The 65,639-nt window shown below is 36.0% G+C and overlaps 4 protein-coding genes across 5 annotated transcripts in view; 3 read left to right on the top strand and 1 right to left on the bottom strand.

Annotated features, from left to right (window-relative positions):
• Positions 1–3,001, top strand: part of LOC132061962 (receptor-like protein 50) — a 7,934-nt gene extending 4,933 nt beyond the window's left edge. The window contains exon 2 of the mRNA XM_059454632.1: positions 1,375–3,001. Coding sequence (XP_059310615.1) covers positions 1,375–3,001 — 1,627 coding nt within the window. The remainder of the gene's footprint in view (positions 1–1,374) is intronic.
• Positions 3,002–10,803: 7,802 nt separating this feature from the next.
• LOC132061961 (receptor-like protein 50) lies at positions 10,804–13,620 on the top strand. The gene has a single exon (XM_059454631.1). The coding sequence runs from the start codon at positions 10,804–10,806 to the stop codon at positions 13,618–13,620; it is 2,817 nt and encodes a 938-aa protein (XP_059310614.1).
• Positions 13,621–14,823: 1,203 nt separating this feature from the next.
• On the bottom strand, positions 14,824–16,828 carry LOC132063529 (arginyl-tRNA--protein transferase 1-like). Its single transcript, XM_059456103.1, has one exon. It carries the CDS (start codon positions 16,576–16,578, stop codon positions 14,824–14,826), a length of 1,755 nt encoding a protein of 584 aa, XP_059312086.1. The 5' UTR covers positions 16,579–16,828.
• A 10,641-nt stretch (positions 16,829–27,469) lies between these two features.
• On the top strand, positions 27,470–49,979 carry LOC132063528 (branched-chain-amino-acid aminotransferase-like protein 1). 2 transcript variants are annotated; one of them, XM_059456102.1, is made up of 20 exons: positions 27,470–27,675; positions 28,404–28,502; positions 28,681–28,752; positions 29,799–29,891; positions 30,176–30,313; positions 31,870–31,928; positions 33,006–33,108; positions 33,823–34,014; positions 34,114–34,214; positions 34,676–34,730; positions 34,846–34,932; positions 35,091–35,142; positions 43,438–43,523; positions 44,040–44,093; positions 44,716–44,799; positions 45,099–45,170; positions 48,341–48,421; positions 49,082–49,117; positions 49,470–49,613; positions 49,858–49,979. In XM_059456102.1, exons 1-19 carry the CDS (start codon positions 27,595–27,597, stop codon positions 49,596–49,598), a joined length of 1,674 nt encoding a protein of 557 aa, XP_059312085.1. In that variant the 5' UTR covers positions 27,470–27,594; the 3' UTR covers positions 49,599–49,613; positions 49,858–49,979. The 2 variants fall into 2 exon arrangements, with proteins under 2 accessions (XP_059312085.1, XP_059312084.1); XM_059456101.1 differs by having other exon boundaries at positions 49,470–49,979.
• The last annotated feature ends 15,660 nt before the right edge of the window (positions 49,980–65,639 follow it).

Raw genomic sequence — 65,639 nt, 5'->3', positions numbered from 1 at the left:
TGATTTGAGAGTCGGGTTATGGATGAAATTGGCAAATTTAAAAATATATGATCCTTAGATAATGGGTGAAATTATTTTTCAATAAAATTCCAATCTTGCCCTTATGGGCCCAAGGCCACTTTTTGGGGTGCGTTTTTGGGCCCATAAGGGCAAGATTGAAATTTTATTGAAAAATAATTTCACCCATTATCTAAGGATCATATATTTTTAAAATTGAGCAATTTCATCCATAAATGGACTCTCAAATCATTAATTCTCCTTTCTTAGGACTAAGACTCGAAACCTTTAATTACCCAAAAATCTTAACTTAGAATTATAATCTAGCTTTCCCACATCTCAATTACCATGAATTTTAAAGGTGACAATACTTCCCAAAGAGAAAAACATAGCAAATAAATCACATAATCTCATATTTCCATCATCGTGTTCCGGATTGGTAATTATCACCCATATAAAAGACTACAGAACCCAAGATGAAATTTAGAAACTGGACATGGACAATAATTGCTCCCCACGTTGGAATGTCACTATGTTACCTAAAGTCAAAAGTCATGGCTGCCAACTTTATCTAAATACATTCTTTTCTAGTTGTTTATGATTATTAACCAATGAAAGATGTCCACAAAATTTGTCTTCTAGCTCTAAAGAAATCAAGCAGCAACAGTAGTCATACATTACCGATTGAAACTTATTTCATCTCACCAACAAATATTATAAAAATCTATGACAAGAGATATGTCTGAAACAATAAATCAAAGGTCCAATACTAGTGCTCTAACCGAGATCTTACCTGAAGTCTAAAACTTGTTGTTTCAACGCACTGCTAATTCTTCTAACGTGAGCAGCCTTTTTTTTTTTTTTCGTGCTATGGATTAATATGCAAGCCAGTAATTTTTTTCACCCTAATACATCTACTATTCTAACATGTAGTCTGGAAATAAATGGGCCTAGCCCACCACTCTTATAAATTATCCAAATTACTTAGTCACCCAACTAACACATAATAGTATAAATTAGGCTCACTAGCCACTTAATTAATTCTCCAACTCATACCTTATATGAGTGCAAATAAAATTCCTATGAATAAACTATTCACACACATTAAATAGATATATTCTAAAATTTACCCGTTAATTAAATCACCGTGCCACCAATTCCCCCAAGTCAAGAATACCATTTAAAAGACGAAAGGTATTTTAAATAAAAACGGCACTGTGTTAGTAAAACGAATTAAACGGGCCCGTTACAATTTTATAGAGGTTTCACATCAGCAAAAGCTTCAACTAATTTCCTTTCTCTGGTCACAGTAGTCCCAATGAGAATTCAAATGTTTTCCCAGCTTTTCTTCATCTTACTACTTTCCATCTGCTGTAGAATGAACGATGTAGACGTAGTAGTGGCAGCTAATTCCAGCAAATGCCTGGAGGACCAGAAGATTTCGCTACTACAGCTCAGAAATAACCTTACTTATGATTCTGAAGGATCCATCAAGCTGGCAAAGTGGGACGAGAGGATTGATTGCTGCCAATGGCAGGGTATCACGTGCAACGGTGCAGGCCAAGTTATTGGTCTTGACATTAGCTATGAAGGGTTCTCAGGCAATATCAATGATTCTTCATTAGCCAATCTTAAGTTTCTTTCTGAAATCATTCTTGATGGGAACTATTTATCTGCTCCAATTCCAGAATTCTTCGCGGACTTCTCCAATCTAACTGTCCTTAGTCTAAGATTGTGCAACTTAACAGGTGAAGCACCTCAGAGATTATTCCAGGTACCAACTCTGCAGATAATTCACTTATCACAGAATGTGATGCTTGGGGGTTCTTTACCTGAATTCCCGTCAAATGCATCTATGCGGATTATAGTTCTTAGTTACACAAATTTTTCTGGAACTTTACCCAAATCCCTTGGGAACCTTAGGAGACTAACTCATCTTGACCTTTTGACTTGCAGTTTTACAGGTCATGTCCCATCTTCTATAGAAAATCTTACCCAGCTTATTTATCTGGATTTCTTCCTGAATCACTTCAGTGGTTCAATACCATCCTTTAGGCAATCCAAAAATCTGTCAATTATGACATTTAGCCATAATAATTTCTCTGGTGAGATTCCGTCTTCTCATTGGGTTGGCCTAGAGAATCTAATAGCCCTTGATTTGAGCAACAATTCACTTGCTGGACTAATTCCGGCATCATTGTTTTCCCTACCGTCACTTGAGATGTTAGATTTGACCGGCAACAAGTTCACTGGCCAAATAACTGAACCACAGAAAGTGACTTCTCCACTAATACAGCTTTATTTGGCTGGCAATAACTTGGAAGGGCCAATACCAGAGTTTTTCTTTGAGCTACACAATTTAAAATATCTTTCGCTTTATTACAACAAATTCAATGGTACTTTGCAGTTGAAAAAGTTTACAAAGCTTGAGAAACTGGTAGATCTTGATCTGTCGGACAACAGCTTATCAGTTGACACAAATCTAAGTGAATCAGAGCTTGCATTGTTTCCCCATTTGAGTTTCTTACGTTTGGGCTCTTGCAGTCTGTACAATATTTCTTTCCTTGTGAGTCTCCCTGAGGTGAGGACGTTAGATCTGTCGGACAACCATCTCAGAGGTGAAATTCCAAATTGGATATGGGAAATTAATGATGGGGTTATCACTTCTCTAAATCTATCTGGTAATCATTTCACGCACTTGCAGAAACCTTATAGATTTCGTGATATAGATTTCCTTGATTTACATCTAAATCTGCTTACCGGAGAAATTCCATTACCACCAAGTGCAGCTTCATATGTGGACTTGTCTAGCAATAAATTTACTTCTATACCACCTGATTTTGGCAATCACCGCTCAAGGGCCGTGTTCCTCTCACTCGCGAACAACACAATCAGTGGAACTATCCCTTCTTCAATATGTAAAGTGGCCAGTCTTGACGTACTTGATCTGTCCAGCAACAGTTTGAGTGGCAGAATACCGGCATGTCTAGCAACAGCACTTTGAAAGTGCTGAACCTTGGAAGAAACAATCTTAGGGGTCATATGCCTGGAAACTTTTCAGAGGAGTGTGGCTTGGAAACCATAGATCTAAGCCACAATAACTTGGAAGGAACGATTCTTCGGTCTATATCCAATTGCAGCAATATAAAAGTGTTAAACCTGGGAAACAACAAGATAACTGATACTTTTCCCTGCTGGCTGAAGAGCTTGTCCAATCTCCATGTACTTGTTCTACGCTTCAATAATTTCCAAAGCAACATTGGTTGCTCTTAGGTCAATCACAGCTGGCCGTCTCTCCAAATCATCGACCTAGCTTCCAATAATTTTAGTGGCATTCTGCCTAGCAATTCATTCTTGGAGCTGAAAGCTATGATGGTTGACTCAGCAGAAGCACATGCACACAATGATCCTCTGCATTTTCAGTCTGAAACAGTGACGCCAGTTTACTACCAGGATAAAGTCACTCTTTCTTTTAAAGGACAAGAACTCAGCACAGGGAAAATTCTTGGTGCCTTCAACTCAATTGACTTTTCGAGCAACAATTTTGTTGGAGGCACACCTGGGACAGTCGGAGAACTCAAATCGCTTTATCTTCTCAACTTGTCTCAGAATGCTCTCACTGGCCAAATCCAACCTGCAATTGGAAATTTGAAGCAATTGGAATCACTCCACCTCTCATTCAACAAGTTAGGTGGGTGTATCCCGCAGAAGCTTTCAGATCTCACATTCCTTTCCTTCTTAAAGTTACCATACAATGAACTGGTCGGGATGATCCTTCAGAAAGTTCATTTATGGGAAACAAGGGACTGTGCGGCCTCCAAGTTAACAACGTGTGCGAGAGTTACATAGGACAAGTACCTCTACAGCCAGCATCTGAAGAAGAGGAAGAAGAAGAAGAAGAGAAGAAGAGCAATTCTTTAGCAGGAGAGAGATGTTTGTAAGCGTAGCATTAGGATTTGCTGTAGGTGTGGCAATCATTTTTCTACCGCTCTTGGTTTCCAAAGGATGGAGAGAATGTTACAACAAGCTGGTTAATGGACTAATTCTCTGGGTGTTTGGCAACGTTTATGTAAAGAAACGACGTAACACTAGCATCAGTGAAATATACTGGAAAAAGAAAGCAGCGAAATCTCACAGCAAAGCTCCGAGTTAATGCAGAAAGCAGCGAAATCTCACAGCAAAGTTTCGAAATGCAGAATTGCAGATGATTAAAGCCAGTTTTTAAACCTTTTAATATTAACAAATCTTATGATTTTTTAATGTTAGTGAGATATTATGATGATGTTAATGGTTAAAACTTTTTGTATAATTCTTGAAGGAGAAGATGCTGATTGATTGTTCCAACATCAAAAAGAGTGTTACAGTTGATGGAATGTAGTCTGTAAATAGTTGTGGAGCTTTAGACTCGACAATTTATCCAAAGTTTGTTCTTTAATCATGCACATCGTTGTGTTGCTGGAATGGACAAATCAAAAGTATTAATGCTAGGCTAAATAGAAATTCTGCTAAAATATGTTTGAATATTCCTTAACTTCTCAGCTTGAAGAATTTTAGTTGTCGTTTGTCAACTATACCTGCAATTTCACCAATAATTATAGGTAGATTTGATGCTACAATTGGAAAATGGACAAATATCAGTGTTGGACATTTTAATAAGCTATTCGATATGTTTCTAATTTATTAGCTTCACCTAAGCCTTTTCAATGGAGGGTAAAGTGACTTTCTCCTATTTGTGTTTTATTCATATGCTCTGTTCTACTAATTTTGGCAGTCTAATTTGTTTCATATTAATAATTGTTACGTGCTAATCACAATTATTTTAGGTTATTTCCAATAATTAAAAAAGATTTTGAAAAAAATGTGAGATTTGTAATAAGCCCAAAAAAAAAAAAAAAAAAATCCTTGCTGAACTCTTAACAACTAGTAATTCGCAGTGGTATTTGCGGTTTACTTTATTACTTATGGGCATCTTTGTCCTTAACTACTTTATCTCTATATTTTTAATATACGTGTTTTGTTCCATATTTTATTATGCCTAAAATAATAAATAGATCCGATGCATAACTTAATGTAGTTATACTTCAATACCGCCAACCAACATCAAATAAAACTAGTTTCAGGACACGCACGTGTGTCCTATGCTAATCAACACAAATATTCAATATATATTAATTAGGATGTGTGCGGTGAATTACACGAAAAATGAAGGAAAAATAAAAGCTCAAACTAATATAATAAACGCAAACATTCGCTATATAATCAACACAAACATTTAATATATATCAAACTGATATCATGCTGTTAATGAACGACGAATATGTTCCACGGTCAATTCCAAACTTATTTATGATACAAAATAAAAATAAAAGAATATCAATTTCTCTAAGTATATGTTTTAACCCAAAAGCCATTATGCTCCATGTTTCCATATTCTTTGTGCGTATGGATTAATTTTAATTTCTTTTAACCTGAAAGCCATTATGCTGCAGAAATAGTTTCTGGAAATATATGTTTGTTGAAGGTCTAAATTAGTTTTACATTTCCTCAAAAATTAGATTTTTCTCTAGTTCTTCCTTAAAATAATTACCATATCATATGTCATAAGTAAAGTCTTCATTCTCTTAGCCATTTCCCTTTTCTCGATGCGCAAAAAGTATTTAGATTTTTATTAAAACTCAAAAAAGTCATCAAATAGGCATTTATGCTTCGCCTCATAGCTAATAAAAATAGCAGAATCTTTAACATTAACATCTAAAATGGTGGCTTTCAATTATCAACTTAGAAATGTTGCATAAATTGTTCTGAAGTTAAATAGCAAGCATATCGTGGTACTTAATAGGTCTAGATTATCAAATTAAAAAATAAAAATAAACAGAACAAAATAGGAATATAAGATGCAACACAAAGGAGAATTGGAGCTAGCTGTAAAAACTGTCAACAGTTTAATAAAGGCAATATACGTATTCTTTCTCACATTGCCAGTGAACCATTATGGATATGAATAAACTATGAGGTGAAATGATGACTTTTACCTCATGTATGTTGAGCGCTTCTCTCCAACAAAAAGTCTATAATTGTTTCATTGTCTGTCGTGTTAAAAAAAACAAAAAAAAAATAGTAAAGAGATAAAACAAAACCTATAATATTGATCTCTTTCATATTGAATAATAATTATCTTGCTTAGAGAATTGATAGTTTAGTACAAATTTGTGATATGAACTAACGTGCGACTGTGTCACCCCAAACAAGAAGACCAAAATAGCAATGTGTTTTCTAAGGGAAAAAAAAAATTAGCCAATGGATAAAGCTCTAACAAAATAAGATAAAAATGATAAAATGTACAGGTGAAGTGATAATTGGATAAAATGTACAGGTGAAGTGATAATTGGTTGCGCATTTTATAAAAGGGCACATGATATATGAAAAGACTTTGAACTGATGCTTTTAATTTGAGAAGCTAAAAGGAGCAATAATTAAATGTCAAATGAGTAGTGGACCAATTTTTTTTTTTTTTTTTTTTTTTGGTAATAATAGTGGACGATTGAAGAGTCCTATTCGGTTAATTAGAAGGTTTTTATTTTTAATCTTTTCTAAATAAAGGGTAAGATGGTACATCAACATTTGATGGATATTTTGGTAATTTAACTTTTAACTTTGTGGCTTCCCACTTTTAAAATAGTATTAGTTTCTGGACACGTGTGTTGCACGTTGATCCTATATCAATTAGTAAAACTTTTTAAAATAACATATATATTGTTAAAACGTGTTAGACGATTAACATGAACTTGGTACAAATACAAGCTCAAAATGACATATGATGAGGCACTTCAACCAACTTGACAAATTAATATAAAATAATTAGTTGTTCAACTCGCAAAAGTAGTTAGGTAGGTACGATATGTAATGACATTGATTAAGATGAGAACCTTGGCGAAAATCAAATTAAGACTACGGAGTCAATAGTCTATTTATCAGTAAGACCTGAATAAAGAGTTTTTATTGACAATCTTTGAAAACCTAAGTCTATTTTTAATTTTTCATTTTGGGTGAAAGAAGAAAAGTTAATTGGTCTTAAAGAAAAGAATAAACTGCACATTTGATTAGGTTATCATTTTCAAAAATTTACACTTTTATGATTAACTGTGTTGAAATTTGAGTCAGTTCATTTTTAAATCTTTTCATTCAATCAATTATTGTTAGGAAGATTGTTTTTCTCAACTGTATTGATGGCAAACTACTTCAAAACTTTTCTTTGTGTCCAAACAATTTTATGTTTGCTAAAAATAAATCATCCTTATGACACTAACTACATTATGAAAAGATATAACAAATACCTCTCAGTAAAAAGAAAATGAATAATATATATCCGTACTTTCTTAAATATGTAGAGACGAATAAGTGAAATACAATACTGTATTAGAAAGATAAGATGAAAAACTATCTGCTTAAATAATGAAATATGTTAACATTAAAATAATATAATATACAAAGGTTCGTTGCGTTAGAAACTAATGATATGCTAGACTTCTTAAGCACTAGGAAGAAAGAATAGAAAATATCACGTTTTTCACCAAAATAACTAATGCTCCTCGCACTAAGAATATCATTTTTTGATGACCCAGCAAAATTTTAAGAGCTTGTTCCAAAAACTTTAATTTTGACGAATATTCCAATATTTCTAAAAAGAACGGCTTGAGATGTGTGAATTTGGAAGAATCCCTCGAAAACACTTGTTGACCTACAAGAAATTTAGAGTTCAAAGTCACACCTTGAAGATTTAAATTAATTGAGGAGGATGACAAGGAACCAGGGGCGGAGCTACAGCCCACCAAGGGTATTCAGGCGAACACCCTTCGCGGGAAAATTATACTGTGTATGTAGGTGAAACACTGTCGTATATCATGATATATGATATTCTGAACACCTTTGAATCAACTAGAGAAGTTGGTCCAGCGGTAAAGGCTGTTCAGAAGGTCCTCGAGGGCCCAAGTTCCATTCTCAGCAACAGCAGTTTTACTCTTTTTAAGAGCAAAACTACCGGTATTCACAACATCTCTGTTTGACTTTTCTTTTTTTACTTTTTAATTAATCTTATTTCAAGTAAACAAATCTTAAAAGTCATTTTTGAACTAAATATAGTATAGTTTGATTTAAAAAATTTGGTGCACCCATTTATTCTTTTCAAATTTTTTTTTATTTGGCTAAGTTTGAACACCCTTAACAAAGTTCCTGGCTCCGCCACTGCAAGGAACAACATGATGAAGATAGTTAAACAAAAATAACCAAAATAGTAAAGTTATAATTTGATAAGACCTCCAAATGTACAAATAATACCAAAGAGAAGACCAAAATGAAATAAAATAACATTTAGCCATAACTCACCTAGGGGAAATTTAGAACTGTAATGAAGAGAATGTGCCAAGTACCACAGATTTATATATGTGTGTGTGTGTAAGTGAAAGGCGTAAGTGAAAGGCTTAGTGCAAATGCAGATTTCCTAAACTTGCCTCTTTTTTTTCCATTTTGTGACTTCAACTAAGTCATTATTCCCATCAACCCCCTGAACTCATCCTCAAGTGTGTGTCTATCAAACCCCCTAAATCTGATTTTTATTAGAGGCAGAAATTAAATTGGGGAAATGAAGGTGGAGAAATATTTTAGACATATGGTAAGCTATTCTTTAGGTCATGGATGTGTCAGTTTCTGCTGGTTCTACTCTTCCACTGCTAGCTTAATTAAGAGTTACTCTTTATTTCCCTCTCAATTGCTGTTAATTTTAGCTAAAAGATGGCATAATTAAATTAGAATGTATATTAGCATGTTGCTACATTGAAGTTGGAATACTATGTAAGTCAGATTGTGTTTGATAGACACACTTGAGAACGAACTCAGGGGTTCAAGAGGAACAACTCTAAATTGAGATGCCAAAATGGAAAAAAGGAACAAGTTTAGGGGATCGCATATGCATTAAGCCTAAGTGAAACGATATTTACATTAATATTTTTCTTATAATAAATAAGATAGTAATCCGGCCAAAAAGCTTAGTCCAACTTTTACTTTTTCGGCAGCCCAATTTTTTTCCAGATTTTCTAATTGCAATATTAAAAGAAAGATTTATTAATCTTTCTTCTACTAATTCGGTCCAAAATTTTATTCCGCCTTTTGAGTTTTTTGTATCCCAAAATATTGTCCAAACTTGACATGTTAGTACAATGAAATATTAAAACTTATATCACTAACGTGTATAAGCAAATGATTAGAGAGGATACAATTATGGTATAGAATTAACATTGACAAAAAGTAATAAGAATAGAAAATAGATATACCTGATTAAAACTTCTAGATGGATTTGGTGTGCTGATGGTGACCAGATATGCAGAATTAGGATAACATCATTTGCTTATAAACAGAGAATTTTTTCCAATACACAATGAGTTTTGTAGTTTGTTGTTCAATTATGAATTTAACAATAAATAAAGGAAAAGAAAAGACTGTAAGACTGCCATACATGATTATTATTGGAAGATGAAGGAAACAAAATATTGGAAGGACACTCCAAAGGGTGATACAAACGTAAATTTGCAGTAAGAAATGGGACGATAAAAAGACTCTGTAATGAATGCATTAGCTTCTGGAACACGTTCCCACGTAAGACTGTATTCATCTTTTACATTTTATTATTGATTTTATTATTTATTGAAAGGTGCATTTACTTTTTAGGACAACAATTTTATATGAATAATTTTCAAGTGAAGGATAAAATGGTCCTTTCAATTTTTAAGGGACATTTTGGTAATTCAATTTTGCCTTTAAAATCTTTCCATTTTTAGTATAATATGATGATATGATATGATGATAATGCAGTATTTAACTCTTTCTTATACCGTCAATCAAAAACTGCACGAGTTGCACATGCATTGTATTCTCTAATCTCTCTAATTAAACATAGTGTGCGGGATCTTATGCAGAATTATTTTTTCAATCTCTTCCTTTGATATATTATCCTTACTTAGCTGTTTCCTTTTCACATTTTTCTTTTGAAAATGCTGAAAACAAAGATGGGAAAGATATATTCCACGCATATTTTAATCTGAAAGTGCCAAGTATTTTAATTCAACTTGGCTCATTTGATTAAACTCCACGAGGATAATTTTCTTCATTTGAGAAGTCATTAAAACTTGCATGCACTAATAACTTTACCAATTATAAGAAAAAAGAATAATAAACTTTTTCATTTTCGATAATTCACATGCCAAAAGTCAATCAAACTTTAGCAGCATCAATGTCTGAAACCGTGTCAATTAGTACTGGAAGCATGTTTAGGCAATCGGCTAGCTACAGGTAAAAGGACTAGCTAGTATATGTCACACGATGTAATATTATAATTGGAGAACTATTTTTTTTTATATATATATTGATTTATAAATCTATTGAAATGTAACTAACTTTCAGTAGATGTGAGAAGATTGCTGCATGTCAAATTTAGAGAAGCTGCTTCAAGTGTTCCTTCAACTACATAACACACTTTATGGGTCAACACACGGTTTCAACGTACATAAAATAATGTATAAACTAATCATCTTGTTCGACTTGTGTCTTTATCTTAAAATAGGCTAATAATTGGGGGGCTGTTAGCCTAAAGATAATAGGATGAAAATAGCCATATCGAACCCAAAAAAAAAAATAAAAAATCCAGGTTTGTTTATTCGCACGAGGATGACCCCGCATCCTCATGCAAGTTTTGGCTATTTTATACGTTTCAGATCCACAGAAGCTTCAGCTTTCCCTTTCTGTTTCACAGTCTAAATGAGAAGTCAAATGGTTTCTCAGCTTTTCTTGATCCTACTAATCTCCATTTGCTGTAGAATGAGCTATGTAGTGGCAGCTAATTCCAGCAAGTGTCTTCAGGATCAGAAGATGTTGCTTCTGCAGCTCAGAAATAACCTTACTTATGATTCTGAAGTATCCACCAAGCTAGTGAATTGGAATGAGAGAATTGATTGCTGTCAATGGCAGGGTGTCACTTGCAACGGTGCAGGCCAAGTTATTAGTCTTGACCTTACTAATGAATTGTTTTCAGGCAGTATCAATCCATTAGCAAATCTTAAGTTTCTCTCTGTAATCCGTCTTGATGGGAACAACTTATCTGCTCCAATTCCGGAGTTCTTTGCGGATTTCACCAATCTAACTGTCTTGAGTCTAAATTCCTGCAACTTGATAGGAGAAGCACCTCAGAAAATATTCCAGGTACCAACTCTGCAGGCTATTGACTTATCAGTAAATGAGATGCTTGGGGGTTCTTTACCTGAATTTCCTCCAAATGGATCTCTCCAAGCACTGCGGCTTAGTCGTACAAAATTTTCAGGAATTTTACCCGAGTCTATAGGGAACCTTAAGATGTTGTCACATGTTGAACTTGAGGCTTGTAATTTTACAGGTCCAATTCCAACTTCTATGGAAAATCTAACCCACCTTGTTCATCTGGATTTCGACTGGAATAGCTTCTCCGGTTCGTTTCCATCTTTTAAGCTGTCCAAAAATCTCACTTTTATAAGATCTGCTAGAAATAAATTGACAGGAATATCATCCGACTGGGAAGGCTTTGATAATCTTGAGTATCTTGACCTGAGTAACAATTCAATTTCTGGGCTCATTCCAGCATCATTGTTTTACCTACCATCACTTACAGGTTTAGTTCTGTCCAACAACAAGTTTTCTGGCCAAATAACTGACTTACAAAATGTAACTTCTCCTCTAGAAGATATTGACTTGAGTGCCAACAAATTGGAAGGGCCAATACCTGAGTTTATATTTGAACTTCACGGTCTTTTTGATCTTTCACTTTCATCCAACAAGTTCAATGGCACTGTGCAGTTGAAGAAATTCACAGAGTTCGATAAGCTTGTAAATCTTGATCTGTCCCACAACAGTTTATCAGTTGACACAGATATAAGTGAATCAGAATTTTCCTTGATACCCCAGCTGAATTCTTTCATGTTAGCGTCATGCAATCTGCAAAATATTTCCTTCCTCAAGAACCAATCGAAGTTGTCAATGTTAGATCTATCAAATAACCAGCTTACCGGTGAAATACCAAACTGGTTGGTGGAAATCAATGATGGACTTCTTCGTTTTCTGAATCTTTCTTTCAATAAATTCACACATATTCAAGAACCTTACACATTTGGTTTTCTAAATTTCCTTGATCTGCATTCAAATCTGCTCACTGGGGTTATTCCATTACCACCACGTGCAGCTGCATATATTGACTTCTCCGACAATAACTTTGCTACTTTGATACCGCCTGACTTTGGCAATTATCTCGTAACCGCTCGGTTCCTCTCAATTGCAAACAGCAAAGTTATCGGTAGTATCCCTTCTTCAATCTGCAATTCCAGCTATCTTGAAGTTCTTGACTTGTCTAACAACAGTTTGCATGGCACAATACCGCCATGTTTAGCAGAAAAGAGCAGCACACTGAAAGTACTCAACCTGGGAAAGAACAATTTCATAGGAAATATACCTGAAAAGTTTTCTTATAATTGTGAGTTAGAGAGCCTCGACCTCAGTCAGAATCACTTAACAGGTCTGCTTCCTCGTTCTTTATCCAACTGCACAAGGCTAAAGGTATTAAATCTTGGAAACAACAAGATCAAGGATACTTTCCCCTGCTGGTTGAGGGACAATTCAGATCTTCGGGTACTTGTATTACGCTTCAATGGTTTCCATGGGAACATTGATTGCTCTCGAGTGTCTTCCAACTGGACCTCTCTTCAAATCATGGACCTAGCTTCCAATAATTTAAGTGGCGTTCTCCCCCGAGGTTCATTCTTGGAGCTAAAAGCACTGATGGTTGACCCATCTTTAGCATATTCACGCTCTGATATCTTGCATTTTGAGTCTCAATATGTTTGGTTAGTATACTATCAGGATACAGCCACTGTTTCTCTTAAAGGACAAAATGTTGAACTGACAAAGATCCATCTCTTCTTCACCTCCATTGATTTTTCAAGTAACAATTTTGTGGGGGACATACCAGAGACAGTTGGAGATCTCCAATCACTTTATCTTCTCAACATTTCACACAACAATCTCACAGGTCAAATCCCTTCAGCAATTGGAAATTTGAAGCAATTGGGATCACTGGACCTCTCATTCAACAGGTTAGGTGGCAATATCCCAGAAAAGCTAGCTAGCCTCACATCACTTTCCGTCTTAAACTTATCATATAATGAATTGGTTGGAATGATTCCACGAGGCAACCAAATTCAAACCTTTGAAGATGCTTTCATAGGAAACAAGGGGCTCTGTGGGTTTCCGCTGAACATAACTTGCAAAAATAACTCAGCAGTGACACCTCCACAGCCGCCAGAACTTGAAGAGGACAGATTCATTTCAAGGACGGAGATTTATGTCAGCGTTGTGTTAGGATTTGTTGTCGGAATCGGGATCATCTTTATACCACTTTTGTTATCTAAAAGATGGAACCACTCGTACAACAAACTAGTCGACAGATTGATATTAAGAATATTTCAGCAGCAAGATCAAGACGGGAGAACTAGTAAGAGCAGTAGAGTAGTATCTAGGAAGAAAGCAGCAGGGAAATCAAGAGGCACTCGTTAAGTTCACAAGATGTAACACTTCCTTGCAGCATGACTGGTCACTATTACCTCTAATTGTTTCCACTGTGTGTTATCGGTGTTTCTTACCTTTCATGATTCATTTTAGTTGCTTCTTATTAGATAGTAGAAGAAAAAAATGCAACCTTGCTTCTTTCTGCTTTATAGTTGTAGGAAATAGCTCAGTGAATAGCCATAACAAAAAAAACTATTACCAACTAAATCAAAGTAAAATGGCTTCTGCATGATCTTTTCCCTGAAAGAGAATGATTTGGAGAAAAGTTCATCCAAATATACACGTTAAAATTTCTATTGCAGATAAAGAATGTACTAAGGCATAGTCATGTAATGTTCTCAAAAGTTAACCAAAGCATAGCATTATAAGAAGCCAAAAAGGAAAGTAACATTGCCTCAGGTCAACTACGAAGAAACATTTCAACAAGCACCTGCTGAGCAAGTGTGCACACATTTCAACAAGCACCTGCTGAGCAAGTGTGCACTAGAGACATTATGCAACAAGATTCAGAACCGAGCTCTTTTTTTTTTTTTTTTTTTTTGGAGCATTACAAGTATCCTGTTGTATATATTTCCACGACTATATGACATATTTTCAAATTCAGAAAGTGAGGAGAGATCGGAGTTTTATATCCAAAATGAAAACTGGGTAAAGGCGTAAACCATTGTGTCCATAGCTGAAAAGATGTTCTTTGTTCCACCTACCAACAGGTCAATCACCCAGGAGTTTTTTGTCAAACAATTTAATGAACCTACTATTAAAATTATTTGCAATGCAAGGATGCTAGACGAAGAAGGTGCTACTTTTATTTTATACATGGAAGAGAGGTAAAGAAAGCCACATGATCCTTGGAAGATTTTCAAGCAAGTACCATATTGAGTAGCTCCACCCCAATCTGATCCTTGTTTGTACCAAATCGACTAGCAGAGAAGCAACGTACCAACTGCAAGTCCCTATGCTATGGAAAATGCACAATGCAGCTTAATTTAACAGTTAAAAGTAATTCTCCTCTAGTTTGCATCCCCAAACACACCAACGAATACACTGTTGAAGAACAAACTTCTGGCGGCTTTCCCAGGCTCCCTAGCTCTACCGTCAACTCGAGGACATGATATAACAACTTTTTGGACTCATTGCAGAGTCGGCTTAACGAATAAACCATTCGTTCAGAGAGCTCTGCACCAACAGCCCTCATTTATACCGCCTTTCACTGGAACCAAAAGCTTGCCTCAACTCCTCTCTGTCTTCTACTTTGGGCAGTTTGATGTCACTGCTCTCAATGACCAATTCATCATCTGAATCTTCATAATTAAATTCGTCCATTTCCTCATCCTCATCCTCACCAACAAAAATATCATTTGATCCGTGAAAGCACTGTTCATCCGTTTGCTCCTCAAAATTTTCAAGGGTACTCAGCGGAAGAGGCCCTCCATTTTGTGTGGCAAAATCAGATAAAACTACGTACCGTTTCCTGTCAAGCAGTGGCTTGGCAACATCAAATGGAACCCACTGATAACGCAACGGGCAGAGAAGCTCAGAAGGCCGGTATGCTGCTTTGTATCTCATTTTGCTGCAGGAGTGAATGTAGTAACCCAGATAATAGTACTGTAAACTTGGACAATGTACTTGATTCTGTGCAACCCACCTTATTTCTTGTAGGGCGGAATACTTACCTAATGATAAGAAGGCAAAATCTGGATCCCAGAATAAATATTTGCTCGACAAACACTTGGGGAGAATATCTATGACACCAACTGCAACTAGCCGTCCATCAATCAGATACTGCTGATGGAAAGAACCAAAGCCACAAGGGGGAACGGTAAGGTCCCCTGATGACGGTGGAACGAATATTAAGGGTGTATCAACCAAAAATCTCTTGTATGAGCTCTCAGCGACTTTATCAGGAGAATCATTGTGCACACTAATCTGGTACCTCCTATACAAGGAATATTCTTCGGGATCGAAACTGGCCCTTTTAAGACGAACCTCAAATGTCCTCCTTTTGAGCTCGGGGTTTTCGCGTGCTGTTGATGAGAAGCTCTCTTTACTACAGCTTCTTGATGAGGATTGCTTCGACTCATTCTGGTTTCTGACTACGGCAACTCGTCTTTCGGAAGAGTAGAAGTTTATATGTCCATTGCCAGCTCTAACTAATAAGCCCAATGATTCTGCTAGACTGTTTAGATGGCTACCTAGTTTTTCAGCAATCACTTTTGGGGTATCAGCAGCTTGCCCCCTTTCCCCAGCCCCCAATTCTGATGATTTTTCATGCTCAACATCTTTTCTTTGTCGCCTTAAAGTAGCTGCAATCTGGAATGAGATGCTGCTGGTAAATAACAGATCCTCTGACCCTTGAGTGGATAACTTTCTTTTCGCAGGTGCAACCTTTTTCACAGAGGCTCTTGGAAACTGGAAATCAGAAGAAAGATCCCCACCTCCAATGCACACATGTACTGCTTTATCTATCTGACTTTCCATATGGGGGATCAACGGTTCAGTTTTGTACTTTTCTTCAAGGTTACCTGTTTGTGAATCGCCTGAAGAATCTGTTGCATCCTTTAAGTCATCTGAACTTTTATCTAATTTGCCATCCAGAAACCTCTGCATTCGTTTCAGCACTCGACGTTGTTCCTTGGAAGGAACAAAATCACTTGATTTGAGACGGATGGTGTAAGACGGACAGCATGTCGTTTCCATCTCAGGTTTGTACAAGAGACAGCCGGCTCTTCTCCATCCTCTATCTAGAAGGGCTTGATAGTCATCAACTGTCAGACTGCGTGCCCATAATCTGTGAGAGATACTAGTGCTCCCACCAGATTCACAGTAACCACATGAGCTTCTACACTGACCAACATCGTCAACCACTGAATCAACGCTACTATTGCTATTGCTATTACTATTACTGCTGCTCGCTTCACTTCCCATCTTCTTCTTCTTCTCAGACATCTAAGATCTTCTAGGTTTTTGTCCTCGGGGAAACGAAAGTGTTTTTGAATTGAATGAGGGAGGAGGTAGTTGACTCGTTATGGGACAGATAGATAGAGTAGCCGGAATTCAAACCTGTAGAACAAGTCCTAATGGAGATATCCCCGATTAAGAAAAGAACAATTGGTAATGGAATTCGCCTATTTTCCTTTTACTTTTTATATATTGCGTGCTTGATGTGCACTTCCCCGTCAAATCCGAGTCAACGGATCTACCCTATGATGGAACCCAGCTCTTACCCCCGTTTGGATGGTGGTTTCCCGTGGTTCATTAATGTATGATTTTTTATGAAATCACGTTTGTTTTCATTATTTTTAAAATTATATGGTATAGTATTATAAATTTGTGGTTCATCCCATGATTATATGACCATAAAAAGTCCTAATTTTTGTAACTACGGATTTGGTGATTTTTTCGTGATTACATATTTCATTTCTCCATTATATCCCACCATCCACCCCACCCCCACCCCCACTCTACCACTCAACCTCACCCCACCCCACCACACCACCTCTCTACCACCCACCCCTACCCCTAACTACCCCACTCCTCTGCCACCTACCCCAACCACCACCTACTACCCCTCACCACCGCCCAACCCCACGCCACAACTGCTCACCCCCACCCACCCCTCCACCACCTCCACCCACTACCCCTCACCACCACCTAACCCCACCCCAACAACCACTCACCCCCACCTTACCACCCACTACTCCCACCTTCATCCCACAACCACCCACCCCTCCACCCCCACCCACTACCTACTTATTTTTTAATGTTCTTATTTTATTCTTTATCTGAGTTTTATTAATATATATAAACTAATTTCTAATTAAGAGTTAAGGGTATTTTAGTAAACTTACAAGTTATTATACGATATCATACGGATCCGAACCAAACAATACAAATGTTATTAAACCACAACAAACGATACAGTCTATCCAAATATTGTGTTCATTAATACAGTACAATACAATACAACACCATACTGTACCATATCATACTGTACATTAATGAACCACGGGAAACAACCATCTAAACAGAGGGTTAGATACTTTGAGTAAGGTTTTTTTTTGTTTTTTTGTTTCCTTTTGATCCCATTATTTTTCCTTTAACAAAATTGTTAAGGCTTATTGGGTTGAGAGAAAAAAGGCAAAAAAAATATATTAGATTTTAAAGAAAAAAATTGATTGTAGTGCGATCTAAAAGAGTTGTTATTTCATCACGTTTAAGTGTTAACTTCAAATATTAATTTGAATAATAGTAAGCAATTTGCACTTGTTCATTGATATTGTGCTGCATAAACTATATCTTATGAGACACTAAGAAAAATTAGTAAGTCTAACCAAAATCAGAAAAAACATAAAAATACGGTATATATATATGTTAGGCTTTTAAGTTCAAGCTTAGTTGGTGTGAATGAGAAATTGAGGAAAAATTAAAAATTTGAGCAAAGTTCCTTTTAGAAAGAGCACTTTGTACCACATTGGTAGTGGAAAGGAAGAGTTGTGTGTTTATATATTAAAACACATCTTCTAGCTCATAAAGGGTTAAGAAGAGGACCTCCCCTCGCGCCGTCGTCGTCGCTCGGCTTTGGATTTGGACTTGGTCAAATGATCTGATTGATTGATAATCTTTTTGGACCAAATTTATTTTTTCAAAGGTACTTCCGCTCCCAGGACTTCTTGCAATTAAAATTTCTCAACTTCTTCTTTTCACATTCAGTGCATTGTTTTACAAACTATTAAATTGTGAGTGCCCTGTGATTTGCTCCGTTTATTTGAGTTCGCCGGAGTTCTGTGGTTTGTAGTGCCGCTACTACAGAAACGTTCTTCCGTTCTATCCTGGGAGGAAGTAACCCATTTCCTTTGGCAACAGTGAGGGAGTTATAATTCCTTAAGGACACACAAGCAACTTGTGGGCTCGGAATATTTTTTTCTACTTCTTCTACATTTCTGTTTGATTATTTTCTGTTTCTGGTTTTGATTAACAAACAGAAACTAGTATACTGATTACTGTTTTACATTATGGTTAATAACAAGCTTAAGGAATTATAATCTTTATGTTTCCATATTATTAAATACGTTCAACAGAAAAAGGAAGAAGTTGCATAAGTCATAACCGTGGAGTTTTACATGTGGGAATTACAAAAGACAACGTTGGGAGAAGTTGCAAAATCCACGGGTGTGACCATCACTTTTATACTCACACCCGTCAAGTGTTGGCATCGAGAAAGAAGTTGTATAATCCACGGGTGTGACCATCACTTTCATACTCACACCTAGGGCTGGGCATAAATACCGAAAATCAAAAATTCAGACCGAACCGAACCGAACTTTCAAGAAACCGAAACTGAAAGAACCGAACCGAACTTTGATAAAACCGAAATAGCTGAACCGAACTTTGATGAAACCGAACCGAAAAACCGAAATTTATACATTACCCAAAAAAATTAAAATAGTGCAGACCCATTAAGTTTAAGCCAAAAAAAAAAACTCAATTGTAATAAGCTCCCTTTTGCTTTTGTATCCCTAATTTTCCACTTCAGTTGAGAAAATCAAATATCCTTAACAAATAAAGGTGACTAGGATGTGTCTTTAGGATTAATGTATGTCCTTTATGTGTTTTCTTAATTATTATTACTGTATGTATATAACACCTAGTAATCCTATATTATGGTCATGGTTTTCTGTTCTTGTGTATCTTGTTTGTTTGATTTTGATTTTAATTTGTTAGTTTTATATTTTGTTGCTTTTGAGAATATGAATTAGTGTAAATGGAATCGCTTCTAATATCATATCAAAAAAACCGAATTGAAAAAAGAGAGAGAAAGAGAGAGAGAGAGACCAAACTTCAAAAAGAGAGAGAGAGAGAGAGAGAGAGCCGGCAAACCGAAAGAACCGAACCGAACTAGTTTGGTTCGGTGTTCGGTGTCCACCTTCAAAAAACCAAAACCGAAATAGCCAAAATGAAGTTTGATAAAACCGAATCGAAGAACCCAACGCCCACCCCTACTTACACCTGTCAAGTGTTGAAATCCACGGGTGTGACCACTACTTTCATACTCACACCCGTCAAGTGTTGGCATCAAGAAAGAAGTTACAAAAATTCACGGGTGCGACTACCGTTGTCATATTCTCACCAGTCAAGTAAGGTCACGGATGTGAACACTAATTAAAGGAATGCATTCGTAGGGGGAGCGCTACATTTTCCTATAAATAGAAGCATTTCCTATAAATAGAAGCATCACTTTGCGTACAAATCATCCAATATTTTAGAAGACAAAGTGTTAATCTTGGTCTATTTCTCTTTTCTTTCCCTTGTAGTGAAAATATTTCTCCAAGTCTTTCAATATTTCTAGTTTCTTAAATTCATATTTTCTCTTTTGTAACTCCATAATGGAGTAATCTCTTTTTGTTGGAATAGTTGAAGAAACTTTGTGTAATGTTATATTATCTTATCTTAGTTATTCCTCGTCTTGATAATATTTAAGTGTCATACTTTGTGTTGGAATGATATATTCTACTAATCATTATTGTTACTTAGTAGATTTTGTGTTATGATTACAGTTATATTAATTTGTACTTCTAACAAGGAGGGAAATTAATATACTATAATAATCGCATAAAATATATATGTAATAATAATTTTTAGTCATCTATTATTCCAAATCTTTGAACTTGCTTCTTTTAATCCTAATTCTCACCAAGGGGTTATTTCGAGTTAGTTCCTAGGTTTAAATCTTTATCTTATTTCTTTACGTCCTAATGCTCGCGAAGGAACAGTCTCAAATAATTTTATTGATTTGAGGGATCTCTATCTTATTTCTTTCAATTCTAATTCTTACGGAGGGATTGTTTCAAATAATTTTATTGATTTAAGGACTAATCGTAAGAGGTCTTTATTCCGCATAACACAAATCAAGTCCAGGAAATATTTCTACTGTTTTGTGGTATTTACTGAAAAAAGGTTTTATTGTCATATATACACTAAGTGGATTCAACGACTCCCAACTCTTTCTTTTGAAAGTTGTTTCTTTTGTTAAAGTAATTTACAAATTTAAGTCACTACTCTCCTTTCATCGATTTGATTCTCTCAAATAGCAGCCAAAATACTACAAGTTTGTAGCACAGATTTTCAAATCTCTGTGGGATAATATCTTAAACTATATTAGAATTTGACAGAGTACGAGCATAATTTTCTATGCACCTTGGCCTCGTCAACATTAAGTGTGTCTATCAAACACAATCCGACTTACATAGCATAAGTTTCATTTTTTTTTTTACTCTAGTATGGTTGGCACAAGACCCTACAAATCACAATAATTGAAACTAAAACTAAAAATAACTGAAAATCAAAACATATTTTTTTAAAGAGAATCAAGAATGCACATATTAATACATCATCAGCATAGCATTATCTTTATCAACATAGCCAAATTCCATGAATATATTAGCTTAACTTTCAAGGATACATCATGTGAGATGTTATGTAAGTCGGATTGTGTTTGATAGACACACTTAAGGCTAAGTTTAGGAGTTCAATAGAAACAACACTTAGTTGAGGTGCCAAAATAAAAAAAAGGGACAAGTTTAGGAGGCCGCATATGCATTAATTATTAAAAATGTATATAGTATAATATACACATATAAACAACATATCTAATGTACTAGTGCAAATAATATATATATATATATATATATATATATATATATATATATATATATATATATATATATATATATATTATCCTAAGTGTAAATTATGTATTAATTGTATATCTTATATATTTATATCAAGTATATACTATTAATATATCATTATTAAAAAGACTATCAGATATGATTTTAGCAGAAGATTTTCATCATTGGTGGTCATCATAATATCTACTTTGTTTCCACACACAAAAAAAAAAAAAAATGGTAAAACAAAAAAGTTTCTTAATGAAAAACATTATTCATATATGATAACAATACCATTTTTTCTATTTATGGGTAAGCGAATCTTCATAAATCACCTTATAACTGATAAAGACATAATTAATTAATTAGCTTAAATTTAGGGATTTTTTTTTATAATGTGAATTTTTTGATTTCCGGAGAGAGAATAGGTTCCTATTTAGTATATCATGTAATAATGAAATTGGTTGTAAATTATGTAATAATTTACTCATTTGCTAGTATTTATGTAACTTCCCCTTTTTTCATTTATAAGATAAGATAGTCTCCATTGAGAAAATGATATTGTTGTGACAAGTCAGATCTTTTGAGACACAAAAAGAAAAGGAAAAAAGGAAAAGAAATCTTGTGATCAAAAACTCAACGTGAGATTAAACAGAGATCGTCAACCAAATATTTTTTTAAGCTAATTTAAAACAATCAAAATTTATTTATTTTTGAGACAAAGGAGATGGAAGGGGATGATGATAAATTCTTCCTTCCATATTGGACAGTGTTTTGACCCGCCTCAAGCTATGAGAATTTCAAATATTTTTCGTAAAATTTTCAACAATTAATCCAGATTCATATTGAAAAATTCCACTACGAGAATAAAAAGTGTAAAGAAATGGATCATAGGCCTAACTTAACCCCAAAAGTTAAAAATGAGGGAAGGATTCAAAGTCGTATAAGAAGGCTACTCACCTATCTCATTAACCACTCATGAGGGACCTTTTTTCATTCTTCAACACCCACCTCACACCCACTTGGACATCTGAAGCGTAGACAATCTAATTTGGGAGCTCATCATCAAGTGAGATGGGTCCTGTTCTGGTACCATGTAAACACTACAAGAAAGTACAGAAATGGCAATAACTCTTTTGGCAACAAAAGTGATATAGTTGGCAAAATTCAATATTTCGCAACAACTTAGTTTTAGTATTGACATATATAATGAATCTTTTAAAAATAACTTTTTTTGTTGCCAGACAATTTAATTTTGTTGCCATGGTATTGTCTGTTGTTACAAAAAGTACTTTTGGCAACAAAAAAAAAGTTGTTGCACGTCGTTGCAACAACAGCCAATGGGAAAAGTTTATGCAACAATAAAAAATATGTTGTTGCCAAAAGTACTTTTTGCAACAATAATCTATCTATGACAAAAAAATATTTTTTGTTAGCAAATGTCTTCTTTCTTGTAGTGAAAGAAATGGATCGTGGGCCTAACTCAACCCCAAAAGCTAGCTCATGAGGGAAGAATTGCGCAAGTCCATATAAGGAGACCACCCTTCTCATTAACCACCGATGAGGGAAGAACCACCGATGAGGGAAGAAATTTACTTGGGGCAGAGAACATATAAGTGGTATTTATATTTAGTAACTACACTTTTCTTTAATTACATTTGGTAGCTAAATGTTGTATTTCAATTACACAAGGTAACTAATACAATAACTCTATCCTCCTCTCTGCTCTCTAACGTTCTCTGCTCTCTTCCCTCACTTTCTCTCTCCTCCTCTCTCGCCCGGAACATGTCCTCTCTCTATCCAAAATTTCCTAAATTTGTAAAAATTCGCTCTGTTTCTCTTTCTAAAATTCTAAATCCACGCATCATAATCGAGACATACGCGCACACACACATACACACATACATGTTTACTCGTTGTAAATCGTGTATCTACCACTTCACAACCCTAGGTTGTATGGATTGTTAACCATTCCTTTGATTTTGTGTGGATCTATGTTGATTTGAATGGATACGACATCGTCTTCTTTGTCAATGGCAGAGTCGTCGTCTTTTCTCACCTATCTTCTCTTTGCCACCCTTCTGTCTTCCTCTCCATTTTCTCCGGCGAGTTCTAACCGACGCCGTCACACACCGATCGAAAAAATGAGTAGGTCGGTAAGGCCCGATTCTGACCGGAACAACGATTTCGGGTGACTTCCAGTGGAACCCAATGATCTCCGACATATTTTATTTCTTGTATTTCAAATCCGAGCCTACTTATTTCTTGTATCTCAAATTTAAGCGTATCTTATTTCTTATATCTCATATCTGAATGTATTTGAGTTTATTTGTTTTTTTTAGTGTAAAATTCAGTGTTTTTTTTATGTATTTTTCACCTGTATATACAAATAAATACAGTGAATTTGAGCACAGCTGAATATCCCTATATCTATTTGCATTTATGTTGTTTGAATACAACCAAATTTAAATACCATAAGTTGAATACAATGTTAAAGTAGCTACGAATGACTACATCCGAATTCAATACACCATTATTGAATATAGCGAAATATAGCCGAATTAGAATATGGCCGAATTTGAATACATGTTACTGTAGCTACGAAATGTAATTAGCAAAAAGTATAGCTATGCCTAAAAAACCCCTAAAATATAGTCATAAAATTCCCTTTTTTCATTCTTCAACAAAAAAGCTTTCTATCAAAGATGATTTAGAGGGTGTTTGGAGTGACACAAAAACTAGAAAAGTGCTTAAAAGCACTTACTTTTAAGGCATGAAAAATACAAAAATAAGCCAAAGCTAAAGCCAAAGTTGGGTATACCCAACTTATGACTTTTGGCTTTTAGCTTATAAGCTAAAAGACTAGTACTTTTTAAAAGCCAATCCAAACACCCTATGGTTCAGAACCAAGATCTCACCCCCCAAAAGTGGTGGTCCCTGGTCGGTATGGTTTAGCTGGATTAAGATATACTAGATGCCCTAGCACGGGCCCAACAATTTATGTTACAGTGAATTCCTTCAATTTTATTTTATGTGATTCGATTTTTCTTTTAAATTGCTTAAGATAGAAAATTTCGGAAATAATTTAATTAAAATTTATTTTACCTTTAATGATAGGTTTTTATAGTTATACAAATGTGAAGACATGTTTACACCACAACTTTAAAAAAAATTGATAGTCACACATGTTGTGACACATTTAATATGACAAATTTAAAAAATTCTGTGTCAAACTACATAGGTTCACATAAATGTAAATGAATGGAAAATAGCCCTTCATCGGCAAGCATAGATGATAACCTGATCTATTTCTCAAGTGGCTTCTATATAGCACGACTCCTACTTTTCTTTTTATTTCGTCTAAACAAAGAATGTCCCTCTTAAATTATGAAATAATTTTATTTAATTGGTTTTGTTCCATCCATGATGACAAGCTTTAACCGTCATACAAATATTGTGACATATTTAAGATCATAAAATTCATTTTTTTGCTTTCAATGGAAAGCACCTTAAATTAAGTAATAATCATCGCTTCAAAATACGAATACTGGCCTGAACTCTGTTGTATTCGCTCTCATCAAATGATTATCCAAACCTTGTTGCGTCTAGTAGAACCAAAGTTTTTAATTTCTTCACTCGTAGATTAGACTGAGTATGTTGTTGTTGTTGTTGCGAGTTTTTGAATTTCAATATTCTAATTTTACTCTTAACAAAACTCCTCTCTAGAAATAACATGACATATTTGTCGCATCTATGTTATTGATTAAGTTTGATTAAGAAATTGAGTTTATATTATATTGAGGAAACGTGACTTTACCAATGTTTTATATTATGTAATATTTATAAGATTGTGTTAAGTTATAAATAAACAAAAATCAAATTAAAATTTACAATTGTAAACACATGCTACCATTTAGATAAGTAAATAAAGTTTGCTAACGGGTGGGGTAGCGTTTGAACTATAATATAGAGCAATTTCATTGAGGTAATTTTCTGGAGGAAAAACAAAGAACTGAAAATATAACAAAATGTCAGGAAAATGAAAAGCCTATGCAACTTTGTTTAATCAATTAGGATGACAAGATAGACAGCCTGGCAGTTGCATGATGCCGCAAGCAAAAGGGCAAATCAGTCAAGCTGTCCTAATGTTTGTACCACAGCTACAGTAAATCACCATATGACAAGTGAAATACGTGGCTAAGCAACTTTCTGGTTCAACAACATTCGAACAATGGATGAAGCACCTTTATAATGATGATATCTAAATTTATATGACATTTTCTAAAAAAAAAAAAAAGAGGTCAGAACGTCTCCAACTCTTTTTACATCATTAAACTAACAACATTATAAAATTTAATTACATTGAGAGACATGAGGTAAGAAAATTAAGGAGAAGGATGGCAACAATAGTCAAATCTGGAATTACCAGTTCCACTAGAGTATAAATTTTGACAGTTTTGTACTTATTATAGACATTCATACTCATTTGGCTCTTAAATAATCTGATGACGTAAATAATTTTCACTTAATCAGTTTACAAAATTCTGATGCATACTTATTGTGTGAGATTTTCACTAGAAAGTATCGATAAACTGTAAGTTGTGGTTGTTTTGGTAAAAAAATATTTTGAGGAGATTATTAGTGCAAAAATTGCATATTGGAATAATGGGGTTTCATTTTTTCCTTTAACATCTTGAAACTTGAAAGGAAAAAAGTGTTGTCTAATAACTTCAGAAAATATCTAAATATTTAGCTTCTTAAATAAATAAATTGTATAAAAAAATTAAATATCAGTTTTATTGGTTAATTATAAACCTCCACGGCTTCACATATGCCTTGTCTGAAAAATGAGAAAAAGACATAAATAGTCCCTTAACTATGAGAGTAGGTTCAACATAGTCCCTTAACTATGCACTTAATAGTTTTGATCCTGTAAGTTTGCCACAAGTTAATACAAATGGTCCCTTAACTATGAGGGTTGGTTAAAAATAGTTCCTTAAGTATGAAATCAACAGTTTTGATCCTTTAAGCTTGCCAAAAGTTAACACTTTTAGTCTCCGACAAAATATTCATCGAACTCTATTTTTTAGATTTGATGAGAACTATGAAAAAAAAAAAAGGAAAAATTTAACGAGAACTCACATTTAGAGGTACACATTACTACAAAAAAAGGCTTTTAGTTCGGGACAAAACTGCCGGACGTTAGTCGGTTATACGAAAAAACCAAGAAAAAAATCAACAGACTTGATAATGTCAGAAAATAGTGTCTCGAAACACAAAGACGGAGGACTATGTCGATTAAAATCGAGAGAGTCCATCGGCTAAGTAAAATACACTGGACCTTAGAAATAAATTAAAAATAGCAAAAACTACAAAATTGTCACTACTAAAAACAAGAAAAAACAATGGACAGAAACTGATGGATAAAATCGAGGGACACTATTTTTAATTTTTTTTTTTTTTACGAAAAACAATGAACGTTTGTCGGTTATTTTCGAGAAAAATGCGTGGAAACTATTTTTATTTTAAAAGAATCACTACAATGGAAGTATTTATTTTTATATCGGGTTTTCAATAAAAACAAGTCTAGTGTATTTTACTTAGCCGATGGACTCCCTTGATTTTAATCGACAAAGTCTGTTGGTCTTTGTGTTCCGAGACACTATTTTCTGACATTATCAAGTCTGTAAGTTTTTTCCTCGGTGTTTCACTATAACCGATTGACGTCCGTTGGTTTGTCCCAAAGTATTTATTTTTTCTTTAGTAATGTATACCTCTAAATGTGAGTTGTAACAATTTTTTTTTCCATAGTTCTCGTCAAATCTAACAAATAGAGTTCGATGAATATTTTGTTGATGACTAAAAGTGTTAACTTTTGGTGAACTTAAGGGACCAAAACTGTTAAGTGCATACTTAAGGGACTATTGGGATCATTTTTGTTAACTTGTGAAAAATTTAAAGGACCAAAAATGTTAAGTGCATTGTTAGAGACTATTTTGAACCTACTCGTTAAGGGATCATTTATGTCCTTTTCTCTCTGAAAAATTGTCGATAAGGACTATACAAATTACAAATTCTCAAACTTAAACCAGCTGAAGCAAAATTAGGAAACAATAAAAAGAAAGTGGAGTTGGACGTTATGTTTTCTTTGTTCCTTTTTTGGGTATTGTGGTCATCATTTACTCACCTTTCTTGTCCTCTTCAGCAACAGGTCTGCTAAATACAAGAAAATTTTAACTGATAGTAGCATCTCTCAAAGTTACAATCCAAAGCTAAGTTGTGTAATTTTTGAATAATGGGAGAAGAAATAGAGGTGATCCATTCATGGTCTGCACCCAGGTCTTTAAGCACCAGCCTTATGTACTCTTTTGCTCAGGTGAGGACTATTACCTGAATCACAGAAAATCCCTTTTCTTTTTCTTTTTTTTGTTTGTGTGAATTGATGTTGGTTCTTGCAAAGTTTGTACTGGTTTAAATCATGTGATTGTTCTATTTCTTGAATTGGCTGACTTTCTTTAACAGTATGAATATTCATATAAATATGCTTTGTGTTAATCAGTCTTTGCTATAATGATCCAATCTCCATTCTCTTCCAAAAGGAGGATGGTGGGAATGGAGTTTGGGAAGTTTTTTTTTTTTTTTTTTGCGTGGCACGCATTCCAAGAGTGTGGTCAATGAAATGGAAACCTGGATTCAAGTTGTGTGCTGGTTAGACGTACCTTGTGAAAAAGTTTGCAAGCTGATCATATAACACCATTGTATCAAAAGAAAGTTTCTTTTGCTCTGCCCGTCACATAACACTGCAAAAGCAAATAATTGTTCTTTGGAGTGCCTGTTTGATAATCCTGGATTTTTGTGAAGATATATGGTGCCTCTTTCCAGTGTAAAAGATACTCCTACTACTGAATTTGTACACTTCTAGTAAAATATAAAATTTCATAGTAATTCTGCCTTTCTATTCGCTTGAATTGATGGTTAAGAATCCTAAATCTGTCTCAACACTTTTATCTTTGCTCGATTAACTAACATGCTGTTATTTTGATGGACTTGTTATACCGTGATACTTGCCCCCTTTTGATATAAGAGTGTTTTCTTGTGTTACAGAGAAATGACATAGAAGTTCTTGATGAACCACTGTATGCCAATTTTCTGCGTGTTACTGGAGTGGATAGACCTTACAAGGAGGAACTTCTATCCGAAATGGTACGTAAGATCAGTACTACATTCATGATTCCTATCCTTTTCCAGTAATATCATTCGGAGCTGAGTAGCAATTTTTATTCCAAGTTTAGCAATGTTGGTGCTTGTCAATATGGTTATATAATATATGGCAGTGAGTTCTTTTTGTCTTGGCTATGAGTAATTTTTTTTTTTTTTGCAGGAGAATGATGGAAATAAGGTGGTGAAGGAGGTCATCTTTGGTGCAGGAGTAAAGAAGTACCGTTATTGTAAGGTAATGAAGCAGTATCATAGCTGTATTTAAGAATAGAGTAATGATTGCGCTAGAAATAATGATTTCGTTTTATACCTCTCCTTGTTGGATTCTGTCATTTTTTATGCTTTTGAGATTCGTTCATATTCACAGTCTTCTAACTCTATATCAGAGGACAAGGCACATCAAGATGGGTTTTCCTTTACTTGTTGAAAAGTTAGAAATGTGTAATTCAAACCTCTCATCTAAAGTTGATAAATCCAATTGCTGATCTGGTTGCTGCTAAACCTCAGATTACATCTGTGAAAACTTAGGCAACATATGATTTGTATGATTTGAGAATTAGCAACTGAGTGTTAAGTTGGAAGGGTAGTCAGGATAGCTTTGACTATGTGTTCCCCCTCTCTGTACTGGTTCTCACTCTTCCAAAACTCCATCCTTTTGTGATTGTTCATCAAAGGGTAGTTGGAAGGGGCATGAAGTAACACTGTTCTAGATACCGACGCTGTCTAAAGCTAGCTTATTGTGGACTTTGTGTAAGACTTGAGTTCTTTACTATGATTATGATTCTTTTGATATGGTAAAACCCACCCTTATGCGAGAAATTTTATAGTTATACAGGACTATCCTCTATTGCTTGACAACTTTGGTTCGAGATTTCTGATGAATAAAATGAAGACCCAACAAGTTGTCTAAAAAGCTGTAGCCCAACACTTAACACTGTGGGTCAAGCACTGAGTTACAAGGCTTTGGTATTTGATAAGTTTCGAGCACTATATATTGCTGTAGACAGCTCGCATAGGTTATTGGTTTAGTAGTTCCAAAGGCACATTGTAAATGTTAATGGTTTAAAGTAGTCTTTACCCATGGTAGTGATTGAGCTAAGAAGGGAAAGATATTAATTTAGGCATTTATCCTATAAAAGGAGACAAGATTTGGGCAGCTTCATTAGAACATTACAGAAGGAGAAAATCATACTCTTTGCCTTTCTTAACATCTCCAGGCAGTTTTTGGCAATTGAGATTTGTAACTTGATTATTACTGAAATTTTCTCACTATTCTTGCAGCATATAGCCAAACAAAGTGTGCCAGGTTTGACAAATGAATTGATGAAAAGAGGAAAGCACTTCATACTGATAAGGAATCCCCTCGATATCTTGGTAATTTAAAGTTCAAGTCTTGTTACTGCTGGTTGATTATAAGTTCCTAATTTACTCAGTTTGTTATTTTGTTTTATCATGTTCTTTTCTTGCTGTACTTATTAACCAAATTAGTTCAAAATCCCTAAACTGATGCATCACTAGCAGCAGATTCTATTACCAATGTGTCATTGCTCATCTTATATTTCTCTGTATTATTTTATATTTTATTATTTTTGTTTTCTATTTTATGTAAAAATGCTATTTCTGCTTCTAAATTTAACTTTTATATGCTATGTTGGTAGCCATCCTTTGACAAGGTTGTACCTCCATCCTTTTTTGAGCTGGGGTTGGCAGAGCTGGTCTCCATATACAACGAGCTATCTGAATTAGGAAGGCCCCCACCAGTTATTGATGCTGGTGATCTTCGAGAAAATCCCGAGGTTTGTTGTCCCAGTAGCATTATTCAGTTTGAAGCATAATCTCCTCTCTTTTGCTGGTTTATGAAAGTATGGCTATTGATTTTGCTCATCCTAGTTGGGAATGTTGACAAAGTTAGATACTAGAAAGTATGGTCCTTTGGCCAGTGATGCCCAAAATACTGAAATTAAGGTTTCAATATCACACTAAATTGTCTTGCAGGAACATGTAATAACTATTTTTTGCTTTGCACTGACTTACAAAGTTGCCACTGTGAACATTTATACATGGTTTAAGAAAGTTTATAGATATGGGTGCTCAGTGCTCACTAGGCTCTAGGCACAGCTTCATTGTGGCTGCTCACTCATTTTGCCGCTGCATTCAGTCTATTCTCTTCTCTGTGTAGATATATAGGTATTTTGTTAAAAATATATAGGTATTTATGAATAAGAACACTATTTGAGTAATGCAAAAACCTTAAATTGTAGAAAAGAGGAAAGGAACTGTTGCAAATCTAAAATGTTAAGCTGTAATGCGTAAATGGTAACACAGCTTATGATGTGTTTTCATTATAATAAGCTTAGGCCTAATTTTCCTTTCTGCTCTCATTTGGTTTGCTGTGAGAGCCTTTTATGTGCAACTTGATCCATTTGAACTAAAGCGTGGGGCCAGGCTTAGCGTCTCCACTAATTATGACTGGTGGGTCAACTGTTATTGAAGCAATGTTGAGACCTCATTTGTAAAAATTTGTATGGCCCAAGTTCTAGTGCAGTTAGTGCAATGGCCAGTCTCCTTATCTAGTCCAACTTTTTTTCCCTCACTTCCCTGGTTCATGCCTTTCACAAGAGAAATCCTACTCCCTCCGTCCCAATGTGTGTGAATGTGTTTGACTGGACATGGATTTTAAAAGAAAAAGGAAGAGTTTTAAAACTTGTGGTCTAAAACAAGTCGTAGAAATTTTGTGGCTAGAAATCATCTCATTAAGGGTAAAATTGGAAGTTTAAAGTTAAATTGCTGTTCCCTCTGTCCCAATTTATGTGATACAATTCGGATTTTGAGAGTCAAACTTCTCCATTTTGACTGTGAATTTGGACATACAATCTTTACGTTTTTCGAAATATAATTTGCATGTTTAGAAACTACATAAAAAGTGCTACAAGTCACAATAATTAATAATTTAAAATATTTACTGGGCATACAAGTAAATCGCAGTCAAAGATTTTCTTGTTTGACTCTCGAAATCCGAACTGTATCACATAAATTGGGACAGTGGGAGTACTAAATATAGAAAGGTGTCATTCTTTTGGGACTAACAAAAAAGGAAAGAGTGTCACATAAAATGGGACAGAGGGAATATGTGTTTTAGACATGGTGACCCGTTATGCCAACTGAAAGAGAAAAGGAAAAAGAAAAGAGAGTCAAAGTGCACAGTTACCAGTTTTAAAAAAAAAAAAAAATGCCTTCCCAACTTTTACATGAGGAATGATCACACAGTTGAGTGCCCTGATTACTTGTCTGGTTGCTTATAAAGTTACACAACTGAACATTTTGATGGTTGTTGCTAATTGTCTTTCTGCAGGCGGCCCTGCGTGGCCTTTGTGAAGACCTTGACATTCCATTTCAAGATTCAATGCTCAGGTAAGCTAAATTCACTAGAACTTTTAACAAGTTGTTGATAATAATCTATCTGGAGTTACCAGTGTAGAAGATTTTCTATACTTTGTACTGAGCCATACTTTTGTGTAGACGCTACTTTTTGGTATACTTTTTGTATGCAGAAAATTTTCCATATTAATGAAATTATGTTACCTTATCCGAAAAAAATCATCTGTCTGGAGTTAAACAACTGCAACTACACCTAAATCTCAAGCTCGTTGGGTTGGCTGTATGAATCCTCCCTATCCATGTAACTCCATTTAGATAATCTTCTCTTTGGAGTTATTACCGTGTAAATAAAAAAAGATAATCATCCTGCTGGAGCTAGCAGGATTTTCCGCCACTATGGAAATGCACATTCATATAGCTAACAACCACTACTCATATTGTCAGTTTGCTTTCTTCCCATGAGTCCCATAGATATTGGCAAATGCCAATCTCATTCTCTGGAAGCATTTGTTTTCTCCCCTGTATTCATACCTGGTTTCCACCTCCCACAACTAATTTCTCCTTAAAATACTTTTTTGCTCCAGCCATTTGATCACCCACAAGATCGTTTATATTGCCCAATCATATTATACTTCCATATAATGGCTAGTTTTTTTCTTTTTAATGATTCTTGAAAGCTGGTCTTTTATGAACACTTTGAAAAATAGTCGAGATAGTTTGTTGCGGCGGGATGTTAGAAGAAAGATGGAAGTTCCTAAAAAGAAAAAAGTAACAAATCATTAAGTCAGATAAGGATATGAATAAATCATATGGTTGGGGGTCAAAGAAGATATCTACTGTGCATGGAAAACGGGAGCAGGAAACCAATATTTGCCCCATTCCCATCTATGCATCTGGGGGTTAGAATATTGAAATGGCATATTCCCTGGTTTTTTATGGTGACTGAACTCTTATGATCGTATTCATGGAGGAACCTACAGCATGGACAGACTTCCCTCCCCTCTGGTTCATGTGTTCCTCTAAATTAAAATTGTATTTTAATATTTGATAACTTGTATATTCAGACAAAAAAAGCAAAAGAGAAAACTAATGTTGAGTTTGTGTTTTCAGGTGGGAAGCTGGACCAAAACCATTTGATGGCATCTGGGCACCATGGTGGTATAAAAGTGTGCATAAATCAACAGGTTTTTCTCCAGCAAAGAAATATCCTACGGTATACGGTTCACGGATCTTTGGTCAATTGCTATTCCCTCCATTTTTGTTTGTTTGTCTTAGTTTGACTTGACACGGAGTTTAAGAAAGTAAAGAAACTTTTGAATCCTGTGGTCTTAAATTAAAGATATGTATAATGTACCAAAATACTCTTTAATCTTGTGGTGTTAAACATTACCATGTGGAATGTTGAAATTGAAGAGTTGCCAAATTAGGAAAGAGGCATTCATTTTTTAAGTAGACTAAAAAGGAAAGTAAGACAAGCAACTTGAAACAGAGGGAGTATTTGGTAATGCAAAATTTTTTATGATTAAGCAGGGTATTATAGTGATATTTAGAAACTCATCTTTAGTGCTGTTAGGTTACTACATAAAGAAGAGGGACACTTTTTTTTTTTTTTTTTGATGCTTGCCTCTTTACCTCAGTTTGTACCAAGTATGGTTGCATATGATTTTTCCTGGCGTTACTAGCCACAGCTCATATATTCTTCTAATCAACGGAGATACCTTGCGCTGAGTGAATTTCAAACAAAGTCTCTTTCATGTCCCATGCCTACCAATCATCTGTTGTTTTTGCATGTGCAGCGTGACGTGATGTATCTTTGTGCAAAATTAATCCCATGAAATTTGAACCTGTTACTCAGTCTTAAATTGTTTCGATTTTGCTGGCACATGAAAGACATATGCTCATAGTTTGTCCTTCTAAAACTTTTCAGCCATTTCCAACATCATTGTATGATTTGCTGGAGCAAAGCTTACCTTTTTACAACATGCTTAAGCGTCATGCAAAACGGTCTTCTTCTTATTACCTGAACTCAACTTTACCTCATCCTAGTCTTCCTGTTCCTGCTAATGAGAAGCTGCTTGCATGGGTTGGTGATGGGATTGTGCCCCGTGAGGCTGCCAAGGTAACATGTTGTTTACCGAGAATGATATTTGGAAATTTTTTATTCTTTCTGCCCTCTCAACTAGCTCTCTCTTTCTGATCACTGCTAGACATTTTCTAGGTTTCAGTATTTGATTCAGTTGTTCAAGGTGGTGATGCAGTTTGGGAGGGGCTTCGAGTGTACTGTGGGAAGGTATTTAAGCTTGAGGAGCATTTGGATAGGTAAGTTTCAACAACTAGATGTGGATTGTATCTCATATATATTAAACGGAAAAGGGTCAAAAGTGCCCCTGACGTATTTGAAATGGTTTAAAATTACCCTTCTTCGACCTATTGGGCCATGATTGCCCTTAACGTTAAATTTAAGCTTAAAATTCCTCCTCTATTTAACAGAATCTGATGTGGGACTTTCTAATTTAAATATGTTGCATGAATTTATTAGTCCACATAATTATTAAACCCAACTCATTAACCCAAACCCGTTTTGAAAAGATCCCCAATACTTCATCCTCTCCATTCACTATTATCTGTGGAATACACGTGACGGACAACAGATTCAGTAGTATGTAGTGCCCCCCAAAAGAAAAGGAAAAAGAAAAACAGCTTCATTTGGGATATGCATGATATTTGGCAGCTCCTAGCACCATCCTTCGCGTGATTACATTTTAGTTTCCTTTTCTCAGGTTGTTCGACTCTGCAAAAGCACTAGCTTTCAGCAATGTACCAACTCGTGAAGTGGTAAAATATTGTGGCAATTCCCTGTTTGAGTCTGGGTCCTCTTAGCTTTTAATTTCTACATTGCAAAACACAATTCTTCTTTTTAGAACTTGTGACTTAATGCTGCGATATGCAGGTGAAAGAAGCTATTTTCAAGACTCTTTTAAGAAATGGAATGTTTGATAATGCACATATCCGACTAACTTTGACACGTGGTAAAAAGGTAATCTTAAGGACTGCTATTGCCCTTTCTATTCTCGTATTCAGTGGTTATATTGGATATCCGATTAAACTTCTGCCTGGACTTTAAGTCACATTATGTTTTAGTTCTGTTTCTCTTTTCACTCTCACCCTTAGATTTTGTCATGTTCTTATCATTAGGTAACCTCAGGAATGAGCCCAGCATTCAATCGTTATGGATGTACTTTAATTGGTAAGGTGCCTTCTTTTCGTTTTAAGTTTGAATGCTTAATTCTTAAACTCTTTCGTTGTTCCTCTGCATGAACAACGTCAGGGTTCAGCCTACACTGTCATCTTGTAAGCATTAAAATTGTTTTTTAAGATAAAATACTCTTGTTTAAGATTTCTCGTATCCCAGTTATAGTTGCCTGAACTTGTGTGAATTAACAATATCGCAAACTAGTCAGTAAACCTTTTTCCTGGACTGAGTCTCTCTCTCTCTCTCTCTCACACACACACACACACACACACACACACACACACACACACACACACAAAAAAAAAAAAAAAAAAAAATATATATATATATATATATATATATATATATATATATATATATATATATATAAATAGGTTCTGGAGAAAGAAGAATTTTGCCTCTTGGATTTGAGGAAGAAACTATAGATAGAGGATTGGTCGTACCGTTGTGCTCTCAACTAGCAGTACTATCACATCCAGCAGTTGGAGGGTTTTTGACTTGTTGTGGGTGGCATTCTATCTTGGAGAGCATATGGTATAAAGTTCCAATGATGTGCTTTCCTATTTTGACGGATCAATTTACTAACAGAAAATTAGTGGTTTGATGATTGGAAGATTGGTGTGGATCTTGGAACTGGAAGATTAATCAGGAGGGAGGTAGTAGGGGAGAATATTGGACGGATAATGAGTAAATAAGATGAATCAAGGGAAAATATAGAGAAAACAAAGATGATCCTTCAGAATGCACTTTTGTAATTAGGGATCTTCAGAGAAGAATCTCAACCAATTCATAGAAGACATGAAGAATAAGGTTCTTCAGAGAATTTGAGATGGCCCACAAGAGTTTGCTATCACATTCTCACTTATCAATTATGGTTCTGCAGAGCCAGAACATAGCAAGTGATGCATTTTTATTTTTATTTTATATAGTAACTTTGCGAGTAACGTATTAGTTCTATAACTGTTTTAGAGTGAATAATGGCATAATATGATAATATACAATAACTATTATGCCTTAAACTAGTCGGGTCAGCTATATGAATCCTCGCTATTTATCCAACTCCATTTGAACCAGTTGAATAATGGCATGGCATAATGAATCCTCCTCACCGACCAGAATGTCCGGCAATGACAAGGTGAAAAAAGTTTATTTTACAACACACATCCTTACTTCTTTTTCACAATTAAATTCTCTTCCACGACAATCTGCACCTTCATAGTGTGACCTGGCCTTAGAACAGCCTCAAGCTTAAGTTACCAAATAGCCAGAAAGTATTTTGCTAAATTGGAGCGTAGCATTTTAGAGCAATTCCGACTGAGATTAGTTTTACAGATGTTGAAAGTGTTCATGTGACATGCTGTAACAAGGGACAAAACTTTTTTGTTGTCACCGTGCAATGATTACTTTTTTTTTTTTTTTCTTATTATAAAGAAATGGATCGTGGGCCTAACTCAACCCCAAAAGCTAGCTCAAGCCCTACAAGGAGTCCAGGGTTCTCGTCTGTCACCGATGTGGTATATTTCTCTGCACCCCCCTCACACCCAGATCCGGACATTCTTTTTTTTTATCCGGGATCCACTGTCCGATCTGGAGCGTGCACATTCATGGAGTTGGGGCATTTTCGCCCCATCGGTCCGGGACTGGTCAATTGGCCCGAGGACATTTAGGCTCCCCTTTTTTTTCGGGGACCACATCGGATCGGGCCTGGGCCTGACCCTGATACCATGTAAAGAAATGGATCATGGGCCTAACTCAACCCTAAAAGCTAGCTCAAAGGGAGGAGTTAGGCCCATGATGCAAAAGGAGGAGTTAGGCCCATGATGCATTCTTTACAGGGTATCAGAGCAGGACCCGTCTCACCCGATGTTGGGCCCCCAAATTAAATTGCCCACGCACCGGATGTCTATGTAAAAAAATGGATCATGGGCCTAACTCAACCCAAAAGCTAGCTCATGAGGGGAGGATTGCACAAGTCCATATAAGAAGACCACCCATCTCATTAACTACCGATGTGGGAGTTCTTTCATTCTTCAACACTTATCTAAAGCGACAAGTTGAGGATCTTATTGGTTAGAAGTATTTATTACAGTGCAATAAATATTATTAACCAATAAGATCCTCAACTTGCAACTCCAGATAAGCAAAAGAAGACTAGCACTTAAGCATCATCAATTACCTGCCGAAATACAGTAGTACTTACTTTTGACATAGAAAGGAGTTCAAGTTGCAGTTCAACTTCGGATTGTGGGCAGATGAGGCTGTAAGAAGCACCCATTTCATCTCTTAATAAGATGCTTTTTTTTAGAATAGAAGAATTAAGCAATATAAAGAAAACAATTGATTACTAATAACCAGATTACTCAAGGAGCATGAGATAGAAGGAGTAAAGTGATTACTGCAGCTACTTCGGAAGAAAATAGTAATAAATTCTAGCATTACAATAGAAACATCAATGCAAGTGCCCGAGTAATTCTACACCATTCTAAACTACAACATACAGAAGAGAAAACTTATAGCTACAACTACAACAAAAGAAGTGCCTTACTTAGCTAGGCAGCCTCTACCTCATCACCATCCACAGCATTTAATATAGGAAGACTGCTAAGGAATTCATCAAGACCTTCAAAAAACTCAATTGCTTCAACAGTATCATCCTCTCCCTCTCCTGCTTCATTTTCTCGGCCCATCTGCACTATTGGCTCTTCAATCTCATTACTGAACTCCACATTCAAATCCCAATTGCCGAAGTGTTTTGCGGCCTTCATGTCTTACTTGCGACACCTCTGTTACTTTCCTTCAAGTCATTTCAAGATGCCGAGTATTTGGTCGGTAGCAGGTGCTAATATCAGTTGGATTCACGGGCACGGGTCGCGAATGATTTGCTACTTACTAGATCACGATTTGTTAAGAGTTTTTTGGCGATTGATAGCCAACGTAAGGCTTCGGGTCGGTTTGTTGTAGGGCCATTGATGAAGAAGGGATGCTCCATTAGGGTTTAAGGAAGAAAAGCGGAGTGTTAGAGAGGGAGTGTGTATTTGTGAAATGACACGAAGTCACATGTTGTTTGCAGATTTTGAGAATCCAATATTGCAAATTTGTAATCAATTCACTTGCCTTTTGAGTTTTTTTAAATAGGAATATCTATCAAGATGATTCTTTGAATGCCCTTACTAGTAGTCGTAGTATTTCTCCTGTAATTCCTTATCTGTCGATTAATGTTACTGTCTACTGTCTCATGTCCTTCACTTAGCAAATTATTGTATTGTAGTTATTGTTCCTTTTTCAGACTGCGTATCATGCTTTATATAGTATTTTTGTTATGGCTTCTTTATTTTTAGTTATTTCCTTTGTTGACTGCTTTGAATTGCTTTTCTTGAGCCGAGGGTCTATCGGAAACCTCTCTACCTCCCACGGTAAGGGTAAGGTCTGTGTACACTCTACCCTCCCCAAACCCCACTTTGTGTGATTATATTAGGTATGTTGTTGTTGTTGTCGTCGTCGTTATGAATGAAGATGCTTGTGTATAGTTTCACATTAGGAATTAAGTGAAGCTAACTAACATCTAGCGTACATCTTTTGCATCCAAGGGTATGCCCTAGTGATCAATGAAGTGGGTTGAGAACCATGAGGTCTCAAGTTCAAACCCCAGCTGAGGCAAAAACACTAGGTGATTTCTTTCCATCAGTCCAAGCGTTGGTAGACAGAGTTACCCGGTACCTGGAGGAGGTGGCAGGTATCGCGTGGAATTCGTCGAGGAGCGCGCAAGCTAGCTCGTACACCACGGTTCAACAACAACAACAACAAGAAGCCCAGTATAATCACACTACGTAGTGGGTGAGGGAAGAGTGTCTGTGAGACCTAACCCCCACCTTGAAAGGTAAGGGCGGGCTACTGCTTCCCGAGACCACTCGACTCAAGAGAGAAAAAGAGAGGAAAACAAGGAAAACAAGACAAAAGGTCGAGATAGGGCCAAACATACCGAAAATAATATGAAAACAAGGAATAAACAAAAGCGCGAAGTCATGGAAGAACGATCAGGAAGAAAGGAGCATTAACTACTATAGATAAATAATATAAACAAAGTACACGCCCAACAAATATAAACGTTCAAATGCGGTAAAACAAATGGCAATAAACAAATGAGCAAAAGCTCGTTATCCCCCATGGTGAAAGGATAAGCCGCCTAGCCTTTTATCTAACCGAGTCCTCCCGTACCCTCCTATCTAAGGTCGGTGGTCCTCATGAACAACCGTGCCATATCCGTCTAATCACCTCTCCCCCCAATCGCTTCTTCGCGGCTCCGCTTACCCTCTCCCAACCGTCCGCCTCCTCTCACACTTCCGCACCGGAAGCGTCCGTGTCTCTCCTCTCTTCTTCACACGCTCAAACCATCTTAGCCTCGTTTTCCGCATCTTGTCCTCCACCCACGCCACTCCCACCTTGTCTCGATATCTTCATTCCCAGTCCCATCCCTCTGGCGTGCCCACACACATCCACGGCAAAGATTTCGCATTTCCGCGACTTTCATCTTCTCCCCGAACGTGACATCTCTTTCTTGGCCAACACCGCTCCAGTACAATAAAGGAAGCTCGGTCTAACCACCACTTTGTAGAACTTGCCTTTAAGTTTTGGTGGCAACTTTCTTATCTGTGACACTCGAGGAGGTGAGCACCGTTCATCCTGCATGATACGATGTGAAACATCGTCGTCGAAAACCCCGTCTCCGAAATTAATAGCCCCCAAAATCTTGAAACTTTTTTTTTTGAATGGCTTGGGTCCCGGCCTCGACCCCAAAAATGGGCCTCGCGCGATGCCCCCCTTGAACCCCGCCCCCAAATTTTTGGTCTTGGTCTCTCTTTAAATCTTTTAAAACTCCAATGTTTTCGACTCCCCCGACATCTTTAAAAAAAAAGTTCGAGTCTCGCCCAATCAGGACAAAATGAAACCCCCGGAAAAACTCCCCAAGGCCCTTCCTTTGTGTTGTCGCGTCTTCTCCATCCCAAAAGGCGAATAAAAACGGGCTGGGGGTCACGGTCGCCCCCGTCGAACAGGGGGGGTACTCCGGTCTCCCCCCCCTGCCTTACCCCGGTCTTGGCTCCGTCTACTGCCCCTTTATCGTACAATGTCCCGGGTTTCCCCCGGCCTCCGGCGTCCCCTTAGGCCCTTTGCGGCACTTTGTCGGGGTTTTGGGGGTCGATGAATGGGGGTGTGAACCCCTTTGCTCCTATTTGCTCCCCAATCTCCTTACTATGAATCCGAAAGTCGACGCCCCCGGCTGAACCCCAACCCGGTTCTTGAAAAAAAACCACTCTCCGTTTCCCCTCTTTCCACCGCACCCCCGCTTTCATAGTGTGACTTACCCTTTTTGATCCCTTAGGTTGTTCGGCTTTGAATGTCTCCCCATTTTTTTCCGGGGAAAGGGGGTTGTCCTCCCCCCTCCGTTTTCCCGGGTTTTTCTTTTTGCAAAAATGACATTAAAAAACCCGGCCCCGGCCCCCCAAACCTCCCTGCGTTAATTTTAAAATTTCTTCGTCGGTCCGGCCCTTTCCCCCCTCCCGCTCAAAAAAGGCTCCCCCGCCTCCCGCCCCTTTTCTTCCAATATCCAAAGGGGGCCCTTTGTCGGGGTGCCCCCAAGTCTGACCAATGTTTTGTCCTTTTCGTTCAAGGGTTCAAAAAGTAGGCCTTCGGCAAGGGGTTTCTGTCCCAACACTTGGCCACCCTCAAAAAAAACCGTGATTCCTTATCCCGGGGCCTTCTCTCTCCCCTTGGCGAGTTTAAAATTTTCCACCCCCCTCTTCCTCTTTGAAAAAAGGTGTTGGGCACCCCACCCTTCCCCCAACCCCTAACTCGGCCGTCTTTTTTTCCCTTTTGCCCCTTTCTAAATCGCCGCTTCTGCCCGCCCAGTTTTCCCCTTCTTTTTCCCCCTTTCCCCGGGACTTCCCGTTCCACCGATCCCTCGGTCCCCGCCCGGGGTTTTTCTTGGGGCCCCGTCCCTTTCCGGGGTTTTCCTAATGCGGGCGGGTCTTCCGCTCCCCCGCGTCCCCTTTTTACCCCCGGGGCCTGGCCTCGACTTCTCATTGTCTTGAGCACTGGGCAGTAAAAACCCCCAATTTTAACCCTCGGTGGGTCTGCGCCCCTTTTTAACCCTTCTTTCTCCAGAACCCATCCCCCGATAGTTTTATTTGGGTCGTAAGGTTAAACAAGTGCTTGACCTTAGGTCTTACGAGGCCTTTATCATCTTTTTACGAAGCAAAAGTACATTTGCGTCGCGACCCACTTGCGAGCTACGAAAGGTTACCAAGTGCTCGCCCTTCTTCGGAAAACTCGAGTTGGCTACCACCAATCAAAGTTTTTGCGAAATCCGAGTGAGACTCTCAGCATTCCCTATCCCCGAAGCGAATCCTCCGGGCACCTCGTCGCAACCCTACAAAACGGACGATGTGCCCGTTGAAATCTCCTTTTATGAATAACTTCTCGGTAGGCGGTATACCCGCCCACCCGTCCAAGTCCTCCCAAGCGCCTTTTTACCTCTCGTCCAAACTCGGCTTGCGCGTGGGCACTAATAATGTTCAAGGTGAACCCTCACGGCGACCTAACTTAATCGCCGTCGTCATTAAATAATCCTCCTAACCTCTGCCACGGTCTCTAAATACACTATCTACTAAGATCCCTGCCGTTCCTATACCTGTCGACTTGCCTGAACCAAGAAGCTTGTGCACATCCCACGTCCTTAGCTTTGAGTCTGCCCGTTTAGTCTCTTGGGCCTTGACTATACTAATCCTCCCACTCTTCTTAAGAATCTTAACTTAACTCTATGGACTTTCCCGATAAAGTCCCAATATTCCCAAGACCATACTCTCTTGACTTAGAAGCTCCACTCGACCCCCTTAGCCCCCCGACCCTAGCCCCCGATCTGGCGAGAACATGACCTAGTCTACCATCCCCTTCGCAAAAGCATAAAGCAAATATATGCTAGTGAAAGGTTAATCTAAGACAAACGAAGGATCAATAATAAAGCACAAGATAGCAATAGTCTATAAGCAGTGAAATAGGTATTCAATTAGGTGGAGCAGGCAAAATTTATAAGGCTAAAAGACATGAAATGAGCTATTGGAGGTACCGACTCCAAGTAAATAAAACCTGTTCACCACCGAGAAGTCTCTGTTTGCCGCCGAAAATACTGTTCACCGGCCGGAATCACTGTTCACTGCCGGAAAACTCGACTGCCTGTGCAGAACCTGCCCAGAAACCTACTGGTGGAGGGTTTCCGGTCGTAGTGTAGAAGAGAAAGGAAAAGAGAAAGAAAAAAAACAAAAAAGGAAGAAGGAAAGAAAGAAACAGGAGAGAGAACAGAGGAGAGCGAGAGAGATCCGGCCGGGTCGTCATCGCCGGTGACCGTTAGGGGTGGCTTGGTTGGGGGGTGGGTGCGGTGGGGGTTGGGGGGGGGGGATCTGCACTTACTGTTGGAGAAATATGAGAGGAGAGAGAAGATGAGAAGAGAGAGAAAGAGTCAGCCAAAAATATAATACCTCCTCGTACACCACGGTTATAAAATAATAAATCAGTCCTACTATGCCAACTCTTACCATGATAAGGATGACTTGCATGCTATGTTTTTAGAAGTCAGTCTTGGGTTCCTGAGCTTTCCATATTTCAATTTTATTGAGAGGTGAAACCGTCAAACAGATTCTAAAGAAATTCCAAACAACTTCTCAATTCACGAGGATTCCAATTGCATCTACTTTCTCTCTCCAAAATGCTTCCATAGAAGTACAAAGAGGTTGAATGCCAGCATAATATGAACATATGGAAGATTTGGCAGTTAATAAGTACACTTGAGAGCACAGACAGACATCACTCCTGCATATTGCATCTAGGAACCTCTTTTTCTTATGCTTTACAACTGAACATAACATCGTCTATACAAGAAAAGAGGGGAGTTTAGTGTTCCATTAAATTTTGACATTGTGTGGAATTAGTAGTTGGCAACCTTGGGACAACATTTATCCAGAAACATGCAGCTCTCTCTCTCTCTCTCTCACACACACACACACACACATACACACACACTCTCTCTCTGTACTTGGTGATGAATAGTCTAAAAATAGAAAAGAGATATACCAAAGGAAATAAATTAGAACCATCGTTCAATTGTCCTTTCTTGTCAATAATAAGTACAAGAAAATAGATTAGAATACTAAATGTCCGCTTTCTGTATTTTACTGGTGTAGCTAAACTCTAATTTGTCCATCCGTCTTTCTCATATTTTTATCATACCCTTTTTTGAAGTTCTTGCTGAATGGAAACCCCCAGTCTACGACAATGAAAAGGGCGTAACGTTAGTGACGGCAACCACTCGCCGTAATTCACCGAATGTAAGATATTGCTTCTGGTTGATCCTAGTAATTTCATGAGATTCTATGCTACTTCAATGCCCCCTCCTTTTTTTTTTTTTTCCTTTGGGCTTAAAAAATCATTTCGTTTTTGTACTTATTGCTAAATCTATTTCCATTCATCTAAAGATTTTTATACATGTGATCAGAGCATCTTTTGATGGACGTTGTGGTTTTGTTGATAACTCAGCATTCTCCCGTTCCTTGGTTTGTTTTACTGCAGGGAGGGGGAGGGTTTACCCTGAATATTTAGGACAGGACTCGGGTGTTTTTGTTAAACCCTGTATCATATAGTTGCAATTCAATTATATAATGTATATTATACCAGTTTAATTTCTTAAACATTTCTTCTATTGAGGAAGGCGATACATAATTCCTTGAACTATTGTTTAAGGGGAAAAGCATTGAAGTTGATGTTACTCTGAGCCTTTGACCACTGCTAAAAAATTAGCGTTTGAGGTACCTCTTGTTTTAAATCATGACTTGTTTCCTTTGCAGAGTCTGGATTCAAAGATTCACCATAACAACCTTCTCAACAACATTCTTGCTAAGGTATTTTCTCTCTTCAGAGTTTGAGCTATGCAGATCAATGCTTTGAGTATTTACATAATCTTTCTATTGTTAGGAAGTCATAACTGTAATCCCGAAGTTCATATTGACAGTGCTTCATTTTATATCTGCTTGCAGATTCATATGTCACCTTCTGCAATTTAAATACTTTATATTAAAAACATTATAGCAATTTCACGTTTGGAGTCAAATTAATTGGTTATCCAGCTAAAATTTGTTATCAGTTGGAAAGCTGGAAATACATGAAACGTTTATCCCACTCCCTAATTAAGATTACGAAATGTTTATAATGTCAATAAAAAATATCATGGTAAGCAAAAAAGTTAGCCTTCAACTGTGAAGTTCTGTCACGTTAACTGGGATGATGGGAGAATTGTTTTATGGTCTGGTAGATGGTCGTTAACCATTTCTTGACAATTTAAATTTGTGCTCATTATACTCTGTGCTCCTGTTTGGTGGAGAGCATTGCGAGGTGGGGGTGGGGGGTGCCGGGGGGGCGGGGGAGGACATTCCGTAGAAATTGCAGTTTCCTGTCTTTGTTGCATAACCACACTGTATGGTTACCTGGCTCTATTTGACAGCAATAATATCTCATTTGGTGCAGATAGAAGGAAATAATGCTGGGGCTGATGATGCCATCATGCTTGATAAAGATGGCTATGTGTCAGAAACTAATGCTACAAATATAGTAAGCTCATTCACCTCCTATAATTCCTTTCGCTCTGAGGTTGCAAATCTATATCCCTCAGGAGGCACGCGGCAGTTTAGGGAAGCTCATTGCATGTACCATTCAACAGATTCTTCTTTACTTTCTGCCTGCTTTTGGTGGCATATCCACAAAACCAGAAGTGTTCTCATACAATTCTGTGGTCATTTAGTTCATTGTAGTGGTTCAAGCATATCGTTTTGCTTTGTTACCAACCATCAGATCTTGCGTTTCAGGTCAATTCCTCTCTTTGATATAATTTATGTTTTTACCCTTTACAGTTCTTAGTGAAGAAAGGGCATGTGGTGACACCTCATGCTGATTATTGCCTTCCTGGCGTAACAAGAGCAACGGTAATGTTTAGAAGATTTCTCATTTGATATAGATCTTTCTTTCAATATTGTGTCTTCTATCTCTACCTCTCTTCCCCCTTTCAAACAAACAGTATGGATCATGCATTGTCATGCTAAACTCCCTTTTTTGTTTTCTTTAAGGTGCTCAGTTATGTTAGTGCTGTTGGCATTTATAAATTTTTTTTGTCTAAACTAACTGGAGCAGAACCCTTCCTTTTCAGACTCAGGCTATCCCTGTCGGAAGAATATTGGTTTTGGCACAATTAATTCCCGAGATAATAGTCAAAATACCCCCCAACGTTTGACCAAAATGCCAACTACACACCTAACCTTTGCGTTGGACCTATTACCCCCCTGGATAATTTTTTTCAGTATTAAAATGCCCCTTTTTTGCTGATGTGGACAAGAGCGTGACTACACCGCTCAGTGGCGCGTTATAGCCTTTAAAAAAAGCATCTGATGTGTTTTAAAATGCCAACTGGACTGCCACATAGATGCCACATAGATAAATTTAAATTCCCTCCATTTTTAGGCTACTTCATCTTCTTCTTCACCCTATTTAACACCCATCTCCATTTTTTTGGTCAAAATAATACCCATTATAAATTTAGAGCTAGGATAGTGATTATTCTTATAATCACTGTTTTCCCAAATCAAATTCACAAAAAAAAAAAAATCTGAAGAAAAAAAAAACGAAAATCTGGAAAAAAAAAAAAAAGGTTGAAAATCTAATCTTGTTAAAGAAAATCTGATTGAAAGTTGCTTGTTTGGAGTTGCTACTTGTTGCTTGGTTGGAGTTGTTTAAGCACTAATTCTTTGATTTAGGGAGAAAACTAAACTCCATTGTTAGGAATTTGGAGAAAGCTATGAAGAACACGAGTGGGTTTCTTTAAAGGGCAATTGCAATTGCCCTTCGTTTGGGTGGTCTTTAAATTTTGCCCCTCATATTTGAAATCTTTAAATTTTGCCCTTCGGCTAAAACCCATAGGTTCCAGGTTCGAACCCACACACATCAAAAATTTGAAAAAAATTAAAGGCAGAGTTCAATTAAATTTATACCCCCAACGGCATACACTTGTGAAGGAATTACCAAAGTTATGCCGGACCCGGCATACTTATGCCTTATGGGCGGACTTAGGCATAAAGTATGTCGGTCCCAGATAACTTTGATAATTCCTTCACAAAGTTATGCGGTCCGCATAAAAGTTTGCCCATTAAATTTTGCCTTATAAGGCAAACTTTTGTTATACCTTAAGGAAAACTTACGCCTTATGGGGCATACTTTTAGTTATGTTTTATGGGACACACTTTTAGCTAAGGCATTACTAAAAGTTTCCCTTGAAAAGTTAAAAAAAATATATATATGCTTCAAGGGAAAGTCTGCCCCCTCCGGCAGACTTTTAGTTGTGTTCAACTAAAAGTCTGCCGGAGGGGGCAGACTTTTAGTTGTGTTTAAGTAAAAAAAAGTCGGGGGGGCAGACTTTTAGTTGTGTTTAAGTAAAAGTCTGCCGAAGGGGGCAGACTTTGCCTTATATATATATATATTTACTTTTCAAGGTAAACTTTTAGTTATGCCTTAACTAAAAAGTATGCCCCAAAGACATAACTAAAAGTATGCCCATAATGCGAAAGTTTTTCTTAAGGCATAACTTAAACTTTGCCTTATAAGGCAAAGTCTATGCATTAAGGAAAAGTTCTTGCCTTATGGGGCATAATTTTGTTATGCCTTAACTAAAATTCTGCCCCATAAGGCATAACTAAACTATGTCTTAGGAAAAATTCTGCCTTATGGGGCAGACTTTTAGTTATGCCGGATCCGGCATAACTTTAGCTTTTCCTTAAAGATTGTATGCCGGATCCGGCATACTCTCCCCCAGCTGCCTTGCGAAATTATTTTTTTATTTTATGCTTGAGCGGGGTTCGAACCCGAACGTTATGTATTCTTGATTGTTTGATCAAATTAATGGATGAAATTTGTTCTACTTGGTGTTAGGAAGCTTCCTTTCACATTTGAATTTTTTTCCCAAATCAAATTCAAAAAAAAAAATCTGAAAAAAAAAACCGAAAATCTGGAAAAAAAAAAAAAAGGTTGAAAATCTAATCCTGTTAAAGAAAATCTGATTGAAAGTTGCTTGTTTGGAGTTACTACTTGTTGCTTGGTTGGAGTTGTTTAAGCTAAGCACTAATTCTTTGAGTTGATTTGGGGAGAAAATTAAACTCCATTGTTAGGAATTTGGAGAAAACTATGAAGAACACCAAGTGGGTTTCTTTAAATTCTTAATTGTTTGATCAAATTAATGGATGAACTTTGTTCTACTTGGTATTAGGAAGCTTTCTTTCACATTTGGGTTTTTTTGGATCAAATTTGAGGAAGTTGGTGTGATTTTTTTTTCAACTCCTAATGAAGATGATGATGATGATGATGTTGATGAAGATGAAGAAGAATTGGGTATGGGTTTTTGGATCCTCATACTGAAAATGGAGTGTGGAAAATTGAGAGATTTTTTTTTTTTTTTTTTTTTTTTTTGAAGAAGAGTAAATGGATGGAGGAAGGGGGGAAATTAATAAAAAATGAGGGGAAATTAAAGATGTGGCACGTGGGCCAGGCGCGTGTGGACAAGCACCTGTAAATAATTTGAGGTTGTCATATTGGACTGCCACATCAGCAAAAAAGGGGCATTTTAATATTGAAAAAAATTGTCCAAGGGGGTAATAGGACCAAAGCAAAGGTTCGGTGTGTAGTTGGCATTTTGGTCAAACGTTGGGGAGTATTTTGACTATTATCTCATTAATTCCCCTTAACTATTTGTGCTGTAAATCTAATTTCCAATTTACCATCAAGTAAACCAAAAATATTTTACCATTTAGTCCACCTTACATAATATTTTGTTTTGAAGCCTACTTTAGGAAATAGTATCTGCTTGCTACGAACCAACTTATGATAAGGCGACGTCTTTATGGTGGATTCTTGATATTACTTCCCGATTTATTTTAAGATGACTGTTAGATTTTATAAAAATCATTTTGTTGTCAACTATCCAATGTGTTTATTACTAATTGTTACAAATGCTGCCAGAGTGGCATGGGTCTAAATAACATGGCATTTAGTCTTTGATGAAGTAATACATTTGTAGAGTTATCTGCTTGATGATCAACAACCCATTTTGCAGGTCATGCAGCTTGTGCTGAAGGAAAGTTTAGCTTTAGAGGAACGACGAATTAGCTTATCAGAATTTCACACTGCCGATGAGGTGTATACTCTTAACTATGAGTTTGTTCTTTGACAAACTTAAGAAATTTGTTGCAAGCATTACCTAGCAACATCTTTTATCTTAAAGATTTGCCCCACACACCATGGATTATCATTGCTTGTAATGTGTCTAAGGTAGCTGCCTAAGAAATTAATCAAATGAAGGATTTTAACACAGTTGGAAGTAACTGCACCTTGCTTGAATATAGTTTTAGGGAGCGCTTAGTTTATGTATCCTTCTCATCGCACAACTCAACTTACTTAATTGTCTGGAGAAACTGTTCCTAACAAACTTTACTTTTAACCTGAATACCTTTTCTTAAGCACCTACTACATCTGTACAATAGTTAAATAGAACAGCAGTAATGCAATAATGTTTGGGGTAGCCCTGATAATCCATCATCGCACACACCATCACAACACCGCCATATTGAGGAAGCTTGTGGGCCTTTGGCCCTTTCTTGTTTGCAGTTTCATAGCATATTTGGTTTTGAATATAAAAATCAGGCAAAAACCTCTTTATTGTGCATCTCTGAGCAAAACTAGTGCAACTACAAATGCAAATAGTTAAAAAGAGGTTCTATGGGGTAATTTCACTTATTTCGATACTTATTCTTCATAAATAGACCAACAACTTTTACAAATTCATCATGCCCTGCAGGTATGGACAACAGGAACTATGGGGGAACTGAGCCCGGTATGTTCAGGTCTTTGATTGATTTAAAACTTTAGTGTCATGTGGCTGACTCAGTCATGCAGAACTGCAACTGTTTCTTGAATTAATATGTTTGAGGCTATATATTGTTTCTTTTAGCATCCGAGGAGCCTTTGCTTGGTTTTCTATTAGCCCAATTACACAATTTTAGCCTGTCAAAGTAGATTATTTTGAGTCTGGGTTATAAATAAATCCCTGGATTATTATGGTCTTCCTTCTGATAATGATAAAGAGAGAATTCACTATCATCACTTGAAGTGTTCCAATTCTCCAAGCTAGAGTCTGAATCTTACCATTGACGTGCAGATACTGAATCTTGTTCTTGCATGGACAGGTTGTCAAAATTGATGGACGTATAGTTGGTGATGGTCGAGTGGGACCTATAACGCACAGATTGCAAAATGCTTACAAGAAGGTGGCAGAAGAATCAGGAGTGGTGATACCAACCTATCAAAAGAGCTAAACACATAGTTTCCAGGTTTCTGTCTTCAACTTACTTTTGTTCATTCTCTGAGTTTGGTTTCTAAAGCTCGATAATCCATCATCAATTGTTTTGGAAAAGCAAGAGTTACTCCTCAGGCTTTCTTTGCAAAATTGTCCCCGTCCCTTCTCCAAGGCCGCCTTTTTTAATTTGTGGTTAAAGACAGTATGGTGGTTTTGCATTGATGTATAATCTAATCATCTTTCTGCTTTTAACCAATTCTTATGTTTGGAATTTTCAGATGTTGAATACAGAACTGGACAAGCAATGTTCTTCCATTTATACGAAACTTTTCATGTAATAATGTGGTTAAACGTCTTCTCGTGACAGTTTATCAATGTCCAAGTTCGTTGTGTTAGCTTATCTATTCTTCTTGATCTTTGAATTGTCTCAAAGTGCCTAAGGGTTCATGAATTTTTGTCATTAGAACATCTAATGCCATATGAGTGGCAACAAAATGTTATTTTCCTCTCATAAACGTAAGAAATGATAGTAAGAACGTAATTTAGATATAAAAGTCATGGAATACTTGTATTTAAAAGAGGGATCAAGAACAACACAAACCATGAATATCTTGCAAGCTCTTTAAGATAAGGGAAAAGACATGAGTTGCCCAATAAATTTATCTCGAAAAGTCATTTACACACTCTAATTTTACTATTCTTGTTCATAGTGAAATTAACAGCCCCTAAGTGATGACCTGGCATGGAAAGTGTAGGTAATTTCTTGATGCGTGTGAAGGGCCAAAAAAATAGCTTAAAACTATTTTAATCATACATGTGTCGCTTTCCCATTAGACATTAAAACTAATTGCACTTAAAACTGTTTTTTTTTTTTTTTTTTTCTCTTTTACCTTCTCATTTCTTACCATTTAGCACCCTCCAGCCGTCCTTCTCCCATTGTTTGAAACTTAGTCATGTTTAGGCAAAAGCCAAAATCATCTATAGTTGTCCTTTTCCTTTTTTTTTTTTCCTTCTCTCTCTCTTTATTTCACCCCCACCATAATCTCCACCCTTCCATCTCGTCAACCAGAATATCATCATTTGTAAAAAAGCGTTAGAAGATGTTAATTACCAAAAAGAAAAGAAAAAAGATTCAAATGATATTTATTGAGTTACGGGCTCTTAATATCAGCGTTCACTATTTAATTATTTGCTATATGTTACTTCTATATTTTTTTGAAACAACTATAGATTCATTTTTCTTCAAACAATTGAGATACTGAATACAAAATTGGGATTGTTATATGGACCCGATTCTAAAGACATCTATCCATAATAAACTTCACCATTTCCACTCATTTGATAATTCGCAGAAGAGGAAAGTTGTATGGTGTTGTTTGCTACATATTCAGGAGATAGATGCACTGAGACTTTTGCTAACGACACCGAAAATTATGACGTGGAAATGCAATGGAAATTTTTGGTGGTTTAAAACTTGCACAACGCTCCATTTTACATCCCTATCCGTGGAAAATCAGTTAAGCTCGTTTGATATGCGAGTGGAATGTATGGATATATAACGAAAACTAACGAACTGCATCAAATTGATAATTCAAGTTAAATAAAAACTGGACTTTGACTTTGGTTTGATATTGAAAAAAAAAAAAAAAATCGATCATAATTGGTTTGATTTGATTTAACCAAAAAAAAAAAAAAAAAAAAAAAAAAAAAAGTTAAATCGAACCAAATCAACCTTACAATACATATACATATATTTGTAATGCGATTTATAAATATTTCTTAAATTTTTTCATAATTTTTGTCTTTTCACATATTATTTTAAGCTTGGACTAAGAATTTTGAATGGTTCAATAACTTTTATAACCCATAAATGTTAGCAACTCAAATAAAGTTCAAACCAAAACAAAATCATTGCTAATGCTAACAAAAGAAATTTAATTCTATCACTAGGAAGAACAATAATGTTGAATATCTAATCTTTAATTTTGCGGTGGTTTAGACCGTGAAAATATACAACTTAATTTATTTTCTTTTTGTCATGTAATTAATACTTATTAGCCGTACTTATTTTAGCATGACTTAGTATTTTTAGATAATGATCATTTTCACTATGGCTTATTAATTAGCAATATTTGTTTTATGCGATTTCATTATCTTTTTTGTTCAATATTTTAATACAATGTTATCAATCCGCACATTTGTGTTATTTTCTTAAGAAGCACCTTAATTATGTAGTTGTATCCTACTATGACTAAAAAAATATTTTACATAAGAGTTGTAGTCCCTCCGTTTCAATTTATGTGAACTTATTTCCTTTTTAGTCCGTGCCAAAAAGAATGACCTCTTTCAATATTCGAAAACAATTAACCTTTATGCAATGATTTATAGCCACACAAAATATATATGCCTCATTTTACATAACAAGTTCAAAAGTCTTCTCTTCTTTCCTAAACTCTGTGTCCAGTCAATAGGTTCACATAAATTGAAACCGAGGGAGTATGTTTTATATGAGGACTTTTCCAAAAAAAAAAAAACCGAGAAAACCAAAAAATCCGAGTAAATTCGAGGTTGAAAAAACCGACTTATGTTGCTTTGGTTTATAGATTTTAAAACCTGACACAATTGATTTAGTTTGGTATTTGAAAAATCCGAACCAACCCCGCCATGTACACCCGTAGTGGAAGGATTTGATTGGCTCTAAAAGCTCTTTAAAAAAATAATATGACGCAACATCCAATTCCTTTTGTTTAAAAAAAGATAAAGCCTACTAACATCAGAGTTGAGTCATGCGTATAAAGTGACACCACGTTTGAGGGGTGGCTATAAAAATTAAGTAGATGGCACGCGAAACTATAATTGATAAAATTATTAAATCTCTCCCAGCACAATAATATAATGAACTGGGAATAAAAAAGAATATGATTGACTTGCGGGTTGCGACCATATGCAAGGCTTTTCTTGCGACTACAAGACAATCTGTGGAAAAATTTAGAATATAGGGAATCTCTCAACTATGTTGAATTATCTCGATATGTATTTGTTAGTAGTTGGGGGCGTGTGTGCCTTTGCCGTTATAAAAGTGGAACATGTAAATTGTAATACCCTTTCTGATAGACGTAACATCAATTGGATCTAATCAGCATCTAAACATTTCGAGTAGCAGCTGAGGTACCATGTAAACGATTATCAAACGAGGACATTTTTAGATCATTTTGCAAGTTTAGAGCAAATTTGATCTTTTTTTCTTGACTTTAATTTTCCTTTTAAAAAAAGCCTAGTAGAGAAGGAGAGAGGAGGTGTTAAACCTCTTTTCCATCTGATTAATTATCTGATTATTTGATAAGTAGGTTGACAATTGGAGGGTTGGTAATGATAATCACCACTTTTTGACAACAAAACAATCCGTGGAAAATCACAGGATATATTAAGTTCCCGCCCGATCGTTTATAAAATTGTCACATGTAAGTGGTGCCATTTATATATATTCACTCTATAAGAGTTGACTTAATGTATGGTGACCTAAACATTATCGACTATAACAATAAAGTCACAATAGATATTAACCGTAAAATCACAACATTATTTTTGGCCACATCAAAATAATTAAATTTTACCCACTCTAAGAATAATATAATTAAACGGGAGATAGTTTGCAGAGATAACTTAAGATTAACAGTAATCTTAGTAAGTTTGATCGTTTTTATGAGCATTTTTAATACTAAAGATTGAGAATAATGTCTATGTACCTGTGGATTGGAGCAAGTGACGGATACGTAGATAAGAGTTATGATACTTGTTAAAAAAAAGTTAATATATTGTAGTTAAAATAAATCTGAACTATTGACGTTTTTTATTTTCGTACTTTAGCTCTGGTTGTTTTGTTATTACTCCACAATATTTCATATTTAAAACCACATTGAACTATCTAAGGCTCTCAACTTTCTTTCATATGTGTTATTACCCCTTGAACTGCAAATTTCCTTATTTAATATGCCCTTAGACGAAACTGACACTACTAAAAAAACAGGGATTTTCGACCAAAAATTTCGACCACACGAGGTCGAAAAAGCCTTTATTTCGACCAATTTTTCGACCACACGCGTAGGTCGATGACTTAATTCGAAATTTTCGACCACACGTGGTCGAAATCACATTCTACCGAAATTAAGGAAAAAATTGTTTTCGACCACATGTGGTCGAAAAAATTATTTTTATATTAAATTATATTTAACTTTTTCGACTACGTGTGGTCGAAAACATTATTTATATTTAAATATAAAAAAGAAAATAAAAATTCAATTTCGACCACATGTGGTCGAAATTGTAAATTGGAATTTCGACCACATGTGGTCGAAATGCAGCAAGAATCTTGCTAAATTTCGACCACATGTGGTCGAAATTGAATTTTTCTGGGTACAATTTCGACCTCATGTGGTCGAAATTGTGAAATATCTGGGCTGATTTTCGACCACCGTGGTCGAAATTTAGCAAGATTCTTGCCATCCAATTCATCAACAATGCAACACAACAACCATAAACAATGTTCAAACACTTGAACACTTAAATATTGTCCATTCAAACACTTATAAACAATCAAATTCAACCTCAAAGTACTTAAAATTAAAACTACATTCAAACACTTAAACATCATAAACTACATTCAAACACTTAAAACATTATAAACTTAAAAGTACTTCTAATTCGAACTAAAACTACATTCAAACCCTTAAAGATAATGTACATATCCATTTAAACATATCCATCATAAACTATTAATTTGGGCTTGCATACCCAACATCTACATGTAATACTTGGATACATAAATTTAGATAGAAATAAATAAGGTTTAAGACTTGAGCCCTATTTGCCCCTTTTCTAGTTCTTCGGCCAAACATGCCGTGCTTCCAAATTTCTTCGCTTCAACTTTTGGTATGTCTTTGCTCTGACGCCTTGCGTTATTCGTACCTCGCAAAAAAAAATGTTAGAAAAAAATGATACACCACCCCCTAGGGTGACGTTTAGGAACATAAATAATATCCCGTAGACTCGTATCAAACTTTGAGAGCTTTGATTACGGAGGCTCGGACTCACGGTTCCGAATATGGCAAAGGAACTTTGAATCATGTCGCGGCTACAAACTAGTGGCCATTCTAGTTGCCTTGCCAAGCACATGTTGGTTCCTACCTCGTGAAGTCAATGTGAGATCATCCTTGCCCACCGAGGATAAAACCTTTCCTAGGATATCCTCAAGTTAAGTATCTATTCAAATCGAAAATTTTCATCATGTATAGAAATCTAAATATGTGGCCTCAAGTTAAATACCCTTAATCGGCCGAGTGTAGTATCTATTCAAATCAGTAGTATTTTAATCAGTAAAGAATGGCATCAATTGCTTATTAACACATCAGTTGTTTAGTAGCATCATTCAATTTAGGACAATCATTTCTTATCAACAGAGGGGTGATCAGTTTAGTCCCCAAGGAAAGTATCAGGAAAGAAACAATTAGCTAAAGGTTTAGCATCTCAAAAGGGTTCAATTAATATCCCCAAATGGGGATGCCCAAACATATATCAAGTCATAGACACCAAAGATTCTCAAAGAGAAAGTAGCAACCAAAATTTTCCAAGACACCAACAAGTTAGCAGAATGTGGCATAGTGCTGCAACATGTAGCAGTAGTAATGTATTTTTTGCCTTCCATTAAAGTATGACAACTTTCAAGAATAATGTAGCAGCCAAGAAGTGCAGCACTAAAGTCAAGATCAACAATGAATGCTCAAACTGCAGCAGCCATTTAGTGAAAAAAAAAAACTTATGGCCTCAGAAGAAGCTGGCTGCAATTAAAGGTGCCACAATGGCTTGGCCAGGCTAAACAGATCCATAGGTTGCTCCAAAAAGGTATCAGTTCCAGGTGCACAACAACATATCCATAGAGAAACAATAGCAATCAATGATAGCACCATGTTTCCCTCAAAATGTGGTAATAAACTTTGACTCATTGGAGCATCACCTTGCCATAGCACTTTGGCTCAGATGCAGCATTCTTGTATCTTTGAAATAACATGTCAAGATATAGTGGCAAGCCCAGCAAAGTACAGCAACATAGTCAGCCAAGTATGATAGCAGTTCCCCTAGCTTAATAGCTTAAAGAACTAGCATCAAGTGTAACATATTATGCCTTAAAGTGCAGCAGCCAATTCATTTAAAAAATGTGGTCCAAGAACCCACAGCAAGCGCATCTGATTTGTCAAGATTCAGTAACTCAAGGTTTAGTCCGACACAAAGGAATACGCCAATAAATATAAAAGAACTATTCAACAATGCCTGACCTCACAAAATAAGGATCTCCTTCAGTTCCATATTCCCCTTTGTGGAGAACCGTATTTCTTCTAGCTCCAAAGTGATCATAAAAAAATTGTGTAGGGAGGTTCACGTTTTACTATCACTGAAGTTTTTATCAGTAAGAAAACTTTGACATCCCTGCTGAATCAGTGTCATCGATAACATTGATTCTGCCAAAAGTAATAGAACAATTTCGGAGCTCAAGGCTTGTTGTCTCTCGATGATTCTCAAAAACATCGCAAAAGTGTCTAATAGCTTAAAAAGGACATGAAGTAGTAGATTTTACTGCTTAATGCAAGAGCTAAACTATGACAACATAGCATCCGTATAACTCGGATCAACAAAAGGAAGCACACGTATATATCAAGCCACTTTGCATTTTTTTACGAGTAAAAGTTTCCAAATCACTTACCACGACACTCGCCCTTTGTTACATGTAAGTGTGTATAATTCTCATATACACATGTATTTTTGCTATTTTTTGGTGTATTTAAAAGATTAAGCACGAATGACATATTAAGGATAGTAACAAAGAAAGATCCATTACATACTACTAACAATTACCGAACCAAATCAACCAAATTGACAATCAACTAAAAGAAAAAGTTCCCAACTCAATATACAAATCAACTAGGCATATATACTAAAACCATTGTCACTTGCAAAATGTAAACTTTACATACCTTTTTCAAAACAGAGAACAATGATATGAAAATCCATAAAGTAAAAAATTAACCGATGACAACAAAATACCCGGTGTAATGCGGGGTATGAAGAGGGTAGGATGTATAGACCTTACCCCTACCTTTGTGGTAAGGTGATTCCGTAGTCCCTAGCTAAAAAACTAACCGATATTTACTCAAAGACCTTTAGGCCCATATCTCCTTCAAACCCCAGGATGATTAACTTTATTAGCCATAGAAAGACGATTAGCACTCTCTCTAAACTTAGCAACTTCTTTAATCACTTTATACGAAAAATCGCTCCTATGTTTAATCAAGTCACTTTGCATTATGCGATGAGTAAAAGTTTCCAAATCATCGGCCACGACCCTGATCCTTTTTTACATGGATTTGTTTCAAGCAATTTTCCTATGACTATTGAACATAATATAAACCCCAAAATAACTATTGAACACTAAATAAAGTTATCAAATCTACTAAATATAGATATATAACATGGTATTGAAATACAAGTACGAGCATTAGTTCAATTTGGGGTTGTGTTCATGAGATTGAGGAAGAAAAAAAAAAATACAGCATTTCTTTACAAAAATGCTTGCTGGTCGGAAACGACGAATGTCTCAAGTCTAATTGAAAAAGAAAATTAAAGATACGGTCTAAATCTTTTCAAATTTTTCGACCACATGTGGTCGAAAATAACTAAGTCGATTTGACCGATTCGACTTAATTATTTCGACCACGTGTGAGTCAAATTAAATTTTATTTTTATTTTTAATTAATTATTTTATATATATATATAATTTAATTATGTATAAAATATTTTTTTCTTATTTATTATTTGTATAAAAATTAATTTCGACCACACGTGGTCGAAATGCATTTTTCCTATTAAAAAATCGACCCGATGTGGTCGAAATTTTATAAAAAATTAAATAAAAATTAAATCCTTCAAATTTCGACCACCCGTGGTCGATTTTTTTTTGACCAAAAGTGTGGTCGAAATTTTTAGGTCGAAAATGGCCATTTTTTTAGTAGTGTGAGATAGTTTAATATAACAAAAGATTATCAAATCATGAATCTCTTTCAATATCCAAAATAAAAGAAAATAGAAGTAGAGAGGAAACACCAAACACGTACTATAACTCTATAAGTAAAAATATTCGTTAAGTTAGTGGTATTTAAAAAATTGTCTCTAACCATTATAGGCGGTTGAACTCAAAACAATTTCATGGACCAATATAAGTGACATGTTTCATATATTTTTTTCAGTCATAAATATCTCTGTTATCCAAAAATACCTATTAGTAGCCTGGAATATGAATAAAGTAAAGCCACGAAATCGTGAAATCCAAATACATTATTCTGACGGAATTATTTTACGAAATTTGCACGATTCTACGGATTTTTCCATATTAAAATAGTTATTTAACTGATAACGCTTAAGACAACGGGGTATTATTATAAGTTCCATTAAATGCTTTTGATATTTAATAATATGAATACTATACTAATGGGTTTCTATAGATACGAGTATTAATCAAGAGATAACAACATCTTATACATACATCAATATTCCATCTTCGTGCTAAAATACAGCATCACAAATTAATGGCTCCACATATGAAATTTGAGTTATTCTTATAACGTTTAAGCGTTTTATTTTTACTCAAAGTACTTATTTTTTTCAATAAGTGCTTATTTCAAAAAACATGAGGTGTTTGGCTTTTTGGAGAAAAATAAGTAGTAGCAAAGTAGCAGCTTTTTTAGAAGCTAAAAAAAATAGCTTTTCCCCAAAAGCAGAAGCAGAAGCAGTTTTTAATTTTTGTCTTGGCAATAATACCCTTAGTAAAAAAGTTATATACCATAATAACCCTACTTAATTAAACCTAGTAATAATATGTGATTTTTTGGGTGATTCTTTTTCCATATATTTATGGACTGACGTTTGATATATTTAATTACGTTGAATGAATTAAGTAAATTTAAATTTATTTTCATAATTTACTTAAATAAAAATGAAAGTTTAATCATAGTCATTCATGATAATATTTAACGTATTTATCAACTTAATAATACTATTATTATTAAGTAAATCCAGTCATGTCCTTATTCGTAATTTGACATTTAAAAGTACTTTTTGAAAATCTTGGCCAAACACAAATTAGTGTACAAAAGTGCTTTTTAGATTGATTGGGCCAAACACAAATCAAGCTCACAAAAATTACTTTTAAAAAAGAAAAATGACTTTTAAAATAAAGCGATTTAGAAGCTTGGCGTTATTAGTTGTTGTCCTTGTGGCAACTACCGGTACATAGATTTTGCCTTCCATCTTCACTATTTGAATTAATTCGATTACAATGGATACAATGTATATTACAATGTATACAATGTATATCACCATGCGGAAATGACAGTCATTGCAGTAGCAATTGGGTTTGCAAGTATTGTAAGTCTGGTTGGGGCGGCACAGGTATGTACTGTGCCGGCCCATTTGTGCGAATTGCCCCCCAAAAAAAATAAAAATAAAAATTTAAGGGTCAGTTTGGAAAGCCACCTGGTAATTGGAATTGGTGAAATTACACAGCCTAGTAATGACGCAAAGATAGTAATTACGATGGTCATAGCATAATTACATTATAATTGCTAGTGTCGAAGTTGCACAAGTGTAATTACACAGTTTGATTTTTTTAAAATTAATAATCAAAAATTAAAAGTCAAAATTTGACAAATATGTGCCTTTATAAATGATAAGTAGTAAGTTAGATATTTAAGATACATATTGTTTCTTGAAAACATATTAATTAATAATCATATATTTGTTAACTAATATTGTAAAAAACAATTAATATATATTTTTCATAGTACTAATATTTTAATTTAATTTAATTTATTTATGAAAATTAAAGCATATATTTTGTAAGAATATCATGGACTCATTTGTAAAAAAGTTAATATATATATAAGTATAATGCCATAACATTATTCAAATATTTGACAAAAAAATATTCTATCAAGTCTAATTGAAAAATGAACGGCATGCAATGTGAAATAACAAGTCAATACTACTAAGACAAATAAATTGAAACCACAAAAAAATATAACGTAAGTTCAAAATTCAATTTTATTTTTTTAAATAATACTCTTATGTCAAATCCCAACAAAACAGAAAATAAGTTCCAATATAACTTAAGTAAATATAATCAAAAGAAAAGGAAAACATAAGTCTATAACCTCATTCAACAACGAAATTTTACTTAAATGACATCACTCGTTATACGTCAAGTTTGTTAACGACTCATTTTTTCTAATATTAGAAGGTGTAGTTTCAAAACCATAATAACGCAGTTACACTAAATGAAGAAAAACAAATAAGAAATACAAAAATACGATCAATTACATGGAATCATAAAAAGTAAAGGTTGGAAAATGAGAAGAAAGAAAATAAAAGATAAATAATGTAAAAAATATATTTAAAAATAAAAACAATTAAAAATAAAAAAATTAGAATAATAGAAATAAAAAAGAAATTAAAAAAAAAAAGAAATTAAAATAATAGAGATAAAAGATAAATTGAAAAGAAAAGAAGTTAAAGCAAAAACAAAAGAAAGAAACTGTCACGCCCCGAACCTGGGCCTGGACATAACACGGCACCCGTGCACTCGATATTAATGTGACCGAGCGACCAAATGGCCGGCCGAATCAACATGTGATACCAAAACATAAATAAGACTTATAAAATAAAACTAACACATCTTGATTAACTAAAAGTCGATTGAAATATCATAATGCGGAAATACTTAGACAATCTCCTAAAATATACGAAAGTAGGTTGTACATGGCTAAACCAAAACAAGCCGAACAACTATAGTATAACTCAACAAGACTAACATAACAAATATCTCGTTGTGTCTATGAAGCCTCTAAGAATACATTGGTTGAATAATAGAGGTGTCTATGAATTGAAATATTTAGGCGACAATGCCCCGAAGGAATTTGGGGCTCACATTCAAAGACCGATACGTGCACTCCTAAATAGCCGAGTCGTCAACCCGTATATCGCGATCACGGCCCCTTCCAATAAAAGGGACATCGGACATTTGAATTATCTTGATAAAGCAATCTGAGCAATAAAATACGAAACCGATAATCTTGAATCGTAATAGCAAGGAAGTAGAGATATGAATACTCCCCGTCAGTGTCGAATCATCCGTATTATACGTGTTTGTATATGTGGGGCCTCGGCCCAATAATAAATGCACGCTATGGCCTCGGCCTAGTAAAGGCGTCGACCAATGGCCTCGGCCATGTATACGTATACACAAGACTGTCTTGTGTCCTTGGGCAAATCACATATGTTTAATTATGGTTAATTAATAAGGATCGAGACCATAACAACAATGAACAATCTTTGAATCGAAATAGACATGATGGAAGAATTGAAAACACTGACTGTTTCTGAGCATACTGAATTTCTAGACTGAGACTCATGTGGTAACAATACATAAGTCTATAAAGATTACGTCTTAGTTATGATATTCAAATTGACAACCATGAACGAGTGCCGTAATTAGCAACCCACAAAGATAATTATGTCACACCCTAACCTTATTAGGGTGTGATGGGCACCCGACCCTTACTTAGGGCCGAAGCGAACCCTCGGAAGAGGCTTACCGCCTACAAAATCACGCCAAACTTTTTTTTTCTTTTTTAAATCAAATAAGATAAAACACATAGCAAAATTTTCAGCAATCTCTTTTCTCGTAGCCTTTAAATCGAACAAATCTATAATTATACAAAATTTCATTACATAACACACCGACATATCACATTTTGGAGCGCATACGTACGTACAATCAATACCCACGACGCTTTTCTGCAAAGTCTCTAACATAAACCGTAAATCGTAGCATACGAGCACGGACAGCGGCAATGCTCAGGAAAAAGCCGGAGCTCGCCAATCCCGTCAATCATCTTCCGGCAAAACTCCCCTTTAATATGTACTGCGCGGCATGAAACGCAATTAAAGAGAAAAAAGGGGGTCGATAATATGTGTAGTATGTAAAAGCCGTAAAATATTTTAACGGAATCATAAGCCAATCCAGATGTACGGAATGCAACTAACAAATCATAATCGGAATCAGATGTACAGAAGTATATCGGACAGAGCCTTATCATGATCAGAGGTGCCGAAGATTGATATACAGAATCGTGGTCGAGTCGAAGTACGTAAAATACGTACCTTATCCAGAATATCAAGCCGCTTACTTTCAGATCATAAATAGTGCAAATCAAAGGCATGCATAGGGCACAGAAATATGGTCACCATAACACAACACATTATAACATACACACGGTACTCGGGGACATATACCACACCGGAAACCGAACATATCATAACATAGATGCGGTACCCCGGGAACCGGACATATACCACGAGAACCCGGAACCGACCACATCATAATCCATATACCCGGAATCGGGGACGGACATGTACCACGACTTAATCGTTCACGGTAACCGAGACGGACATATACCACGCATTCTTTGAACCGCCACAGATTCTCCGGAGACGGACATATACCACAAGACTCGAGATCGGCATATCATACTCCATATACACGGTAGCCGGGGACGGACATATACCACAAAGCATTTTCCGAACACATCATACTATCGCAGCATTCATAACATTATTTAAACAATGTACGCTTATATCAAAATTTTTATGCCAGTATACTTGTATCAAAATTTTTATCAAAATACGCATTTCACAGAGTACTTATATCAAAATACGACATCATAGTACTTATAGTAAAAATACTTTGGCCAAATATTTACATTAGATTACTCATACAGCATTTCTTATTTCGAACCGCATATCACATCGTAGTATTCGCATCGAACGCTTATGTCGGAGTACCTATCTCAAAATATTCATATCAAATTACTTGTACCGAGTATTTATTTCGTAATCGTCAAATCGATTACTCATAACATAATATCCATATCGAATACGTATATCAAAATGTTTGTATCAAAATACTTGCATTCAAATGCTTATATCAGAGTTACTAGATACTTATAACAAACTCGCAACGATAGCCAAAGGCTTCCATAAATTTTCGTACGGAAATAAGACAAATAGAACTATGCAAATAGGTCACGGGGATTGCGGGCCCACCTCGGGTCAAGCCGAGGTGGCATACGTAAATTTACGAACATTAGGCTCTATGGAGCCACCGGTGAAGGTCTTAGGGTAGTTCGGTTCCTTTTATGAAAGTTTTGGGTGTTTAAGTTATTTTTCCAATAGAGTATAGAAAATCTAATTCAATTATATTGAATGAAAAAGGGCAAATTCGTACTCGGATTTCTAAGAGTAGAACCGTCCCCGAGACTTGTAATCAAGCCTATTACAACCAGGACATGCCAAAGAAAGAAGAGATAAGCCTTACATACCTTAGTTGCGCCTTACGCTCATCCAGATTCAATTCCCGTTTCGCCCAGAATCTACAAATGGTCATTTTTACCAAATGTTAACTATAAGGATTTTGGTGTTCAATCTTAAATTAGCACTTGTCTACCGAAATTTCGGCAAAGACCTCCCCCGTAAATACAACGCCCCGAGAATTTAACTCGGCCACAATATCAACAACAACACCAACAATTATTCATAATATTTCCAGCTCCAAAATATTCCATAGAATAGCCCACACATTATTTTCCAAATTTTCCAACCAACCAATTCGCGATATAACTATTTCATAATTTTTTATTTCCGTAACGAAGTCGAAATTAATACTAACAACATCAATAGAAACATCCTCCACATTCTACAAGTTAACTACATTTATTTTCATCCAAAATTCTCTTCAAATCTCATTCCATAATTCACAATACCAACGGACGAATTTATATCGCTATTTTTCCCGTTCTAATCCGTTAAAACTTTAAATAAACTTGTTAGCAATGAAAAGGAGCCTTATCCATACCTTAAGAATTCAGCCACCACGTTATCACCCTCCTCCTTGGTTGATTTTTAACTCAAATTGAAGACAACGCAACAGACAACACTTTTTCCCTTCATGGGCTTCGGGTTCGGGGTTCGGATTTTGGTCAAAATTGATTTTTCTTCTCCAAGGCTTTTTTTCTCTCTATCTCCAGAATTTTCTGGTTGTTCCAGGTCTGAAAATGAGGAGGGAAGTGCTAAAATATCACTTATATAACATGGGTCATGGGCCTAACCCGGTTGGGCCCGAGTTGGGCCTAGCCCACTGACCTTTCGGACTTAAAACGTTCATATCTCCTTGTCCAGACGTCACCTTGGATCCCATGACCTATGGTTGGAAAGCTAATTCAATTATCTACAACTTATATTTCTTGATATTTTTCCAAATTCCAAACTTATAATACCATTTTTGCCCCTCGAAGTCAGGTCACCCGAAAACATTTTCTTAAAAATATTCGTTTGGAGGGCTTCTACTTTGATTTGGCCCAAGGGTCCTTCGTGAGTTGTGTTTAACTTCACATATGTGATTCATATGACTTTTCAGATGTTCCAAAAAAAATCTCGATGTGTGGGCCCCACCTCAGCTTACAAATAATCCGACGTTCAAAAATACGGGATACAACACTATCAACGTGAGTTTAAATTATGTAGGAACAACATGATTGTCAATTCAATTTTTTTTTTAAGGAAGCACGTGTCACGCTCATGCTTTAAAAATGCGGGATATAACAAGTTCTACAACATATCATAAAACTAAGGCTAAACTGTATTCTGAGTCAAATTACTGACAAGTATGAAGAATGAGGCGTAGGGAGAATCATGAACATTCCCTAACGTAGATAGTTAGCCTCACATACTTTAATTCCAGCCTTTGAGCGTAATACAATGTTCGTCAACCCTTTCAACTTTGATCTATATCAATACAAGTCAAAGGGATTCTATATTAGCAATAATATTCATGCTTTGGTCATCTAAGCATTTTATCAAACACTTAGTGGGCATAAAGCTCCACAATCTCCATTAATGGTGTTTCTTCACCCAATTCCCATTCTATTACTTCCAGGTGATTCTACAATCTCAATTAGGTGTAATTAACATCATTCTCCATCACCCATATCATTATAACAATCCAAAGGCAACAATCCAAAACCCTACTATAGTTCGTGTAATTCTCTTTGCTAAACCCATTTACTATTCTCCCAAGGACTCATCAATTTCATTATTATGAATGATTAGAGTGTAGAAGCATTACCTTTTTGACGTTCAATCCTCTTGAATTTAAGTTCTAGGGTTTCCACGCCCAACAATAAGGTTCCACTCACAACTCTATTGATTAGAAGGGTTTACTCAAGTTAGAAAGAGATTAGGGACTTGAATTCAATCTAGAATCATGATAAAACTTACCTTGAAGGTTCTTGAGGTTTGGGACTTGTTCTCTATGGATTTAGGGTGATTTTTCGTGAATGGGGTGTTGGGGAAATAAACCTCAAATCTTAAATATAACTTAAAACGCGTAAACCCGACTCTTGACCCAAAACCCAACCTTTTGCGCATTGGGTCCGTGATGCACGGGCATCGCGCGACATCCTGCAGGTCAATATTCAGATTGTACGATCGGCCCGCGACGCGGAGCCATCGCACGCGCCCTCAAAAGCGACACGTATCGGTTCTGCACAGTGTTCGGTAAAATAGGCATAACTTCTTGTACATAGCTCTGTTCAAGGCTCATAATATACCGTTGGAAAGATATTTCAAAGGGCTACAACTTTCATGTTTTAAGTTTCCTCAAATTCCCAACGGATTTTCACGAAATTCGACTGGAAGGCAGACGTATCAAAACTTAGCCGATTCTATAGACTTTTAAATGCCTTACTATTAGCCATATTGAGATGATCATATCTCCTTGCTCCGATCTCTGATTGGCCTGGTCCTTATATTGTTAGAAAGCTATTTTTACGTACTACAACTTTCATTGAGGGTACTTTCCCAAATTCCCAACTAATCAAGGAGTTATCACTGCCCGAAGTAG

This window comes from Lycium ferocissimum, chromosome 7, assembly GCF_029784015.1.
Source record: "Lycium ferocissimum isolate CSIRO_LF1 chromosome 7, AGI_CSIRO_Lferr_CH_V1, whole genome shotgun sequence".
In the NCBI taxonomy this organism is placed as follows: domain Eukaryota; kingdom Viridiplantae; phylum Streptophyta; class Magnoliopsida; order Solanales; family Solanaceae; genus Lycium; species Lycium ferocissimum.
The sequence above is the reverse complement of the archived record's forward strand: the minus strand, read 5'-3'. Positions and strand labels throughout refer to the sequence as shown.

What these genes read in the sequence shown, in the direction of transcription:
- LOC132061961 (XM_059454631.1), top strand. Translation starts at nt 10,804, where the DNA reads ATGAGAAGTCAAATGGTTTCTCAGCTTTTCTTGATCCTACTAATCTCC.
- LOC132063529 (XM_059456103.1), bottom strand. Translation starts at nt 16,578, where the DNA reads ATGTCTGAGAAGAAGAAGAAGATGGGAAGTGAAGCGAGCAGCAGTAAT.
- LOC132063528 (XM_059456102.1), top strand. Translation starts at nt 27,595, where the DNA reads ATGGGAGAAGAAATAGAGGTGATCCATTCATGGTCTGCACCCAGGTCT. An exon ending in GGAATCCCCTCGATATCTTG is followed by an intron (nt 29,892 to 30,175) that starts GTAATTTAAAGT and finishes CTATGTTGGTAG; the next exon opens with CCATCCTTTGACAAGGTTGT. An exon ending in CTTTGACACGTGGTAAAAAG is followed by an intron (nt 34,933 to 35,090) that starts GTAATCTTAAGG and finishes TCTTATCATTAG; the next exon opens with GTAACCTCAGGAATGAGCCC.